General features: G+C 37.4%; 1 protein-coding gene across 2 annotated transcripts; it reads right to left on the bottom strand.

The window, feature by feature from the left end:
- Positions 1-22,527: 22,527 nt before the first annotated feature.
- Positions 22,528-45,720, bottom strand: SLC35B3 (solute carrier family 35 member B3). Of its 2 annotated transcripts, none has more exons than XM_058832613.1 (10): positions 45,504-45,720; positions 42,810-43,088; positions 41,434-41,555; positions 39,422-39,576; positions 37,843-37,950; positions 35,645-35,742; positions 32,846-32,938; positions 32,317-32,428; positions 29,251-29,320; positions 22,528-28,225 (listed from the first exon to the last, which is right to left on the bottom strand). In XM_058832613.1, exons 2-10 carry the CDS (start codon positions 43,008-43,010, stop codon positions 28,075-28,077), a joined length of 1,110 nt encoding a protein of 369 aa, XP_058688596.1. In that variant the 5' UTR covers positions 43,011-43,088; positions 45,504-45,720; the 3' UTR covers positions 22,528-28,074. The 2 variants fall into 2 exon arrangements, with proteins under 2 accessions (XP_058688596.1, XP_058688595.1); XM_058832612.1 differs by lacking the exon at positions 45,504-45,720 and adding an exon at positions 45,378-45,503.
- Between the last annotated feature and the right edge of the window lie 26,369 nt (positions 45,721-72,089).

The following is a 72,089-nucleotide window of genomic DNA, read 5'->3' as shown; positions in this document are numbered from 1 at the left end:
CTAACAAGATGCAGAACTGGGGTGAAGAAGCTACAGACTGAAAACAAAATAAAATAAGGAGAACAGACTTATAGGCTTGTGCTCTTCATGACCATCCAATACCTTGAATCATGTTCAGCTTCAGATTCATCAGGTAGGCTTACAGAAAGGTACTCCCATGTTAATTCTACATAATGGTTTTCTGGGGGCTGGGTTGAGGGAAGAAGAGGAGACTTCATGAACCCTCTGAAGCCATTTTTGGGGACTACATGCTCATGAGGGATTGGGCACTTTGCAGGCTATCTAGAGCCAGCAAACACAAACCACTTTTGCTATACAGAATCCCAGGTCTGGCCAGCCAGCCCACAGCCCACAGGTTCACAGCTCCCCAGCCTGCTGAGCAGGCACCAGGAGATGGAGCAACAGCGTGATGCAGCTACAAGAGCCACACTACATGACACAGTGCCATAGGAAACCAGGCCTTGTCACAGCTGCAGATTGTGAAACTTCTTACTGCTCACATACCTCAGCGGAGTCCTGTAGTCTAGGGTTAAATCCCCATCTCTTTGGGAGGGATTCTGAGTTTATAACATGTAAGAAGGCTAGCAACGAATTTGTCCTAGTCCTTCTCTTTGTAGTGCCAGCCTAGTTTTTGGTGGGAACTATTTCTTAATGGGTATTAATGGACTGTAAGTCCCATTATAGCTATGATTTCATTTGAGGCCAGAAATGCAAGTAAACTAGTGACTACATGATGCAAGTGATATTTTCTGGGTAGTTGAGAAGAGGCCAAATAAATATCCAGATCTTATATAATTTATTTGAACGTTATTCACTGGAAAATATCTTTTGGTGTGCAGTCACTGTATCCTAATCTAGCCTGTTTCTTGTGAAATGCTGTTAAAACAAATGATGTTTCAATCAGGCTCATGTAGGCAAACAGGTGTCAGAACCCAGTGCAGCTATAAACTGTATATAACAGAAAATAAAATCAGCTGTGTGGAGAAAAAAATTAAAAATCTTATTTTAATTGTTTTCTTGTTTGTTTTTTAATTTATTTTTCTTTATCCTGATATCAGATAAAATGAGAACTTGTTTTGTAAAATACAGTAGTACCCTACTGAAGCATATACAAAATTAAGGGAGAACCAGTCTTTCAGTTAGTTCAGTTCTCTTTTCCTTCTAACTCTGGATCTCAGTTTCCAATTTCAAAAAAGCTCATTTTGATCCACAAACCAAATTGAATTTGGGCATTATATCACACTGGACTAAGCCTTTGTGACAAAGAGGTATCAAAGCTCAGTGAAGTGAGAGGTATATTAAAACTGGTATATCCAACATATCCATGTGCATTCCTGAGCTATATGTCTTTATATTTTTATTACTAATACTAATAAAGGCAGGGCACGGGTGCAATAGGCCTTAGTTTCTGTCTTTGGGGACTTTCATCTTTAATATAGTCTCTTAAAAATACATGCATTGCTACATTTTTCATTACCCTTAATTTTTTCATCAATCACGTTAATTTATACAGGGGGCACTTAATAATAGCTAATTAACACTTATGACTTTTTAAATTAAAAGACCTTTGGAGAGATTACTGCTGATTGTGAAAAGGTTTTTGTTCCTCCCATTAAAAAGAGAAAGAAAGAGAGACTGAAGATCTGGCTTGGGCATATGAGGGGAACTTCTCTCTTGCTCAACTGATCATACAACAGATGAAAACAGCAAAAGCCTGTGCAAAGGCAAAACTGCTATTAGCCTACACATCTGAAAGGTGCCTTTATTTTAACTGATTATTATTAAGCAGCATATTCAGAGTGACCTTTAAATAGCTGAAAATTAAATTATAATTTACTGGGGAGATATGTAAACCTATGTAGCTATTATTACAAAAAAACCCTCATGATGTCATGCAATGTCCTGAAAATATATTTTTATTAATATCAAATGAAGAGAGAAAAAGCATTAAATTTTGACAGTGAGAAGGCTCTCATGGATTTAAATAATATTTTTAATAACCCTCCTGTTATTACGGTGAGAAATAGTCCATGTTTAGTTTTTGACTGCAATCATTTTTTGGATATATCAGGGAGCTGTTGGGATTCACACCACTTTCCTTCTCTAGTAATGACAGTATGATTCCTTCCTTTTAATAAACAAATGTGTCCCTCAAAATTGAGCATATATGGTAAACACTTCCAGTGTTCTCTTAATCTTAATGATCTGGCCAGAAAACTTTGTTTTAAAGCATTAGTGAGGAACTTTTTTCTTTTTTGTGGTTGCTATTGTATTACTACAATAACAGTGATATTTTATGATGATGAAGATGATGATGATGATTATATCCCACCAATTTGTGTCTCCATTCCCTGACAGAGCCCTCAGAAATACTCGGTATTTGGAACATCTGTAAGATTCTACCTCAATCCGGTGATGACAGGAGGGAATCCAGTCTAGTAGGACAATATTCCATCCCTGAGGTAACCTCTGACCACCTTGCAATGGGCTCCCTTCAGTTGCCCAGAGGCTGAGGGAAGGCTGTCTAACATGCACAGTGCTTCCTCCTACATTCACCCTTGGTCACAAAGCTTTTACTATTTACAGATGAACGTATCTGGCTGCCAGTAGCAACTACTGTTTTATGAATATCTTCTAGATAAGATGAAATGTGGCTGATGCAGTATAAAAAGACCAACATCATCCCTGTTTGGGAGTTTCACTCATTTTTTTAGGCACAGAGCAAAAAGTGCCACCTTGGTGGTGGCAGCACTGTAGGCCACATCTCACAGTAAGGCCTGTGTTTCACACAATCTGCCTATCGTGCATTTAAATCACGTGGGATGGTTTGCTGCTTCATCTCAGACACAATAAAAATTGAAGCCAACTGAAATGTCCTCAGTTGCTCCTTGTACGGTTTCCCCTCCGGATCCTTCACCATTTTTGTAGCCTTCCTTTGGACCCTGTCTAATTGCTTTATATCTTTCTTATATTGTAGCACCCAGAACTGCCCCCAGCACTGGAGGTGAGGCTGCCCCAGCTCAGAGCAGAGCAGGACAATCCCCTCCCATGCCCAGCTGGCCATGCTGTGCCTGATGTCCCCCAGGACAGGGCTGTCCCTCCTGACTGCCAGGGCACTGCTGGCTCGTGTTCAGCTTGCCATTGACCAGGACCTCCAGGTCCTTTTCCATGGGGCTGCTTTCCAACTTTTCATTCCCCACTCTATCCATATGTTCAGGGCTGCCCCATCCCAGGTGCAGAATCTGTCACCTTCTCTCACTGAATTTCATATAGCTGGAGATTGCCCAGTCCTCTGATTTGTTGAGGGGTCTTAGCAGGACCTCTCTGCCTCCAAGGAAGTTGGTAGCTCCTCCAGTTTAATGTTATCTGCAATCTTAGTTAGTATTTCAAGTCCTGCATCCAAGTTGTTTATAAAGACATTGAAGAGCACAGGATGAGAATGGAGCACTACAGAACCCCACTAGGGACCATGATACACAAGATGAAGTCTCAGCTCTCTCACAGATCCAAACTGGAGAAAGGAGACAGGGGTGCCAGGTCAGAAGACTGCACTCCTGTTCTCCCCTTTCAGTCAAGATTTTCTTCAGTAAAAGATTACTGAGTCACCAAAAAAATCATGGGAAAATTATTCTCAGTTGCCAAGACAGTCTTAGAGCTGGGGCAGCAGGAGTCAGCAGCAGTGTTGTCAGAGGCAACATGTACCAGCCTAGCTGAGCGATGGGACTTGAAGTGTGGCAAGGACATTTGGTGACTTCTCACCCAAGGAAGGATTCCTGTATCAGGAATCAAAGCAATGTAACAGAAGAAACTCCTGCAAGTGGATAGCAAGGCAGTACAGCATGGCTCAGAAATTGCCTAACATCTCGATGAACTGGAGCAGGATTTACATATAAATGATATCAAACAAACATATTCTCCATAATGCTTTGCCAGTAACCACCTCAACATTATTCATTTTGATATTGTTCCACGCTGTGAAAACATGTATGAGCCAGAATAGTTTTACTGTGTTCTACAGGGTAGAAAAGACAATTATAAACAAAACCAAAAAGCAAATAGTCATTACTATATATTTGCAATTTACTTGATAATGGCCCACATAGTTTCAAACAACATCCCTTATGTCAGAATTTCATGCCACAAGTGCCCTCACAGTTTAAAATAGAACTGCTGTGGTATGCTCTGTTGAATCGCCAAATAACTAATTAAATAATAATTAAAAAGGAATTTGAAAAAACTAAACTTCAATTTACAATGATTTGCAATTGAAAACTGAGACTTTTAAACCTCTCAGGCTGTTTAATTCACATTTCCAGAAGGTTCCTGATTTTTTCTCTCCCTACAAACAGCCAAACATTTTTGCATCATTACCAGTAACAGCATCAGTGATTCATACTTACTTTACTCTCTCAGAAAGCCTCAAATGCTCTGCAGATTGAAGTGCATGAGGTTCTAATCCTGAGTATACAACAGGCAGTGGAAACATATGTAAAGATCAGGAAGAGGGACATATGCTTAATCTCTTGATTTTTTGCTGAGAGAAAGGTTATAGCAATTCTTAACACAACTTGAGAAAACAAAAATTCAAGGGAAGATGGATTTCATGGTAATTGATAGTGTGCTCTCAGAGAATGGAATTTTTTGCCTATACTATCTTCATAAATAAAGAGCAAAGACACTTTACCGACTAATTAATTTCTCTACTTATCTGTTCAACAATTTAAAATCATCATCCATTGTTTTTTATGACAGCAATAGACATGGTGAAACCCCTGGTGGATTTCATTAAGTCTTTGGCAAATCTTCCCTTTTTGGGATTAAATCTCTTCTTTGTCTCTTTTTGGGAAGTGGGTGGACATTTAAGGTTTACAGTGGGTAGACAGTTATGCTTCAGGGGCTTAAACTACGTGTATGGCTCAAAATGGAGTTGCTCAGAAGGCTTGGCTGTTTTCCCTGGAGATTTCACATCTGTTTGATCTCTACTGGAAGACTACGCACTGTGAGATCCCCTTAACTGAAGATGTCCCCAGCATTTATATGCTGCTTCTGGGACTTTGTGAACTGCCTTGTCCCCAGGAGGCACTGCTATCATGGCAGTGCATAAATCAGAACTGGAACTTTGATGTAAATGGGGCTGAATCCATTAATTGCTTTAAAAGTCTTTGTGATTTGCATTGTCCCAGAGGACATGCAGTTATAGTGATTCAGAGATCATACCACGCTTTGATGTTGCCAGGGCTGGATTCATTATTGCCTGAAATTGTAAGAACAAAGCTTTACATGGACACTGGAAATTAGCTGGGAGCCAGTGCGAGGATGAGATCCGTGCTATTTCCTTCTGCAGCTTAATGGGCCTTGGAAGATCCCAGCACTTTCTTGGTACAAGGGAGTTTAGTTTCTTTTCTGGATTACTGTCAGCCTGGTTTGTGAAGTGTCATGAAGGATATATTATGAAGGATAACAGCCTGTGCACGAGTCTGCCTTATTGCACGTATGAGGTAGTCTCTCTGAACACCTTTTAGTTTCAAATCACCTTTCAGATCTGTGCTTAGAGTCTCCAAAAGCTGTAAAGATATCTTTGCTCACAGATAGATCCCTGAACTCCAGAGTTCAAGTCCCATTGCTCAGATATTTCACTCAGACTTCAGAGCCCAAAGTTATAGTGTATGTGCAAATTTTAGTTAAGCTCTGTGGACCAGAAAAACAAGTCTATTACTTTCCCAGGATGAAGTTAATTTGTTATACTGGGTAGAAAGCTAACACACATGTAAGAAAGAAATAAGATTAATTTTTGTAGACTGCACAAAAATAATTTTAAAATATACACACAGAATGGAAAAATGAGCAACAAAATAAGAGTAATAAAATCAGTAATAATAATAAAAATAGTAATTAGCAATTCTTTTCAATTTTCCAGACAGGGCAAGGAAGAGTTAAAACAGTTTGTACCAATTATTGACTACAAGATCTGCAAATGATTGCATAAAATTTCCAAAATATGCCTGCAAGCTTCTATTATTGATGTTGTGCCCCAGGACATGCACATATGGATTTAATTGTCTAAAGTGTTTTATTAATTAAATTGCTATGATTTACCTCTCCCATGTTAGCATTTACAGTTTATGAAACAGCTCGTAATTAGGAAATGACTATACTGATGTTGCTTGTTTACTTTGCAAGCAATACATAATAGTGCCACATTCCTCTTTTTAAACCCACCCTCCCAGGCTACCTTTTTTTCTAGCCCGATTAATAGGCAACCGCTGCTGGTGCGTTAAATTGCTTTTTGGATATGTTTAGGGGTGGAGATAACTGCCAGGGCTACTGCTGCTGTTGGAGTGCACAGCAGCATCCTTCTGCCTGGACTGGAAGCTTCACCCAGAGCTCAGTGAAGTCAATGGACCTCTAACATTGGTCTGGTTTGGATCTGTCCCAACAAGCAAAAATTAGTGTTTTTTCCCCCCTAAATACAGTATCATGTTGATTGTGGAACATCCAGAATACTCTAACCAGACACATACTGCTTGATTCTCAGAGACAAGGTTTTGTGTTTTCTTAACGAACTCTCAGAAAGTTTTTCTAAAATACTCATGAATAAATGCCCTGAAGTTGCACAATTGAATTTATCCAAATGAAAGAGAGGTTGTAAGTTTAATGTGGAAGGATATTTGCAAATGAGTAGATCAAAGGTGCATCAAAAGGTTACTTAGCAGATGAAATGGATAATCCATCTCTGTCTGAAAGTTAGTATCATTAAATTTATAATTACATTCTATAGTCTCAAATTTTGCACTTTTTTTTTTGTTTGTTTGGAGAATGCAGACACCATATAAATGACCCATAAGCATATATGGAGGAAGTGAGAGAAGAATGGAGTGTTATTATAGCAGGCAGTTAGACTTGATTATGGTTTGAGTCCCTTCCAAATGAAATTTCTATTCTCTTCTAGTCTAGTCTAGTCTTCTCAAGTCTAGTCTAGTCTAGTCTAGTCTAGTTTAGCTTAGTCTAGTCTATGTGTTAAGACCAGAATGGAAGAGAATTATCTCTTGAGCAAAATTTGCCACAAAATGTCATGTGCTAGCTTATATAAATATTCCTACTCTGTTTCTGTTCTCCTACTCTTCACACTGGGATAAGATCTTATATAGGCATGGCCTCTTGTGCTCCCATAAATTCCAAAATTCTTTTACAATGCCTTTACAATCCTTGTTGATGCCAAACAACTCAGTACTCCGCTCTCACCAGCCTCCCACTGAGTTCAGGGAGAGTAGGGATAGGCACAATGCAATTGATGGCATTAATTCAACTCAAATGTGTGCTGGCTCATTTGTCATGCAAGCTAAAACCCACATGCATCTTTGGGTGAAAGTTGCATTTATAAAAAGATATTTTGCGAAGGAAAGAAGATATGAGGGATGAGAAACAAGACTTGAGCTCTTCATATAAAAACTGGTGCTTTCCTCTGAAAGTGAATTTAACCCTTCATATAAAACAAAATTCTTGCCCGGCTTAAAATTTCATGTTATTAGTCTAGCAGTGCAGTAGGTAACTGAGTAGTGTCACAGCTTGGATTCCCCTGCCAATGTAATGTTTAATAGAGGCCTTTCACCAGACACCAGAGGATAAAGTGATCCTTCAACTAGCTGCTGTCATTGTTCTTAGCAGCCTTGGACTGTTTTAGTGGTTTTGGTAAAACATGAGGTTTTCTTAGAAATTTTTGCTTCCCCCGGTGGCTTATTGAGCCTGTAATGAACTATATTTCAAAGTGGTACATTAATAAAGGAGCTTTTGTGAGAGGTCATTAAATTGGATTTAGTGATACCATTGTCTCGACTTTGATTCTGTTTGAAGAATGAGTGAGGTCATGTTCATCTTCAGTTGGGCTGATAAGTTAGCGTCTTCTACCTTCTTTGCTAGCTCTGTAATAAGAATGGAAATTTTCTATGATCAAGCAATGCAAAAGAAGAGAGTAAAAATCAGATAAAAAGGGAGTTTTCAGGTGGAGCCTTATTTAATGTCTCTCATATAATGTCTCAAAATGTTCATCAAAGTAAGTTTTTCTAAGTCTTATGAAGCCTGCTAGGCAGGCAACATCTTTGAAAACATCATGCTCATTTTAAGTGCAAAAAACCTGAGAATGCTGATCAAAATACCACTGCTCCCTCAGAGGCAAACTCCCACGTGACACAAATATTCCTTATTCTAGACCAAGTTTTTCAAACATTAACAAATTACTCTCATGCTGGTTTACTCTTGTAAGTACACTAGCACTCTTATTGGTACATTCACAGTTCTGGAAATAGTGATTTCATAGGAGTCAAGATAGATCTTCATGCATTAAACCATTGGCAGAAAAATAGAAAGCCTAATCTTTTTCTGCCTTTCCAGAGTTGTAGTGGACTAAGAATATGGACATAGCCTAGACTTACCTATCCTTAGGAAATGTAACATTGATGTATTCTACAGTTGCAGGAGTACCCAAGTCACACTGATTCAAACGTTATCTGTTTGGGCCCCTACTTCTCTTTGATTGATGGAGGGTGACAGGAAAGTGATTTGGGTGAGAAGCCTGATCTCAGTCTAGATTATTGCTGTAGAGCCCAGGAGAACTCTCCTGTGTACTGAGCTGGGTAAAGGCCATGTTCTGTGTCAGCTTCTCACTCCATGTGGAAATCAGCTGTGCACATCTACTTGGTACTTTGGTTTTCCTAAGGAAAACCACGTGAATGAAAGACAAAAAATCCCATCCCATCTCACAGGGGTCCTTACCTGTAGCCACTGCTGCTTCTTGGAGGAATCTCTCTTTTCCCACCCACTGCAAAGAAAGCCTGCAAAGACATACTGGAAAGCTTGGCTTCCTGCTCTTGGAGCAGCAAAGTTTGCTTTCCCCACGGCTGGGAAGCTTTGAGTAGACCGTTCCTAAACCATGTCACAGGCTGTTCTCTTTGTGCATGCTAATGCACAGAGTCACCTCCTTCGCCATCACATACATGCTTCAGGCATCCCACACCTTCACAAGGTGATTTCATTAGGATTCCAATTAAAAGCCTGCGAAGAAATATCTCTGTTGCTCTTTTCCCTGTAAATATTGTAACTTGGGCTTGCTGCTGGAATTTCAAAGCCTGTATCTGTGCAATTAAAGTGCCAATTAACTGCTTTTCAGTTTCATTTTCTCATTCACTTCTGGGTAAACTCCCTTACTATAGCTAATAATAAAAATGAACTAATCAGAAAAAAAATAAGGGAAGAAATGCATGAAATCCTCAAAGATATGATCTAACCTTTATGGGACTCAGAAAACCACTTAGTACCAGCACTTGTTATAATGTTTAGCTCCATGAGGGCAGCAGCGGTATACCTACTACCACAATGTTTTTGCCTCTTTAGAATATTAATTGATTGAATTTAAAATGGCAACATCAGTGTCAGCATGACATCTTGAAATCCCTGCCACGATTTTCAGTGTGTGTATAGAGAATTTCTGGCTGGAGCAGCATGTGGACAGCCTCTGGCTGGTGCAGAGCTCTGCTTGATCTCTGTGCTTGGCTGCTGGAAGCCCTAAAGTGCTTTCCCCTTATGGAACAACTCACCTTTGCTATAATGGACAATGTAGCAATCAACAAGCACTGGATATGGGTAATGCTGCTGTGTACTCGTGCACCCTGTTGAAGTTGTTTGCTTCTCACTTAAGAATGACAGAGGAAAATTAATGTAATATGTTTTAAGAGAAGACTGTTTTTAAAGGAATACAAACATATCTTGCCACCAAAAAATTTTTTTTTTCAACAATAAAATGTCATTCCTAGCTGAGGGCTTGGTACAAAGCCCTGGTACAAAGTTTTGTACTTGGTACAAAGCTTGGTACAAGAGAATGAAGGAGAGTGGTTTCTGCCTACTTCTTTAAACTATGGATAAAGCCCTTCAAGCAAATCTTTTTTTCTCTCATCCACAACTCAGGTAATTGACATGTAGAATCCCTGATCCAAAAAAGTATTTTGTAAATTGAGCTTTGTAAGAAATAAGGAGCAGGAATTTTTCCTATGCCTTGTCACATCTAAAATATACCTGAAGTTGTGAAGTACTGCATATTACTGTGGCCATAAATGTAAAAAGATCTCATCCATTCATAGGCAGGGCTGATGTTCAGGAATGCTCATCTTGCACATAAGGACCAAACTACGTAGCCAGAGCTATGAGATCAGTCCTCTGATGACAACAGTTGTAGCAGTCCTCTGGTGGCATTAGGGCAGGATATGATGGCTGTGGATCCATCCCATGGCTTCTAGTGGCCATGACCTCATTAGTTCATATTGACTATTGTCTCTTTTCTAAACCACAGATAAAGGTTTTCATTTCAGGTGCCCAGAAATGGAAGCTAAACCCTTCTTTTTGAGCCTTCACTTGAAAATTTGGCCTCATATATGCCTGTGCCAAGTAGCTGTGAATAAATGCTACAGTAACAGGAAGATTCCAACACAAGTGGAAGCCACACTTGGCACCCAGGAAAAGAGAAATCAATGTCATTTTCCTCTTCCTTTTTATTTCCTGCAACAAATTCATTGGTCTCAAGTGACATATTTTATGATGGCCTTTTTTTATTAAGCACTAAGCAAAATCTATATTTCTCCAGAGCACTAAGGGGCCACCAGTGTGAATCTGTCATTAACATGCTAAAGAGTTCTGCTCCAAGAATAGTGTGACCTGTTCGTTTGTATGTTAATAGAGCTCGTGTCTAGAAAGATTGGAAGGCAGTCTTCCACCAGGCACAGGCTGCTCCTGAGAACAATGGACAGGGCTTCTGTGAAATAACAACAATAATAATATACTCAGTATCTTTCCCCTTCTATAGCACCTTTCATTCAAACAACTCCAAGCACCCTGAAAATTAATTAGACCTGACAGCAGTTCTGGTCCTTGGCATTCCCAACAATCTGTTGTAGGATCTGAGAGAGTGTAGGTGGAAAAAGAGTGAGATTTTCCCTAAACTCCAGTGGAAGTCAATGAGAGAGCTGTGGATGGAAGCTGTAGTCCCAGTTCATATTTCCCTGAAGTCAGACTATAAGGCAACTTTGTCTATAGAGTGCAAAGAGCACAGGGAGTTTAGAAGATGGAGAAAGGAATTTCTCAGAAATAAAATATCCATATCAGTTATTAATTTTCAGCCTGGGTTCCTGGAATCAGCTTCTGTATAAACACATAAATAAAAGTACCCTGATTTTCAGTGACACTGAGCATACACAGCTAGATCTCAGTTTAAGTCTGGCCATCTCAGTATGAACTTAAACTTCTTGTTGAAAGCAGCTGGGATTCAAACTGGTGACAATTCAGCATCACGGGTAATGGAAACTGGGTGTTTTCTTGATGTACAACTGGTCTGCCTGTTTGTGTTGTGGTAAAGGTGCAACATCTGTGTTAGAATAATAGAACCATCTCAGAGGACCAGGTTATGCTGCAAAGACATTTGGCTGACAAGCAGAACCACTCATGAGAGCTCAAGGCCCTGTGCAGCTTCAGTGGCATCACCTGAGTGGTGCAGGAGTGAAAAAAGTCTGTGGAAGTGCTGGGAACTTTTCCTCATACCAACCCAGGAACCCAAATCCTTCTATAAACACAAATTCATCCCCATTTCATGCAGTTACATCTCTCCTGTAGCTTATCCCTTGTAGGATTTAAATGGATATATAAGTGCACTCCTATCAGCAATATTAAATACTTTTGGAATAAACTCAAAAGATCACTATAGAGAATGGAAAAGGTTATCTGTGCTTCTTACCCCAATTTCTTTGTCACATAGATAGAATTAAGGGGAAGGATCAAATCAATTGCTCTTCCTCACTGGGTCCAGATATAAAAATATGCCTCCTCAGGAAAGCTGTGAAGTGCACATTCCCAGCTCAGCACTTGCTCTAGGCAGTTTTTTGTATCACACAAACAGTGTAAATGGGCTGACTGAAATTTAGTAGGCCAGAGCAGCAAAGTTCAAAATTCACTTTGTCCCCAGACTTGCATGTTTTGTGACTCAAGATATCCATGATTTTCCTTGTCAATCATTCATGGAGACTGATAAACAGAATAAAGTAAGTGCTTCTGTGTAGCAGATAAAATTATATATTTAATCAGAGGGAGATTATGTGTCTCAGCTCTGTACCTGTGCTCATTGGTGCACTTGCTGTTGTGTTGACAGTGGATGCAGAGCAGACCACGAAACCAACAGCACCTTTGCCCTGAAGAGCATTTAATCTGAGAGACAAGGAGAAACAAGTCATACATATAATTACTTTGCCATAGGAATAAGGCAGTTTCGTCTGGCCGATTACAAGGACATGTATTTAAATGAAGAATTTAGGGGAAAAAAGTAATTGCTTTACTGAAATAATGGCAGGTACCTGGGAAGAGATGCATAAAAAAGACTAAAAATTATTCATTAGGCAGGAATCAGAAGAGACCTCAAACACACACTAAGGATTTTCTTGCTGCACTCAGATGAAACCAAAAGTTGGCACTATATAATTACAAGATTTTTTTTTTTTTTCAATTCAGGTAGAAAGTGTCAAAAACGGCTGCATAATCTGCACTTCTGGCTCTCATCCATGAGATGAGGTCTAGCCACATTATGTAGAAATTCTTCCTGTTTTTCTTCAAGGATTTCCTATTTTATGCTAAGGATTAATGTTGTCTGTCACTCAACAGTATATCAAATGACCTAATTTACACAGCAGGGTAAATGTTAGACAATGACCAGAAATACCACTTGATAAAATAACAGTAGAGTCTAATAACAGGGGGTCTTATTGAAAAAAAAAAAAAAAAAAGGAGAAACACTGGGTAATTTTCACATGATTCCTTTTCAGGCTGGAATTAATTGAAGTTTACCTGAATTCAAGGAGGTAAAATCAACCAAATCATACTCTGTCTATGGGAATTGAAATCCATGATGTCTAACAACAGAAGAAAGTTTTGAAAACCCAAGAGATGTGAAAGAAAAAAGAAGCATAATGATTACAAAATAAAGGAAAAAAGAAAAACCAAGCAGAGCCAAGGAGACCCAGAATGACAAAACTGTAAGAGAACACATTTTGAAGAGGGCTTTCTGTAAATGAATTTTTTTGGGTGCATCTTTACTTCCATACATGTTCACATCTTACACAGTTCATTCAAGCTAATTGAACCTAGAACATTTTTAAAGGTTATTTTGCTAATTACTATATTCAGAGCTTCCCATCAGCCATGCAAGGCTCTGCCACTTTAGGCCATTTTCTGTATCTCAGCCTACTGGTAAAACTAGTAATAAAATTTATTTAACTGATGGAGTCATATCAAAACCAGCAATATACTTCTAATTGCAACAATCCAATTTAGAAGTGACAAATCAGCTAAGAAGAACTTAGCATCAGCACATGATAGCATTTATGACCTTCTTCCAAAGGGCAACGACAGAGCATTTTGGTAAAAGAATTAATGTGAGTTAGATTAGGGTTACAAGTTTCTCTGGGAATTACCTGTCAGCTAGAAGTAGAAGAAATGACGTCTATTTTACTAAAGTCCAGAGATGTAAATTTTGTTGCAGGTTGTGTGAAACTGCTTCCCTAGGTATTTTTTAACTTGAGAAACAATATTTTTTTACATTTTTACATTATTTAAAAAGCATACAATTATGTAGCCAGGTTCCCACCTTGTTTAAGAGGGCAAAACCCCTCCAAAAGCTCCTGCATAAGCTCCAGTCTCAAAGGGTGACACAAGAGCACAGTATGTGGGGGTGGAAAAAATAAATGAAACAACAGAGAATGTTTAACATTCAGAATTTGTCCACAGCTGATAATTTATTGGAACTCATCTGTAACAAGGTCTGGCACTGATTTATAAGTTGATTTGAAAAATAAATAAAAGTGATAGAAACCTGCGTTTGGTTTTAATGATAGACTGTTGCAGCATGAAAAGTAAGGATATGAAACATTGCAAGGAAATTAGATATTATGCCCTGAAGACAACTGCAGCTATCAGCCCATTAATTGTTAGATATTTATTATTAAAAATTTCTTTTCATGAGTGACTGCAGAATATTTGCACTCTTAAAGTTGTTGAGTTCTGACATGAACGAAACATATGAAACTCATTTTTTCTTCCCTCTCTGTGTGTCCGTGTGCATGTGTATGTGGAGCTGTGACCCAATCTGTGACCCAATGTGATGAATCTTTCCTGCACAAGCCAAACACACAAGTGCTGCTTCTGAATTGAGACCAAATAGAATAATGAATACTGGGAAGTTTGCTACTGTTCTGAATTTCAATAGCAAGGGGCTTGGCAGTGCCTGGAAAAGAGTCTCTCTGAAAGTAGAGAGGGCCCAACTATGTTTTCAGTGGGATGAACAGCATCTCCCAAAAACTCTGACAATAAGCATGGATGGTGTGTCATCATCTCCTGTGTGTTCCCAGAGCTGAAGCAATCATACACCAAGTGCTGCAGAAAAGGGGGAGACAGGTAATGAGTCAAAACCAGCAGTGTAAATTTAAAAAGTCAAAAAGAAGAGAAGTAGAGTATCTTTTTAAAAAGCCCTCTAAACCCCTTTGCAAACTGAAGCATTATATCATGCCCTAAAAAGACAGAGGAAATCCAATGAAATTAAACTCTGAAACAAACTAAGTTCATGGAAAGGCAAGACTTTCTAACACATCATCATGCTTCTCCAGTGGCACCTTAGAAAACAGCCAGCCCTGATGGGATTGTGGCAAAGCAGTACCTAAGGAAAAGAGCATGCACAGGACTCCACATGTGCCTCCCACGAGGCTCAGAGAGGTGTGTCAGTGCTGATTGCTACACTGACCTGCTGAGTGACTGTGGGTGATGACCTGCCTATAGGAATACAGATATTAACAAGTCCTTTTTTAAAAGCATTTTGAGGACAACTAAGGAAAATGGGAAAGGCATAGGGAGAGAAAAATATAATGTTTTATTATTACGTGTTTGTTGGATTGTGTTAATATCTAGACTCACAAAACATTGCCCAAATACATAAAGTCCCTATTTCAATCTGCCTATGATTTACCTCAGAATTTGCTATGAATTATTAACAACTGCTATAATAATTAAGTATGATAATAATGTGACTATAGAAGCTTAATGGAGGAAGATAGGATTTAAAATCCTTGTTACTTAGACTCTCTGAGCAAACCATGGTGAGCCTGTACAGCGTTTGGATCATAAGGGGCAACTATTGTCTCTGTCACTAGGAAGCAATACATGCCTCCTTGTTCCCCTTTTCCCTTCAAGGTTGTATAAACTGTTTATCTCAATTTCTCCATCCTCGTTTCACTTAGAAAACTCTTTCTAAAGTTTCATGCTCTACACAATGGGACTTCCAAATTCAGGGATGTGTTCAGCTCACAGTAAAAGGTATCTGGTACTTCACCCTTGGGATAAGAACGTTTCTTTCTCCATAATGATATATAACTTACAGTCTACATTACTGTTCTTTCCTTGTTGATATTTATGAGTTGTTTCTAATGAAGATAAAATCAGGGAGGCCAATACTTCTTCTTCAGAACATGGATTTAAAAACAGGAACATTTTATGCAGTGCAAAAAAAGACAGGCAGCTATTAAAGAAGATTCACAGTTATAGGCAAATATATTAATAGTGGGGTTAGCTCTTGAAATGCGAATTTATAACATGCCTTAACCTAATCCCTCATTAAGATAATTTATTCCCACCCTCAAGGTCTCACATCACAGCTAGCACTAGGCAAATAATTAGTAACAAACAATTCATTTGATCAATTTCAACTCCTCTTTTAAAATGAATTGTCAGCCAGTGCAGTACGATTTTCTCAAATATATTTATAATTCAACATTATTTTCCATTTTTTGTGATGTACTTGTAGCCCTGGTGTTTATCCAGGAAGAGCTGGGTGCTTGATGATAGCTAGTCAAGGCATTTTGAATTTTACTTGCTGAACACTCATGCTTTCAAAATTCAAATATTATTTCCCCTAAATAAAGTCGAATACATGAACCTTTTAATCCAAAACTCACAGATGACAATGGGAGTCCTTTGCTCTGTGGTCACATTGCCCAAAAGACTCACAGCTCCCTTTGTAGCAAGGTGAGAGGAAGACCTATTTCTATCCTGCTGCTGAGGGAGCAACCTGGCATAGTGAAGGTTGCAAGCCTATGTGCTAATTAAGGTAGCCTTAGGAAGTTACTGCATCAGAAGCATTTCCTGATGAAACTCCATCAAGTATCCAAACACTTGCTGAAGTACTGACTATGCTTCTTGCTCATCTGCCCTTCTGCCTACTGTGGAGAAACCTGTGGGAGTCTAGTTACTAAATGTGGCATCCAGAGGACTGAAAGGCTGTGAAATGAATTGGGGTCTCTGACACAACCCTATCTGGGCCACCACAACAGCCCTGGAAGGTATTTTCAAACTACATTTTTTCATGTTATATCAGTCAGAATGAGAGCAGTTATCAAGCTAATGAAATTCTCACATCTCTGTCAGCTGATGGGAATAAAGCCAGGCTGTACAGTTTCCTAAAACAGCAGCACAAGGCCACTGACTGTAAGTGCAACCTATAAAACAGAGGAAGAGCAATACAGAGGTTATGGTACAAAGGCACCGGGCTGGGATGCAGCAGATCCACATTAGAGTCACTATCTCTTCTTTTCCTCTGAAATGGGGAGAAATAGATCGTCATTTTTTTCAGGTGTGGCTGTCTGCCTGTTGGTTTGGCTTGCTTCCCATGACAAAGGGGACTTTGCATCACAGGGCTGTTTGCATGGCAGAGCTGGGCATGTGTTAGCCCAACACAAACAAAGCTACATGGATCAAATAATCTCCCTAAGACAAGTACTGGAAATCCAGAAAATTCAATTAAAGTTACACTTATGAAACTATGGAGAACAAAGCAGGGAACATAAATAAAGCCCTCAGTCTCACCTCAGCCTGCATAGACGTGAAGCTGTAACTACTCAGTGACAGACAGGCATTTTGGATATTCAAATTAAGGACTTTTAAAACGATGCTATACGTTTTTCTTCAGTGTTTTATCCTTTGCATGCCTGGATGCAAATGACAGAAAAGGTGTGGGGTCTTTGGGGTAGGAGGGTGGGTAGGTGGGTAAAGTGACAAACTGGGCTGATCTGGGTGGAGGTAGTTATAACCTCCCCACAAAATTTATATTCTGCGCATTTACATTATCAAAATGTGAACTTAAATTTAATTTAGCTCAAGACTCCTTAGGATAAACTATTAAAAACCTGTTACATTAATGCCAATTAAGAAACTCTACTAAGTACTAGCACTCAATATTCTTAATGAAGGCAGCATTAAAAAATAAATCCTGTACACTCACACAGACCTCTACTTAAAAAGAAAAAAAAAAAAATCTAGAGCAAAATCAAAGGAAAACAAGTACACATTTTGACATTTTTCCCCCATTTATGTGCTGTTTTAGAGGATTTTCAGAGTGACAAGATCTTGAAAGGACACATAGAACAAAACCCTAGTATTTCTCCACACTGAGAATACACTCTGAACTTCCTGGGTAAACTGCCTCCCCAGCCTTATTTTGGAGGAATAACAGAAATGTGAAGATCAGACTCCCAGGTGCTGATGCTCCAACTACAATGCTAGTGAAATATAAAGAATATAATTGGAAAGAATAATTTGCGCTGATTCTATTTTGTCCTGTAACACTGGTGAGATACAATGCACCTTTAATAGAAAACCTACATAGAAGATCTAATTCTTTTCTTTCACGTCTCTCCTAGCTACAAAACTGCCCAAGCAAATTATGTTCCACAGTGTAGTGGGAAAGTGCCCATTGTTTCATCCTCTTATTTAAACCTCCTCTATGAACTTGTATCATTACAGCCTTCTCAAGAAAAAGAGACTGAAAGAGACTCCAGGAGCCAAGATGACTGGTGTGGTAGCTCGATTACTGGACAAAGGTCTATTCCAGCACTTAACTAAAAATGTAACATCTTGTCTTAGATCAAACATTACTTCCAGTAAGTCTGAACTGTTCTTCCTTAGCTTTTGTTTTTCCTACCACCAAAATATTCCCAACACTTTCCCTAAGGACGAAATTTGTTCTCAGCCCAAGCCAAATCATATACACGATTACTCCAGTTTGGCTGTTGAGTTTGAAGGAGTTTAAATTTCTGAACAGCCCCAGGGAGGAGCTGGTTGTTCTCATTTTATGGTAATCTGTATGTTTTTGCTTTTCTTCAAGCCTCAATTTTTATTCACAGTTCCTTTTAAAATCCTTAATTGTTGTTCATTATTCTGCAAAACCCCACTAATTTCATGCATATTAAACATAGGAGCTCATACAAGTGTGCTGTCCTCCATTTACAAGCCAAAGTCTCAAATACTTCCTTCTTCACCAGGAAAGAAGCTTTTTTGGCAGGAGAACCAACTCCTCTGTTTCAACAGAGGGTCCCAAAGATATGAGATTCTGTTCTCTTTTGAAATGTAAGTAGAAGTTACAATCTTTCATTGAAATGACAATAGATCTGCTGTCCATGCTGCTCATATGTGTCAACAGGCTTTATGGTACACTGTACAATGCATGCATGCAACAAAATTTGAACAAATTTGCAGTTAAAGTACTTCTTGCAAACTAACAATACAGATTTTCACAGATAGCTGTGGGGAAACAGGGAGCTGTGTCTGATCAGAACTTTATTAATACATTGTTTAAAACATCATATGCAGTAGTGCCAGATACAGACTCCTGAGCAACAAATACAACTAAATCACTTGGTTTGCTTTTGGATACCAGAATTCCAGAGGCAAAGAGATGAAATTAAGTAAGACTCATAAGTGTCAGTTATTTCACTGTCAAAACAAATCCACATTTGACTATACAGTAGTTAAGAGAGTCAGGACGTAGCTCATACTTTAACAGAAATGAAATTACACCTGATGGAAAAATGTGTTGATTTTATTTATCAGTAGGATAACGGGTATTAATTCACACCTAATATTAACTGGTTTAGCAGAGAGGGGAAATGCTCATCCCTACAGCAGTGGGCAACTCACAGGCTACTGGTACTGCTGTTTTCATAGCTGGACATTAATAGACCACAAGCAGTGGGGCTTTGCTGTGATTTTTCACCATTTTTTCTGCTAAAGAGGCTGCTGAGGTTATGAGGTTATGAGGCTACACATGCATTCAAGGAAGTATTGGCTGCATCAACCTGCCAACTCCCAAATTTTCTCCAGCTTTTTGCAAAATGTCACAGGTACATGAAAGCTGCTGCAAGGTATGGGAGAATGTAATCTTATACCATCAGCTATTCCACAGTGACATCCTATGTGCTCAATACATATGAGATAATTTAAGGGTTTTTTTTCCACTGAGAAGTGTGCATACATGGACAGCTCCTACTGTGTGGAATTTTTCTGAGTCTCACATCACAGGAATTTGTGTACACAAATTCTTTGCTGTCTATCATCCATTTAAAGGAGCCTTTACATATTTTTGGGTATCTGGTACCTATTTTTAATAATTGAAGACCTTTGCATAAAGAAATAATCCATGTATCTTTTGCTCAATAGAACAAAATTAACATTCAATAAGGTCATAGTTGTCATGGTGAAAGGAATACAAAATGAGAAAAAAAACTCTTGTGCAGTACAAAATTAGTAACTAGGATGCCAGGTTTTAGAATGTATTCTCCAGTTATGAGAAAATGAAATGGGTAAGGGGAGAAGAGCAAATATGGAGATAAAGCCACAAGCAATCCAGTGCGGGTTGCACCTCTGACTGAAATAAAACAACATTCTTCCAAAGGCTTATGTCCCCATGTAGCTACCTCAGCTCTTTTTCTGTTGGTGCCTTACAACATCAAAAGGCAGAAAAATTAAGTTTTTTGCAAAAAATAACAGAGGTAATGGATGTACTGCCAGGCCTCCCTGCTGTGGCAGTTTGGAAAGGATGATGCACTGTGCACCATCTTATTTGCTGTTGTGACGAATTTTGGACATGTACCATTATTTACTACATGATGCTGAGAAAATAATACAGGTTACCAATTCTCTTGAAGAGAGATTGCAGTAATAGAAATTAACATGGATAAGAAGGGATACAGCTAGTTTTTACTATGAGTCTCAATAAATCAACTAAACAGAGGATAAAAGCCTAATATTGAAAACTACTTATAAATAATCCCCTGCACCATAAAATTCTAATTAGAAAAATAAATTGAAAAGAATCAATTTGAGCACCCTAAACTGTGCAAAACAGAAGTATCTGCATTTTCAAAAAACCCACATTTTAACACTCTGAATCATTATCAGAAAGAGAACAGTTAATCTGATCAAACAACCAGCTCCAGAAGAAGAAGTCTAGCATATTGAATAAATTGCACACTGAATCATATACAGCCCCTTCAGCCACCTGTGTACCTACCAAATATGGTTCAGTCATTTTGAGTTTTGATATTCTCAGTTTTGAAGGACCTGCAGCAAAGATGACTGACAGAAGCCATCCTTTTTCCAACCACAGTGTCTCAGCATACCTACATCAAGCAAGACACAAATTTAAGATTAATCTATCATCACAGTGGATCTCCACAGACAGGAAGAGAAGCTTTGCACAGAGAGAGGAAGTCTGATGCTCTTCTGTGGTGGTTGAATCTGGTAAATTCAGAACAGTAAAGTAATAAAGGCTCAAGAGTATTTAAGATGTCCTGAGCCTTAGTTTGATTACCGAAACCTCCTTTGTATTTGTTGCATCCAATATCATAAAATGTAAAAGTAGGACGGCAAGAATTAATGCTATTGTTCTCCAATACATCTTGATTTTCACTCCTTTCCTTATTTCTTATTTCCTTATTTGCACCACAGTGCAAAGTGCAGAAATATAATCTGGTAAAAGATATCACATTGCACCTTTCTGATACACAGCTACACCTGTTCTCCATACAAATTTAGCGCTCAGTAGGAAGAAAGCTAGCTCTCTTCACTAGTGACATTTTTACTGAGAAGCCAAACTATGCATCATTTGAACACAGCCTGTGCTTCAACTTCTTGGAAAAAAAACCTGAGCTCTTATCTATCCAAGAATAGATTCTATTGAAGCTGTGTTTTGATGCAAAATTTACAAAGTCTAAGATGGTCGATTCGAGCAGCCTTTACGTATGTGCCTGAGGATCCAAAAGCTTCCAGCAATAAGTGGTCTCATACCTGGCAAGCATGCAAGCATGATAGCTTAATCTCAGGCTGCTTTAATCCCAGGAAAGATGAAGTCTGCAAGCCAAACTTGTACAGACGGGCATGAGTAATTAAGGATAAGGAGTCCAGGGAAACCAGGTGAGACTCATAGTCTAAAGGATTAGCTACCTTTAAATCAATTCTTATCTACAAAATTACACAGAAATATTTTTCTTTTACATATTTCCCAACAGCAAGAATGCAGTCTTCGTTTGAAGAGGCTAAACATTCACTCAGTTTTTGTCTATTAGATGCACAGAATAGTGTAAACTAGGTATACAGCACTACCAGCTGTTAGCTTGAACTGATTGTTAAGGGCAACTTTTAGTGTATTTCTCACTAAAAAGATTTTCCAGTACCAATATTTGAATAGTACATAAAATAATCCTAACTTAAGGCTAAATCAACAAAAGATTAAAGGCATGTTAAAGCCTAAAAAGATTAAATTCTGCTCGTTGCTGCCTGCAGCCTATATGAACTCTTCTTTATGCATTAAAGCCTTCCAGGAGCCTCAAATCATCTTTGAGAACACCGAATAGTTTGGTTTGGAAGGGACCTTTAAAGGGACCTGGTCTAACCTTTGCAATGAGCAGGAACACGTGCAATTATATCAGGTGCCTTAGAGTCCCGTCCAACATAACCCTGCATGTTTCCAGGGATGTGGAATCTACTGCATCTCTGGGCAGCTGTTCCACTGGTTTGCCACTCTTGTAAACAGTTAGTCCCTTATAGCCAACCTAAATCTACCCTCTTTTAGTTTGAAACCATTACCCCATCACAACAGCCCCTGATAAAGAGTTAGCCCATGTTTCTTGCAGACCCTGTCATGTAGTGGACTTCTGCACAGATCTGCTCGCATTAATGCTTGCTGCTACAGAACTGCATTTAATGGAGTTTATAATCAGACTCTGAACAAGTGAGAGAGCATCTACCACAGCTGTCCATATTCATGCAAAATGCTGACAAGGAGGTAGCAAGCAGTGTAGCAACACTTCCAGCATATCTGCAGATCAGGTGCTGCACTAGAGCAGCAAACAGCGTTGCAAGATCTAAATGCAGAAAATACAAAGCAATTTTGAACTCCTTCTGTATTGACAGTATCAAGTTCATCTATAGGTGTCTTGCATTTGCTCTGAGTCCCATTCTCTTGTTTTGCACTGAGCAGCTGTTACCGAATGAAGGTGTCTCTCTTCTCACGGGATTGTGGTCAAAGGTACTCCCTATTCAGCCAGAACCACACTATCAGGTGTTTTCAGCATGGCTTTGCCAGCTCCAGCAGTTACTGTAGCCAACTCAGAGATACTCGTTTTAAGCATATTTATTAACAATTTGTAAACAAGAGAGAAAGTGGAAGACAGACCAAGACAGCAAAATTAAAGATCACAGAGTGACTGAGGTTGGAAGGTGCCTTTGGACGTCATATGATCTATCCTCCCCTGCTCAAAGCAAAGTCACCCACAGCCAGCTGCCCAGGACCATATCCAGTTTTTGTATATATCAGTGGTGGAGATTTATCAACTTCTCTGTGCAATCCGTGCCAGTGCTCAATCACCTTGGCAGTAAGAAAGTATTTCCTCCATTCAGAAGGAACCTCCTGTGTTTCACTGTGTGCCCACTGCCTCAGTGCTTCACTGGGCTCACAGAAAAAAGCCTGGCTCCCCCATCTTTGTGCCCTCCCTTTATGGCACAATTGATGGAATTCCCCCCAGCCTTCTCTTCTCCAGGATGAAAAATCCTAGCTCTCTCAGCCTTTTCTCGCAGGAGAGACGGTCGAGTCCTTCATCATCTTCGTGTCATTTTGCTGGACTCTCTCCTCTAGCTCCCATTTCCCTCTTGTGCTGGAGAGCCCAAAACTGGGCACAGCACTACAGGATGAAAATTACAAAGTAAAACTTTACACTTAAAACATAAGTAATAGGAAAAAAAAAAAAAAGAAAAAAAAAAGAAGAGGAAGCAGGAAACTGAGAAATCTAACAAAGAAAACATCGAAATAACCTAGAGAAAAGCAATACATTACTAACACACCTCAAAAAAACAGCACAATAGCACAATCCAGGTGTAGAGAAGTGTTAAGTCAGCATTGTATTCTGACTATTTGTGCATGAATGTTCTTTATTGCAATCGTCTTTCCTTCTCTACAAGCAAAGCGATACAGACCCGACAAGGCATCATGATGCTTGATTCCTCGTGTGATAACAATTCCTCACAGTTTTCCCATGGCAGCAGCTTTTGACTAGTAGCAAGGTGAACAAGTCACCTTAAAGTGAAGGATATTATGCTTTTCCTAAAACTGCTACTGTGTCTGGCTTGCTTCCACAGCAGCGCTCACAGAAAACAGAACAAATCAACAAGAAAATAACATTGCAAAAAAGCTGCAAATAAAATGCAGAAAAGCTATTTTATGGCTGTCTTATTCTCCCTTTAAATTATACTTGTACAAAACAAGGAACAGAAACGACTTAACATCTCTAATGCTGGGGGTAAAAGAAAACTGGGCTTATATTGGTACCATTTCATTTAAAATACAGATGGGCTCTGCTGGACTTGGGGCACAGAATAACTGAGGGTATTAACATCTATTCCTTGCTCATCACAGGCTTACCAAGGCAACTTTGGGCAAGATACCATTTATGCTACATCTCTGAAATGGAGATAGGGCTTTTCTGCCTTATAGGCAAGACTGGAATTAATCTCTATAAACCGTCTGAACAGTCAGGAGTTTTATATTAAATATTAAAATTAATATAAAGGCTTTTAAACAGGTAAAATGTAAAAGAAAACCCCTTCCACTAATAAATTCTGAGCTATTAACCATATATAAAATCCCTCCATAAAGAAGTATTAATCCATTTAATTATTTCCTTAACTTGTGAAGTTTACTTATTATTTCCTGCCCTCCAGAGTATAGATGCAATTTTATACCTCTTTTCAGAACAGTAAACAACTCAAAAAGTTTCCATGATTGAACAAGCTGCAGTCAAACGTGAGAGAGGGGCTTGTTTGTGCCTGGAAGCATGGGAGGCAGAAAGAAAAGAAACAATTAAGACACACCAGGTTAGTGAGGAAGGCACTTATTAAAGAAAAAAAGAGGCCTTTAAATAATTTATTTCCTCTTCCATTCGTTCTCACAGGCAGGAAAGGGAGAAGAGAGATTTTCTTGGAAGATGGAATGAGGTCAAGGAGTTAACTCACATGTGCACTCATCAAGACCTTTCTAAAAATAATAAGTATGAAAGATTTTTTCATGGAGAAAATAGGATTTAAAATAATCATCCAGATGGTTATATACGATATGACAGAAAATCTGGAATGTGACCAACTGCAAAAGTGTGATGTAAGCCCTTAAATGCAGGAATACAAACCTGAAACAATCCACAGTGCATAAACAGAGCATGTTGAAAAAGGAGTTCACATCCAAAAGCAAGACAAGTAGGAATGACATAAAGCCCAAGCTTAGCTTAAAATGTTTGGTAAATTCAAAGCACAGGAGTGGTAAAACAAGATTAAAAAAAAAAACCAAAACAGTTTAATGCAGGATCAGGAAACACTGCAGGTTTGGAGAGCAAGGCACACACAGGTACCTGTGTAATTAGTTCTGATGATACTGATATACTGAAATACAGAAGCAATCCACTGCACATTCAATTACTTCATTACTGAAGTGTGCCAGACAAGTGCAAAAATGTAATATGAAAGCAACTGCAAACACATGCTGATTTAGGAAAACAGAGCTCCCTCAGCTTTCCAAAGGAGGCAGAAGCAGGCATCACAGAGGTAGATTGCTGACATCAAAGATGATCCTGGTCAAACTTAAATTTTACTGAGAATTTCAATGCTGTTATAACTGATTTCTACATCATAGATTATTTTTTTATATATATATATATATAGAAGAAAAAGATGTGTAGCACAAGAATAAGAAGCAACTAATTCACATTATATTTAGACAACAAATTTTCTGGTGAGAGAATTGAATTTTTTTTGTCTATAGCTTCACCATGCCTACTGTAGAAACCCAGGAGACAGTAAGTATAAAATGCAATAGTTAGTATGACCAACCTTCACCTTTGGGAGGGGTTAACCAACATCCCATTATAAGTGCTCTTACACAAAAATTAAATAATTTACAGCCAATTTGTGGACAAGCCCTTATTCATATTTCATAGACAACACAAAACCAACACACATATTACAGTACAGAAGACTCAATCCCAAAATTTTGTAGTAAGAACACCTGCAGCTTTGTAAGGTTTTCTAAACTTGCATGCACTATGAAGCTTATTAAAAAAACCCTGCAACCCCACAAAGAGCAGTTCACTGAAATTAAGGTTTTCTTAATGAAGGCATGAAACTGCACAGACCATGATGTGTGGCAAATTATGAACTACTCTCACTTGTGTGTGCATTTTCTTTAACACACATATTGTTGATTGGCAAGTACTAGACTCACACCTATGAAAATAAAGAGCTGACTCTTAAATCTATGCTATTAACAATAAGCCTACAATATCCATTTGTATATAAAAATAATTTTAAGGTACACCAGTAAAACAAAACATACACTTCTACAGTTAAGAAAATTTTTAAAAAAATAAATCAAAACTTCCCCTAACAATAGCTCATTAACTCAGTCCTGTATACAACAAAGAATAAATTAAAAGGTGAATTATTGTGATTACTATTCTCTCCAAATAGAGAGACAATAGAGACAAAACTGGATTTTATAAACAGTTCTGAAACATACATACTACATTTGAATTCTAGTCAGAAGCTTTGTGAGTTCTCATCTATTTAAATAAAACAGATGCCAAATGAAATATATTTACTATGACTTTCTGCATATATTGTAGTTTTCACATAATTTCTTTTCCTGAAGGTTAATAAAGTTTCTCAACAGGAAGAGTTTACAGATGGCAGAACTAGGACTGTAAAATTATCTAAACCTCGCTGGAAAGACCAACTTAATTTAGTGAAAAGAATGCAAGGGAATGTAAGAGTTGATAAATATTACAGGGAAAGAAGTGTATCAATCCCCTTGACTTGATCAAATGCACTCTTACACCAAATTTGAAATTGGAATGCTTTATCATATTTTACCATAAAACTTTGGCTGCAACATGAAAATGGACAGCCATGGCAGGCCATCTGTCTCTTTCAAGGTGTATCTGTTCATCAAATTCTCATCTCTCTGCCTCATCCAGGACACAACTGATCATGCAGCAGCTGGGAATTTAAAAGCCAAAACTGTCCCATGCAATAAATTCTCCCAACCTGGCAACAGTGGGTTTGTATGTTGAGAGGTTTTGCTGACACCCCAGAGAAGTGTCAGCACTGGGAACAGTGCAGTTATGTCAGCACAGCTCTTCTCTTGTTCATCCCATCATGCTCAGACACTGTTATTCCATGCTCTATTCCATAACACACTTAATATGGCAGACGTGAGATACCAAATTAAAAAGAAAAATTTTTAAGGCACATTTTGTGTCTGTGCTTTGATTACAAGCTCTTTTGAACAGCAATTCTTAAGTGTCTGAAAAACATTGTGTACATCTTGAATATTTTCATCAGCTAGTATTTTTGACAGAAGGCCATCCTGTGAGATACTTAAATTCCTTGTATGTTCTTGCTGACCATATATTTCTATTATCCAATTTATTTTTGTCTAAGTTGAAAGAACACACACCAAGATGCATCTAAGGAACACAACAAAAAAACCATGACCACATAAGCACAATGATTCATAAGGTGATTAGTATTTTTAAAGTGCTGTTGTTAAATATATAAAATGAAAGAGATGGCAAGCGATCCAAAAGCAAGTTGACTATGAAAGAAAGAGATAAATGGACTTAGTCTTCCTAAATTCACAATGAAAAAAACAGACTGGTAGCACATTGTCTCCTCCTGTCACTGAAGAAAGAAAATTGTAATCTGTACCCTAATCCTCTTAGCTTCATCAGAAGACCACACAGACTAACACAATACATATTCCAATCACATTAGCTGATGCTGTTATTATTTACTCCAATACTGAAATTGAAGAATTTTGATTTAATGATAAGAATTTAAGGAGAACTCCCATGTCTCTTTATACCACTATGATAGAGAGGGCCATAGGCTGCTAAAAATTCTGTATTTCACCACAGATTAAGCATATAACAGTTTCTTACACGACTGTTTCAATCTCACCCCATTCAGCCCTAAAAGCCCATTCTCCCCTAGCAAAAACATGAGTGTTGACTGCACAAACTCAGACTCAGTTTTGTTACTTGCAAGCAATACCCAAAAAGAGTAACACTAGGATTTCCATAAAAATTTCAGTTATTACAATAAATATCAAGTTCTGTGATGATCTAAACAATAACTTAAAAAAAACCCAACATTTTTATTTAAAATGTGTAAGAGAGACAACATACCGTATTCTAAATTTTCGACCTTTAAATTCACAATTTGGTCAATCAGTTGGTGATTAATACAGTATCACATTTAAATTACCCCACCTAGACAATTAACACAGAACCATTAATCTCAGATCAGCCAAGTGGCCAATATTATTAAAATGCCCAAACTAGTCTTCTACTGTGTCCCACTTGAGTGCAGCTTCTCAGCAGTTTGCCAGGAGCTGCTGTCCTTCATTGCCGATAAAACCGTCTGACAGTGGCCTACAACACCATTTGTGATGAATTCAAGTGCTCTGAAGAAAGGGCTCACAAAAGTGTGCATTTATAGAAATCTGCAAGCAGACAATATGCCTTCAGCTCCTTTGGTTTCAATAACATTCCCTTTGGAAAGTGAATCAGTTGAAGACTTTTCCAATAAAATAGTAAGTCAAAGCCTAGACAAGGCACGAACCACTGTCTATACAGTTTGTGACAACGTCCTTGATTTTCTTTCTTCCACACTTTTTTTCCAAAGACCAAGCAGTGAAGGCAGTTTGATTTTGTCCATATTCTTACTGTAAACATTAAGAAATATACCAAGGACAACCAGTAAGCCTGACCACACGTACCTAGAGGGGAGGCAGAGGAGAGGAAAAAGGTTACCATTAGCACTTTATCTGTAGCAATTACATACCAATATTTGTGGATTTAACAAACCTTACATTACGAAGAATTGAAGAAAAAACCCCAAAAATCAGTGGGCTCTGAGACAGAATTTCCCCGAATCTTTATTATTATTATCCTTACACCCCTCCTGTCCTGGCTGAAGAGCTTATTAAAATGGATTTATAAGTTAAATAATAACTAAACAGTATCTGTTCTTTCTCACAAGAATAAAATAATCCTGAAGGGTTTTAGTATGTTTTTTCTTCCTATGGTTATGAGAGCTATACTGTCTGTTACTGGTCCAAAATGTTTTCTCACTCAATGCTTCCCAACATAGGCACATTTTTGTTTCAGCTCTCCATTCTTTTAAGCCTCAATATTTTTAGCTGAGGTAAATTCCATTTGGGATTTGCATGCAAGCTTTTTTCTTAAATCAATTTGTATACAGAAATAAAATAGAATTTTATGTTGTTTCAAACCTGAAGCAATTAAAATCAAAGTAGCAACTTAGCTGCATTTTTCAATGTAAGTTCTTCCTTAAAATTTAAAACAAGGGAATAAACCCAAGCTCAAACATTTGGCAATTCAATGTATCAAGAGAACACAGTTATTTAAAAGGGCTAGCTAAGAATTCAAATCTGAGCTTATAAAAGCAGGAACAATACCATAATGGAGAAAATCCCTTCCTTTAGCCAAAATTTCCACTAAGACAAAGTACCCAAATAATTTATTATGTATCACAGGTTTTTCTTAAATTTTCTTTGTTGTCTTCCAGACCTTTAGAAAAATGTATACTCTTTTCTCTAGCATGATTAGCATCAACAAGCCAGTCAATATTTACAGTAGATCACCAACATTTGTAGAAGATATGAAAAGACAAGCACTGAAACCTGAATATGATTAATTAGTGTTGTTATATTTCCATGATGAAGAACATAATTTTTTTTATAAAATACTTTGCAATCCACTAAAAGCTATGAATACTTACTGTAACGTGAATGGCTTTGCAAAGAACAAAAAAGAAAGCACAATGGTCATTGCTTTTCTTCCTGTTGTTACTGCAGAGGAAAACAAGTATTAACCTATTTAAGAATTCAGTTACAACAAAAGAACATAACAAAGTCTTATCAGGTAACCTCATAAAATGTCTCACTAAAATGATGATCACACCCTTGGTGCAAACACAGCTTGCAGATGCACCAGCGCAGAGCAAAACAGCACTGGAAGCATGTGATTTTTGTAAACAACTGTGTCTGTAGTGCCATCTCATCACACTACCTTCAGCAAGGAAATTTCCAGAAAAAGACTTATGATTTAATACCTTCATGCTAATCAATCCACAGTCTCTGAGAGCACCATGCAAGAAACTGATGATATAAACTCATCTGTTAAAGCTTGGATGTAGACCAAAGACCAAAGGTTAACTATCTTACCATTTCCACCTCGTGTTATTATAACTCCATGGTGTTTGGGGTTCTATTTGTGCTCCTTTTGGGCTCTATGAGTGGAATGGGATGATCCTCTCATTCTTCTGAAGTTAATAAAAATTTCCCTAACATTGCAGGGAATTACAGTTTTGTTTAGAAGCCTAAGAGACCAAGGATGTCTGACTTCAATGACTGCATTAGGAAGTTTTCCTCAAAACCACTAAGAGACATTCTTCTGCATGTGATCTGTTCACTAAAAAGAATCAAAGGAGTAAGAAAGTGGAGAACACAATCCTGTTTCCAAAATAGAGACAAACTCTTTGGTTGTTGTGAAATTAACTATAGCTCCAACAATTATTTGAACAATTTCAATGCTCTCTGCAATGAACAAGGATAAAGCATTACTAGGAAATTGTGTACCAGGAAACCTATGTAGTTTATCGCTGAAACAAAATCAATGAATGAATGAAAGTTGTAGAAGATGTTTAAAAACAAAGTAAGAATGCAGCCAGGCACACAAGTTTAGCTATGGAGGCGCTAAGGGCCTGAGGTGGCACTTTCTATTCATCATTCTTTCTATATGATGGCACATCATATTTCAAATATTTCATCATTCTTTCTATATGATGGCACAGGGCTCTCACTTGAGAAAGACCCCAGTACACAGTTTAGTAGGTCTGCACCTGAAGAATATATTTTTTTATTATCAGAAAATATTTTGCTTACCATGAAGTTCCTTTTACTGTAGCATACTGGAAGGTCATGTTTGTGTAACTACATCCAAATTAGTCTTACATTTGTCTTTGCAACACACTGGCAAAAGGAACCAGTGACTACTGATGTATTTTCACGGAGTGTTGGCTAGAAAAACAAGTTCCATTCTTCCCAACTCTACCCCATAAACAAATATTCACTTAAGAGTGTTTTATAGGAGACGAAACAGCCTTCACTACTGCTTCATCTGCCCTAACTTCAACTTTTTAGTAATAATTTTCTTGCTACATTTTGAGAAATTTATGCACATCAAATAAAATGATTTTCTATTTCATGAAAAATTAAAGGAGAATGAAAAAGAAAATTGAGTTTTAATTAGAAAACAGTTTACAGATGAATAATTTAAAAAATGGTTAAATTACTTCAGTTTTTCTAATTACAATTATTTCTGTTCTTTCAAATCAGTTATTAATTAAAATATTTATGTAACCATTTCCTTCTAAATTAAGTGCCTTTTCTTCTTTTTCCCAATTAAGTCTGATAATTTCTCATTCTGCTAATAGAAATACAATTTTCATTAAACTCTTTCACCCCACTCCCCTCAAGAAGGGGGAGGGGGGATGGGGGAGGTAGGAGGGACAGTAATGAATGTGGTGTTCTTCCAAGGCACAATAAACATTTTCATATTGCTACAGGCAAGACAGAAAGGGCTGAAGTGTTAGGATTGTCAAGGTCAGGCATAAGAAAACCTGGGAAAGGTTTACTATTCTAGGGCATTTTTAAACTTTTTATTTTTTAATACAGTGAGACTTTTTTTTTTTAAAAGAGGTATTTTAATGCATGAAACAACCCTCTCCTCTGGGTCAATTTCCAGTCAGGAGAGCTACTGAACTTGGTTAAAAGCAAATACGAAGCTGATATGCTACAGAGGAAATAACTGATAGGAAATCAGAGCATGCAACCCTCAGGTCAGAGAACAACGATGTATCTTCCCCTCCACTACTGTGAATGAAGTAGAGCATCAACTGACAAAAAGCAGGGTGGTCTTTTAGGGGAAGAAGAAAGGAAAGTAGCTACATGACATTTTGCTACACCTCCCTCCCACCAGGCCCTTGTGACTAATGTTTGTTCTTTCATGTGCTTAGAAACAATGTCACTGCCTACTATGGCTTTCCAGAACATCCTTACTTTCCCTTTTACATTTTAAATGATGCACATCTTTTTGTTTCTGTATTTTCCTATGAAGACAGCCTGAGAGACTCAGGATTGTTCATCCTGGAGAAAAGAAGGCTCTGGGGAGACCATATAGCACCTCACAGTACCTAAAGTGGGACTTCATGAGAGCTGGAGAGGAACTCTTTACAAGGGCAGCTAGTGACAGGACAAGGGAGAATGGCTTTAAACTGAAAGAGGGTTGCTTTAGATTAGATACTAGGAAGAAACTCTTTACTATCAGAGTGGTGAGACACAAATTGTCCAGAGAAGCTGTGTCTGCCTTATCCCTGAAAGTGTTCAAAGCCAGGTTGGATGGGGCTTTTGAGCAAACTGTAGAAAATGTCCCTGCACATAGCAGGGGAGTTGGAACTAGATGGTCTTTGAAGTTCATTCCAACACAAGTGATTCTGTGATTCAGTTTCAGCTTCTCCATTTAGAACAGTGTTTGTTTCTGCACTAAAACATAGCACAGACTATATGCAAAAGTTTACTTAACAGGCTCTTCATGGTTTAAACTGTGTCACAAAAAGAATCAGGAAGCTCTCAAACACATTCTATCCATGCTACACAAATCAGTCAGCATAAAGAACAGAAAAAAAGGCAGAGCAAGAACAATTCTCAAAAGCTCTGTCCTAAACAATAGAATAGGATTACTTTGTTTCTTATACAAAGGCAGTAAAAATATAATTTGTTCATACCTGTTACAGCGAGAAGGGCACCAAAGATTTTAATCAAAGCTAGAACAAAGGATATGCCAAAATACCCAGTCAGGGAGAAAAGGAATGCATAACCATAAGTCTGAACTGGATGCTGCAACAATAAAAAAAGCCGGTTAGGAAAATGTAAAACAAACCCTGAGGTATTGCAAAATGACATAAAACTACAGACTTTAATCAACTGCTTGAGCAATAATAAGCTGTTCAACAATGCATTCATGCAAAAATCCTTATTTAATTTTAGTTAAATAATGGAAAAATAATAATGAAATTATAAGCTCATAAGTCTGGTCCTGTGATTTTGTTGCTTTTTAAAACATTACCGTATCTTATACATCAAAGAGTAGAAAAACTTGCTTACTGTATGAATTATACAAGTAATACAAATATTAACCTGTTTACATGATGAAAACAGAACTTTAGAGAGAGAAGTGATGAGATTTTCAAAATAATACAGAGCAAGGTTTTCCAGTGAGGTTCTTCAAAGAAAAAGGGAAATCTTTACACCTACCTTTGAGCAAAATGTTACTGCAGGGCTTAATCCACTAGTGCATGTTAATCCAAATAAAATATACACAAAACCTATTGAATAGGAATACAAAACCTAGAACAGTGTAAGAAAAAATAATTACTAGGTGATACTATTCAAAAGGACAAAATCAAATGCTTTCAGATGCTTGGCCCTATTAATATGCTCAGCTTCTCAGAGGTGAATTTGCAGCATTTGGTGACACCTTTACTAGCATTTGCATAATAGTTGATGTACAGTGAAAAGTCAACAAGAAGTGTTAGACATATTCTTCCTACCTACAACAACATAAAAGAAGTCTGGAAAGCTAGTCAGTTAATAATATCCTGAGGTCAGTGTCAACCACGGTAACTCCTCCAAGTTCAGGATTTCACAGCCTAAATAAAACTTCCCACAACTATGCAATTTAATAGTCTGAAGAACACATTACACATACATCATTTTCTGCTACTTATCCAGCAGAGTGAAGATCTGTATTACATTAAATGTGCAAAGGGTAGCACAAAATCACCATGGACTGCCAGAAGAGTCATGTAAGTTTCATCTGTGTCACTTCAGTTCACATGCATTGCACACATGCATGAGGGTTATGGTATACCAGATTTTCAAACATGACCAGCTCAGTGCTCACAACACTCAGGAAACAGGTAAGCTCTCTATTTTGTCTGCACCCTTGCTCAATTCATAACTGCACTGAGCAACAAAACAACCTTCATCTATCCTTTCCCACGCTGAGTCAACAGAAGTAGAAACTGGAACTGTCTATTGATCCATCCATCCATCCATCCATCCATCCATCCATCCATCCATCCATCCAGAGGGATTCAGCTGTTTGGACAATATTTAGTAGCCTTTTCTTGTGAAAAAGGGAATGAGTTAACAGAACTATTCTACACAATACTGCCTTGGACATCCTGATCTACTGTGCTTTCAAAACTCCATGTCTGGTTATAATATCTCAGTTTTTGGGAAAAGTCTATTAAAAATTGATAGCAATTCCAGGAGACAACAGAACACTTATCACTGCTCTAGAATAAAGAAGGATGAATACACATTTAAAGAGCAGACCTGCTTTCAAACACTTAAAAACCAATGACCTAATCCTCAGAGCTTTTACTTTACACTGTTTATACACACAGAAGTCAGTCCCTAGTTCATCACTTGCCTCTGCATGCAGCTTGTCTCCCTAAGTACCCAAGGACTTCACTTTTCACAACCAGGCATAAGCACCACATTTCTCTTTCCTTGTTAGGCAGTGTAATATATGTCACTTCCACCTTCCAGAACAGTGGTTACTATTTCAGCCACAAGACATCTTTCCCCTTCTCACAATTGCTTCAATTCAGGGCAATTTCCAAATTTGACAGAATAAGAGAGACCCTGTGGATAAGAGGATCCTTTATTTTTCGATTTTCTTTCCAGATCACTGTCCATTAAACATGATCTCCAATTCAGATTCAATTTTTACTCACAGTCTCAAATATATGAAATTATTGCCAAAATTCTGCTTGAACTTCTGCACCAAATTCTCTGAACAAAATCCTGAAGCGTAATGTCTAAACCATAAACAAACAAAACCTTTAAGCTCTAAACCAGTACACTCATCCTCTGCAAGGAGTATACAGTATGAGGACCAACATTTGTCAGACTAATGCAGAATAAAAAGCAAAGTCCTGGAGACAGCAGGAGTTTTGTAGGTAAGGCAGCAACAACTGTCACACACAAAGTGGGCAAGGAAACAGCTACAGATTGAACTTTAGTTTGGATTTTGGAAATGACAGCTACAGAAACCTGCACTAGTTCCTCATTAGCTAAATCTCTGCCCCCAGCAGCAGTCAACAGAAAGTCAACTAAAAAAAAGTACAAGAATAAAAACAAGAATACAGTGACACTTTAAGGTATATAGTCTTCCACTTTCCAGAAACTTGTAGCTCAAACTTCTTGAGCCTTCCTAAATTATTTCTAGCTTTAAACAAAGGTTCCTTCTAATTTTTTCTCTATTTATGAAGCTCTTCTCATGCAAAAGTAGATTTTTCTAGTTAAATGTCAAATACATGCCAAATACAGAAAATAAATTTCAGTAACTTTTTTATCGGTGGCATATTCATATCATGCCTTTTATAGTAAAGAAAATTACTGGTATTTACTCAACTTTAGAGAAAAATACACCAAATTCAAATAAGTTTTGTCTTAAAAGAAAACCAACCTCAGACTATATGGAAAGATAATCCACATTCCAAATAAGTATATTAAAAATACTGAGCAAGACATTTTCAAAATTATGTATTTCACTGAATCAGGAACAAAAATATTCACCCAGAGTTTTATAGATTTCAAAAGATTTTCAAAAAAACTGCCTCCCAAGTGCTACCACACTCTAGAATATAAAGTATAGCATATAAGAAAAGCAACATGTTCCATGTAACACATGCTCAACTATACCAGAAGAACAGTGTGTATTTTTCAGAGATTAAGTGCATGATCATACCAAAAACACTATATTGATCTCAGGCCTGCAGGGTAGACAAAGAAACTGTTGATATAAAAGAGTGCTTCTGTAGCTGCAGTATACATTTGAAGTTGTACACAGACAGCAGCACCCTTGAAAGGTTAAAAAATGAAATAGAAAAATCAGCAGAAGTCCTTAGACAAATAGAAAACCCCAAGAACAGTACACCAAGAGCTTTTCCTTTCATAAGCAGGAGAAAAGTCCCATGCTTTGTCAATGTAGGCCTTGCCTATGATAAAATGTTATTTTAAAATTGCAAATAGGGTATTTACCATTTCTGAATTAGAACCATTGTGCAACTTCATAGCTTTTTCCTGTACATTTCCTATAACTGCATCTGCACAGAGGGCAAGGGATATTAGGACCACACCTATTAAAACAAACAAACAAAAACCCCTTCAGAATATTCAAGAGCAAAATAGTGGCAAACAGTCCAAGGAACATAAAAATAATAACCACACCTCCCCTCTAACATATTCTAACCATCAGCAAAAATATTTCATGACACATTTACAAAGCAGTGCCTACCTCCACTCTCCCTCCACCAATTAACCCCTGAGCACTGTGTGTATCTCTAAGCTTGATGGGAACATCTGGACATTGCTATAAAGAAGACAGCTGTAGTTTTTGTAGGAACAAGAGTGACAGAGTATCAGCTGCAGTTAGTTAATGAAGATAAATAACCAGAGAAAATAATTTCTTTGAGTAGTTAATCCAACATTATTTTTTTCCTGACAAAGGCAAATAAAAATGTTAGATGTAAAGGTACAACAAATGCAAGAGGACTCACAATAGAAATCTTTCATTACTGAAACATTAATTTTTAAAAAAAACTACTGTTCAGGGATGGTTTTAGGTTACCATTTGCTCACAATGAAGTCACTACGCAGTCACTACTGTAATCATCTTCCTGATAACAAAAAACTGATAACTCTAGTCATGTCAGTCACAGTTCATTTCCCAACCTACAAACTTTCATGACTGTTGTATTTAATGATGAACACAGGTTGAAATACCACTTTTCCTAAGTATACAACATTACAAAAGATACTAATCATCAAAATGCAAATCAAAACCTGCTCTAGTTTTGGCTCCTTAAAGGATTGTGTCAGGAAAGAAACTAGAAAACTAGAAACAAGCAGTGTTTTACTTTCTTAATCCTATGTTCCTCCAGTCAGAGGTGGAAGATTTAACATTTTTAAGGCCCATGAAGTTTCGGGTGGTATTTTCTTGGCAAGAACATCTAAACCAGTGTTTTTGTTTGGGAACCATTTCCTTTCCATGGCTAGACTTCCCAGGTCTCTTCATCATTCAAAATTATCAGGCAGTGGAAAAGACATGGTAATATGAATAATATTGGTAATGCTAAAAATATAGATATCTCATCAGCATGGATTCATTCTCTGGTCCAAAGATACAATAACAGCTCCAGCTCAGCAATTTCACTCTGTAAAGTGATGGATGCATGTCTCCATGGGCATTATCCATCATGATTCATGTTCCAGCTATGCTTAATGGCCCAGGCACACCACTGGACAAATGCATGGTTCAGCACTGGATTGAGATGGAAAGGTTACCTGGAATCTGAAGCATCAGTGCACATGGAGAGTGCATGTGGGGACAAGAAAAATGTTATTCTTATGCCCATTACACAGTTTGGAGTGTGAGAATTGTTCCACTCATTGCAGCAGCGCTGAGCAGAAGCAGCAGCAGCAAAGCCATGGATGAGACCAGAAGTGTTGTATTGGATGTAAAGTGTGAGTAAAAACAATTGGAAAAACTGGACCTAAATTAGTTCTGAAAGAAATCTGCATGGAGACAGTTCTACACAAATCATTGGAATGAACTCAGGAATTTAGTTATCCTGTGTCATTTGAGAAAGAAATTCAACTAAGTTTTTAAACCTAAGCAGGTTAAAATTCTTGCTTTGCTTCTGATTTTAGACAGGATTAAAAGGTTAAAATGTAGGAACTCCACCTAAAAACTACAGCAGATCTGACTGAGATCATCAGTTAATATAAAGTAAATGGTTCTGAAATGGAAAAATACTTAAAATTTAACTAGAAAAGACAATCTTTTTAAGTTTTAAAATTAATTTTTGAATATTTATATATTTTATATATTTATAATTTATATAAATATTTATATATTTATAATTTATATAAATATTTATATATTTCTAGTTCTATAATTTTTTGAATTTTTTGAATATTTATTCTAATAGATATGTACTGGGGTAAGTCTTTCTTGTGAATACATGAGACATTTCAACCAAAAGGGCGCAATTACAGTTTGAATAAATGTCTTTTCTGCCACAGACAGAGTTCTGCTAGAGCAAATCTACAATGAAACTTGCATTTTCAGTAGGATACCTGAAGGCACTCCAGCAATAACTCTGAACTTCTATGCAATGTTTATTGTAGGAAAAACCAAGCATTTTCTTAAACTCTAAAATATAATATGTCTTTACCTGTCAAGTTGAAGTTTGGTGCAACTGTGCTGTCAGCTAAAGTAAACCATATTAATCCAAGGCTCATACATAGGGCAGCAGACACGTCTACAATATTATAACGTTTTCCTACAAAATAAAAAATACAAAGCAAGAATGGACTGTTAGCACTATCAGAATTTCATGTTTATCCTGTTTAATAGACTAGAAGACAAAGGAAACATTGCTCCAATATCATTCTTCTACTTAAACAGAAGACTCAATGCTCTGGTCTTTCACAACCGGACATAGTTTCCTCTACAACAGAAATTCCCACCACAGGGGAGGACCCTAATGGGGAATGTCTGATTCTTGTGATCAGCTTTGGTTTGATTCCACAGTTACAGCACTGGCACAAAGCACATCCTCCCTGACAAAGCATTCTCTTAGCAACTTCAGGACAGCTTAGATGTTTCTTAATACTTTTCCCTCATACAAGACATTTTGGCTGCCTTTACTGAACAGAAAGAAGTCATTTCCAAACACTAACAGACAACTTTGATACTCTGAGAGCCCTACATTGTCTTATAGTTTGGGAGAGATGGGTAGTGGAGGCGAATGGAAAAAGGAAGTAAGGGCATTAAAAAGCAGGTGGTAGTAGATCTTGTTCCAAATAACATTCTTTGCTCAGAAGCTGAACTTTGAACATAAGCTTCCAAGGGAACTTTGTTGAATTTTTTTAACAATAATATTAAAAAAAACAGCTTCTGAGACTACAACACTACTACAACACAAAAAAAAAAAATAATTCACAGAGTTATAGGGAAATACCAGTCACTTTGCATTAAAATGATAAAAAATTACTCTTAATAAAAGGTAAATACTGTGTAGGCATGTACATATGTAAAGTTGAAATCCAAAAATTCAGCTGTTTTTCAACTGGAAGGCCAGAATTACCTCCAGAAACAGAAATACAGCATTCTAGATTTTGTTCCATAATACTTGTCCATGTGGAGTTTTACTGACTAAATTTTTGTGTATTGAACACAAACTTTTATAACATACTTAAGTCTCCCAAATCCAGAGACACTGATGTATATTTATTCACATAACTATAACCTTTATCTGTTTTTCTCCGTATTCCATTTTCTTTTCTTGGAATATACACTATGACTTCAGGACTAGCCAAAGACATGAAAAATCAGGTGTATTTCTGATTAAACATTCAATTCAAAATTTAGGAATTATTCTTTTCAAACAAGAGTAGGGATTTTCTTCACAATTCATGGTTGGATTTTTTTGCCCAAGTTTTCCATTTCAATATTGAAATTGTTTAATTTATGAAGTGATTTACTTTAGAAAACAAACTTACACTTCTTAAAATAAAGAAAGCTTGTGTAAAAATGAAGTTTTGCAAGTGACCTGTAGAATGTTTTCCCCCACATTTTCTGTTGATCTAATTATATTTGTACATTTTTTTTCAGAAGATGCTTGAGAATTTCTCATGTTCCCTCCTATAGGAAAAATTCTACCAGCAGAATTAAAAAAAGTACAGGATTCCATCTATGACTGCCTCCCAAAGAAACAATTTTCAAAAAATCAACAAAAAATTAACACTTACCTTGTATAAAAACCCCACCTATCATAACTGGAATCAGCTTACAGCACTTGAAGATGACTTGAGTAGGGTAATTCAGATATCCTAAAGAGGTATTTGACAAACCCATAGTTCCCACTGTCAAAAATGCAATTATCATGTAGGTTTTGCCAGGAATTCTACAAAATATAAACATACAAATCTTGGCATTACAGACTCATCTAGAGGAGATTTAGCTCAGGAAATTCAGGTAGATAAATACTTTTGTAATACAACCTCAACGTCTTTCTCACTGGATTTCACTCAATAGTAATTTAAAAATGCACATAATAAATGTCTGACTTCATATTTCATTTCTTTCAATTACAGCAAATAAAAAGCACAAATACAAGACAATAAAAACTTTATGACTCATGAAGTATTCACGCAGTAATTCTTTAACTGCCTTCTGAGAAGGTATGTTATTTACACAAGAATCAAGACAAAGGTTTCAGGTTATTTATCAAAAGAAAAACACAATATTGGTATACCGAGATAACCTGGATCTTAACTCTGTCACAGGTCACGGTGACAATTTAGCTGGTGGAGTTTTCATGTGAAAGTTGATATTTTCAAAACGAAGAAAGTTGAAAAAAGTACCATTGTTTATGAAACTCAACGAAACTAAGAGAGCAGTGATTCAGGTACCATGAACAGAGGGGTTAGTTGAACATTTTCAGACATTTTGTTCACAATTTGATGAAATTATCACCTCATAACAGATGATCCAACAGTTACTTTTGTGCTCACTTTGTGATTTTTTTACAGTTATTGCTGTGCATATGTTCAGCCATTTTTCATGCATATTCAGAACCACGCCAAGAACATAAGGAGCTGTCTTGCTGCAACCCTGTAACTCATTATGTGATATACATATACTCTGAAGCATGAAAGAAAAATTTAAAATTGAAGAAATATATATTTCTGCATATCTACAAGAAGATGCCTAGGTTATACAAAATAAAATGTAAAATATACTTCAGATCTACATTTCCAACACAATTTAGTTGAAGAGTCATGCTCTGTAAGCATTACCAACTGCTAATAAAACCCCATAAATACTAGTAACCTAAAAGGTAACTGTGTCATATTATCGGATGCATCTCAAAAAAGTCAGATAATTTGAAATATAAGCTGTCAGTGTTTAAAATAAAAGGAATAATGTATCAAAGTTATGTTGTTTGGTTAAAAAATAATTTTGTAATCTAAAACCCGTATATGCAAAGTCATCCAGTGCTGACTGCAGGTAAGGAAAACCAGTTATGTTCAGCTAGAATATAAGGCAACTTTAAAATTCAAGTATGCCATGATAGCCTGTATTCAAATTTCCAGAGTGCCTCAATAAACACTTTGCAGAGGCATGAATAGAATGGCTGCACTGAGTCAGAAAATATCCCATTTCAATGGGATTCAAGACATGAAAAATCTCCTTGGTCAACTGCAGTGAAAACAAAGAACAGTCTTGTGGCAGAGCGTTATGAGTGCTGTCTTAAATGAAAACCACAACACTTTAGCACATCCTTTGAAGTAAACCCACTCAGCCACACAGCAAGCAGAGAGCAGACCTCTGACACTCTCCAAGATGCAGAGCATGTTAGAGGAACCTCTTGGTGAGGAGATGCCAATATTTGAGGAAAACATATTCACTGACAGATGGCTTCAAGTGCTGTGAAGTGCATTGGCTCTATTCTAGATGTGATAATCCCAAGCAACACATCTATGAGTCAGTCTCTATCAGCCACCTGAAGGATACAATATGTTCTGTAAGTGGGACAGTGACAGCAGAGTCAACAAAACTACTTACAGGTCTGAAATCCAAGTGGTTGCTTCTAAAAAATTCTCTAACATTATCCAGCAAATTCACTTTCTTTTATCTACAGAACTGCTAGCAATGCCTCACAGTACTCACATTCAAAAAACATAAGTTAAGTTTACCATAAGTATTGAATACTTTTAATTTCATGGACAGTGGGTAAAATGCTTGGAAAAACACATACCTTCTTCTTTTGTCCTGAATCAACTGCAATTCTATTAGTCCAAAAATGGAATAAAATCCAAATTGCACTAAAGTGAGGTACCAACCAAAAGGTTTAAAACCTTCCACTGAAAATATCAATTCCTATAAAAACAAAAACCCACCAAAGTCATGTACATATTAAATGGACAAAGAAATCAACAGATATTTTTCCTTCATGTACATGCAAGTCTAGCCTTTGCAGATGCTGGTTATTAACTAGATTTATCTGCCATACGTAAATTGCAAAGTATTAAAAAAGAAAAGACAATTTAGGTTCTCCAAAATGAAAGAAGAAAATTTACTGCTGTAAATACACTAAAATTAATGGATCAATTAATTAGGGGAATACATTTGATCCATTAGTAATTATCTCATATTACAGATGGCTTCCTGCCTGCTTTTTTGCTGCTTTTTGGTTCATTTACTTCAGTAGATTATTTTTATTCAGATTTTATAAATATCTCAGGATAAATTTAATACAAATTTTCTCTAACAAACATGCTTACTGACAATTTTCAGCTCTTAGGAATGCACACCTAATATTCTGAGTGCCTACATTAAATAGCACTTGTGAATTCATAAATTTGTATGCTGTAGGAATATTTTAAACCAGAGAAATTTGTTATTGAAAAATACATACACTGCATAAAGACTTATGTATATCTTATGTGTATCAGTTATAAAAACAAAAGGCTACCTAACACTTGCCTTTTTGAGATTCTACTTTTAATTACTGATCATGTTCTCTTTTTTGAAGTAACTTTGTTAACAAACTTCTCAGCTGCTTTTGAAAACTGCATTAGAAACTTGATTTTTAACTATCAAATTTTTTAATCGCTGCTATACTGAGAATACTCAATGAATTTAAAAATAATTTAAAAAAGGGAATAGAAACGTAGCTGCTCAAGATAAGAGAGAAAAGATTAGCAGAATGGTAAATGTTTAACTAAAATGGCATAAACATTATGCTTCTTTTTAACAAACTACCACAGTACATGTTTTAGCTCTGTTCTGATAGCAGAGAGAAAAATAAGATGACTGTAAGTATACAGTACTCATGAAACTTAGGGAGATCTAAAGGTTTCAGCATCAATGAAGACTTTGGTGTATCTTGCAAACAGAAGTAAAAGATTAAATTATGAAAGTCCAAGCAATCTAAACTTTACAGGCACATGAACCATAATGGAAACTTAGATTATATATTACTTGCTTTTCTTGAATACTGAAAGGCTGACTTTGTAATAAATATCTACTTTAAACATCTATACATACTAAAATACACACTATATTATTATGCTATTGAAAAAGAAAAGGGGTAGGAGGAATTGGCCTAAGACACAAGTTCATAATATTTACCTGTAAATATCCATAGATTAGATAAAACATAAAAACTCCAGAAACACAGATGAAGAACTGAGTAGGTTTGCTAAATTTGCTGAGATTCATGCCAAGAACTACTACATCATCTACTGATTTGATATGAGGAGACATAGCTTGAGATTTGGAAGGTACACTGATGGAAATGTATTTTCTTGATGAAGTGAATTTCAGATCCATGGTTCCTGGTTCGCTGCATTCGGGGCTATTGTTGTCTTCTGCCTGCTTTTCTCCTTCTGTGTGTTTTCTGTCTGAAAGCTGAAAGAAATGCTAAATTAGATGGGATATAACATACAGCCTTCCAACAACAACAGTAAATGAATGTGACATTTATAAGGGAAATGTAAAGGTTTCAGAGTTTTGCTGAATTGTTTTTATTCACAAATTTTACTTTTCTGATGTCCAAAGTTAACATCAGTTACCTTTGTTAACACCAAAGCTAACACCAGAGGCCATCAAAGCTTTATGAAAGCAGTTTTGCTTCATTCTTGCACTCAACATAGCAAACAAACCACCCAATCAACCCCAAAACATCAGCAACAGAAAACCAGTTTGAGTTTCTCAACAGCTCTAACTGGTCCTATCATGTACTCACAGAAGTGACTGCTTGGGAGGGAAGTGATCTCCATGACCAGCTGACAGTGAAAGAACTGATATTGAAGCACTGTGGTTCTGCCTCCTTTCCTTCAACTTCTCAGCAAAAGTCCCAGACAAGTCCACAATATGGGAAACCTTGCTAAAAACTACAGATTTGAGCCTATGACTAGCTACAAGCATGGAAGTAGAACAAGTTTACCCCTCATCCTCTATCATTAGTGGCTCAAGAGTCCAAAAACTGGGAATTTTAGTGATTGATGAGAGAGCTTGCACAGCATCAAGGCCTCTTCTCTTTCTTCCTCTGCCCACCCCTGCAGTAAACATCCTGAGGTTTGGACAGCAGGCTGGGAGGGGGCACAACCTGACACATGACCTGAACTAACCAGAGACATTCCATAAAGTGCCATGGACAGCATAGACAAAAAGTGAGAGGAGGGGGTTCAGGGAGGCCAGACAGCTTTTGCTCAGGAACTGGCTGGACATTGATCTACCTGTGGGAGGAGTAATCATCTTTACATCACCGGTTTTGGTTTGCTTCTCTTTTTCCATTTGTTTTTGTCCAGTTCTTAAAAAATATTTATCTCAACCCATATATATATTTTTTTTTACTCTTCCTTTCCTCTCACCCCATCCCTCTGGGGGTAGTGAGGAATGTGAGCAAGTGGCTTTGTAGTGCTGAGCTGCCTACCGGCATTAAATCACACAATTAACATAATCTTCGATTTTCAACTATTCCTATTAAAAATATTTCCTCAGGAACACCATCAGACTTTACAGTCTCTCCACTTAATTCTTTTGCAGATTACCGGGTCTGTCATGAAAGAAGTAAGAAATACTTATCACTCCAGACACACCCACGACCATCCATAAAACTATGATACATGGTAATTTTTTCTCTACATCCTTCAGGAAAATTATGTAACCACTAAAGAAACTGTAAATGTATGTATGTACTTGAAACAGTCTCCAAAAACTAATTTCATTAGAAACAGTGACAGAACTCTTCTGAAATTCACTTTGACTTCTCAAACTGATATTTTTCTAAGTATGAAAACGGTTATTCCTACTCTTCTCATCAAAATCCCTCAAGCAATTAATTCACATCTTGAACAAACATACAGCGAAAATCTGTTTTATGAAGAGTTGAGAGTTGTCCTGATTTGTGTAAAATACCAATTTCCCTCTTTTCTTTCTCCTCCTAATGTGTAAAAGTGTAAACAGATTCCTTAGATCACAGACTTCCTGTTTCTTCCCCTTTAAAAAAGTCCCTTGGAGATCAGTACTTCAGCCTCACACACAAAATAGTGATTATTACACGAAGGAGAAACAAATGAAAAAGTGAGTAGAAATGCAAAATTTCTTTGGCCTTCAAAAAGTTAACGATTCGTTGTAAGCGTGGAAAAAGCATCACGAAGGAGCTCGAGCCTTGGTTGGCCAAGTTTTTTTAAGACTGAAGAACATCTGTTAAAACCATAATTTTGGCAGAAACCAAAAAGCGTCTTAGTAGGCTCAGAAAAACTGTTCGCCTGAGACACACAAGGCAAAGCCCCACGTTGCCCTTGGCCATGATCCTCCGGAGACTATGCCAGAAATGCCTGGTGGCAGGACAGCAGCTGGCACCACAACCGGGATGTGCCAGGTGACTGGGACGCCAAAGTCCATCTGTGGGAAACCTGAGCAGACACTTTGCTTGACGCTACCTGCGTCCTGCTCCGGAGGCAAAAGAGGCTAGGGGATAGGGTCCAGCGTGATCCCTGAGGCTTCCTGCCTGCCCAGTCCCCTGCGCCGGGAGCGATCCCTTCCCGAGTGCTTGCCAGCTGTCCCGGGCAAAGGGAACGCCTCGCTGCCCACGGGCCCCGCGGGACGCCGCCTCCTCGGGCGGGCCGAAACCCTCCCGACACTCAGTGCCGGCCTCCTCCCGCTCCACATCCTGCCCCCGGCGCCCCTCACCGTCGCGCCATGGCCCCCCGATGCCGGGCGGCGCTTCGCAGGAAGCGACCCCGCCTCCTCCCCTCTCGCCCCCCGTCCCTGAGCGAGGGAGTGAGGGAGGAGGGGGAAGCAGCCCCGCCCCCGTACCTGTCCGGCGGGCGAGGAGGGGCACGGCGGCTCCGGCCGGCCGCCCCCCGCCAGCGCGTCCCGCCCGCCCGCCGGGATGGCTGCCTCCTGCGGGCCCGCGCCGGCGGAAGTGGCGGCCGGGAGGCGCCAGGGGTCGGCGCGAGCAGCGAGCGCATCGACACAGCGCCGCTGGCCCGCTCGCTCGCTCGGCGTTCCGCTACCCCGCCTGAGGCGGGCGGGGACGGCGCCCTCCAGCCCACGCGCACTGTGGGCGGGGCCTCAGGCCAGGGACCGCCCACCGCGCCTGAGGGGCGGGGTCCGACCCCTCGTTCCCGGTTCCCAGCGCCCGCTCCCCGCTCCCGGCTGCCAGTGACGGCTGCCGAGGGCTTCCCCACGTGTCTTTGGGGGACACCGCGGAGATCACAGAATCGTTAGGGTTGGAAGGGACCTCTGGAGATCCAGTCCAACCCCCTTGACAAGTCAGGGTCACCTAGAGCAGGTGACACGGGAACACGTCCAGGAGGGTTTGGAATGCCTCCAAAGAGGGAAACTCCACGACATCCCTGGGCAGCCTGTTCCAGTGCTCTGCCACCCTCAGTGTAAGAAAGTTCTTCCTCGTGCTGAGGTGGAACTTCTGTTTCAGTTTATGGCCATTGCTTCTCCTCTCTCCGAGCACCACTGCAAAGAGTCTGGCACCATCCTCTTGTCATCTGCCTTTGACACATTTACATGCATTGATGAGATCCCCTCTCAGTCCTCTCCAAACTAAACAGGCCCAGCTCCCTCAGTCTCTTTTCAAAAGAAGCTCCAGACCCCAAATCACCTTTGCGTCTCTCCACTGGAACCTCTCCAGGAGTTCCTTGTCTTTCCTGTACTGAGGAGCCCAGAAGTGGACACAGCACTCCGGATGCGGCCTCACCAGGGCCAAGCAGAGGGGGAGAATCACCTCCCTCCACCGGCTGCACACACTCTCCCCGATGCACCGCAGGGTACCTTTGGTCCTGCTGGCAGGGCAGTACCTCCGCTGTGTCCTGCCCCACAGAGAGCAGCCGGGACGTGGGGAAGGAGCCCAGGGTGGCAGGAGCATGGAGATGGGCTCCTGCCTGGGCTCCCTGCAGCTGCCAGGAGTGACAAGGACACCCGTGGGGGTGCCACGTCGCCTCCCAGGTGTGCTTCGGTCAGGGGCTGCGGTGGCTTCCCAGCGACTGGGACTGCCTTAATGCCCTGGAAAAGCCCCCCGGAGCTGGCCATCGTATTTCACACCACGGTGATATCAAGAGTGTTTGGAGTCCTGCAAAAGTTTTTTTTCGAGGTTTTGTTGATGCTGTGCTGTTCTGATGTGAACAATGAATCACCCACACAAAGCTGCTGCTTTCAATAAAAGAAAAAAAAAGAAAAAAAAAAAGAAAAAGAGACAAAAAATGCGTTTAGAGAGACAAAAAAATGTGTTTAGAGAGAGATATTCCACATGAGGTTGAAGGAAGGAAAAAATAAAAGTATTTAATAATGACAAGCAAAAAGGTAAATGAGAGCAATAACAGCAGAATGCATAGAGCATAATGACCAAAGGAATCAGGTAAAGAACTTAGAAGAAAGGTAGCTAAAGGCATTTTGGGCAAAATGTGAAAATTAGATGTAGCTTGAAAATACATAAAATCCATTTATTATTCATATCAGTCTGTAAAATGGCTGTGCTGTGTTTTCTGTAATTATGTGCAGAGGTATTTGACATTATACATAATCACTATAGGACAATAGATATATATTTAAGAAATTCAAGCTTTTATGTTTACAGTGTTTTAAAAGTTTGGTTTTTTTTTTACCTTATCCAATGTTAGTGTAGTAAATCAGTGTGTATTATAGATAGCAGCAACAAATACTCCAGCATTTAACATCATATTTTTTAAGGGTATTAAGTAAGTGACAAACACCAAAAAGAAAATGTGCACTACATGGTCACTTAAAAACAAATAAATAAACGAAAATTTGAACCCCCTAAAACCTTTTAGCAACTAGCTATTTCTGAGAAATGGGATTAGTGATTACTGAGAAAAATACTTGCAACCACCCTGTGAAGTTCCAGTGCTTCTTGGTTTGAGTTTCCTTTACCTGATTGAGGGATTTCACATTTAGCAAAAAACTGTGCTTTTTTTGCAACAGTATGGATGGTGCTTTTCACTGTCTCTGTGAAAGAAGTAACTACTCCAGTAACTCGAGTAAATATATTCAAGCTTGCATGTGATCAGCTGGGATTTTCTAGTTTCCTGTAAATAAATTCTCTAGATATGTCAGCTGTAATAAACTTTACTGTTACAGATGTAGGTGGAATGATTACACAGGAAGTTCCACCTGAACACGAGGAAGAAGTTATTTTCTCTGTGTGTGGCTGAGCTCTGGGACAGATTGAGCAGAGAGGCTGTGGATTCTCCCTCACTGGAGATATTCAGGATTCTCCTTCACTGGTGGTATTCAAAAGCCATCTGGACACAATCCTGAGTAATGTGCTCAAGGGGATCCTGCTTGAATGGCATGATTTGACTAGAAGACCTCCAATGGTCCCTTCTAACCTTATCCATTCTGTGCTTCTCTGAGTGTGCTTTACTGACTCAGTGGAAGCAGGCAGATAGCAGGAAAAATCAAACTGCACCACTAAATTAGACTGACTAAATAACCTGTAACTGGGTGGAAGGAACCTGGGTATGTGAGGCTCTTGATTAGGAAGAGTGTTAAGAAGAAACACACTGGCAGATGTGATCTGATATTCCCTAATATCTGTGACTTGTTGATATCCTATTTTATTCTTTTTTAGATTCAGAAATGTAGAAATTAGGCTGCTTGATTTTGGGAGGTCTCCTGCCTCTTGTTAAGAGTATATATTTTGCTGTTTGCAATATTTTTTTTTTCTGTTATCTGTATTTCATCATTCCAACTGGAAGGTGGCATGTATGCTGGAGAATGTTCTCTTTAAATAAAGCAGAAGAGTAAACGATGAGTAGGATGTTTATTATTGATCTCACAGATGCTTTTGCAGTCTGCAATATGAACACGTATGGATTACTGGTAAAGCTAGAAAGCAAATTACATTTTCTTTTATCGTTTGTAAAAATGAAGTTAGGGCTTATGAAAGGTACTGGATTCAGGCTCTGGGGACATAACTTCTCTGTTTATCTAGGAAATAGATGTTGTACATCACAAGCAGAGGCAGTGGAAGTATTAAAGATCTCAAAGTTCTCACACTCCCTTTCTGTACTTCTCCTTCTTGACCTACTCAAGGTACCAATAGGAAAGTTTAGTCTGTGCACAAACTTAATCCTAATATTTTTATTTTTTTTTCTTCTGGAAGGTACACGATAATGCTGTTGGCTGTAGTTTTATTAACAAGAGCTTTTGTTCACGACAGTCTAATTTAGAAATGTCAGCTCCATAATAGGCTTTGTTGCCTTTGTTGTCTAGCCTGGATTGTTTTCACGCCTGTTCAATATGAGCAATTCTAATTTTTCTGCAGTGAAATTGTACCCCTGTACCCACTTCCCATATACCAGCTAGGGAATTAATCAGAACAAAGGTGTTAGGCACTTCTTATTTGTGAAGGGAACATAAATATGAAATATTAGGTGCACATCTTGCATTTTGTCAGTGGGCTTTGGACCATACTATCTTTGTGGCATAATGTGTGTTGCTATTAAGAATTTTAAGGAGTAAAAAATATTTCCTGTGTGTGGCAAAATTATCAAATACTACAGGTATGTTTCCCCATGAAATGTGCGTATGTATACCAGGAGTGACACAAGTATCCATGAACAATTTCGCTGGGGCTACAAATAAAATGAAGTTAATGAAGCAGAGCAACGTTTCTGTTTTCTATATTTCAGCATGAAAGACAAATTAATACCTCTTTCAAATGCTTGAATCCACCTCTCAGAGATGTGTGTTATTTGGATAAATATTTTTAGACTCTTCTATGTTGACTAAATCAGGGCATAAACCAATGAGGATGCATTTTGTGAGTCTTGATATAGCTAAAGCGGATGTCATGTACTGGTTTATCATCTTTAGCAGAAATGGTGGGGAATTACATGCAGAGTGACCAATTTTTCTGTGAATTTTGTTTTAGGGTTTTCATTTGAGACAAATACTACACAGAAGTATTTTGGTTATATGAAAATGTGTTTTGACTGTTGTAACTGCTCATCTGCTGAGTTAGTGGGAGCTAGGTAAGCCTAGAAGCTTGACTGACAGAAAAAAGAGCAGCTGTTTACCTCTGTAGCATAGGGAAAAAGAGGAAGACAATACTGTTGACAGATATAATGATATTTCTGAAAACTTAATACAGTAAATGTTTTTCTGCCAACTTTGTACAGGTTTTGATTGCTGTTACTCTGAGATGCAGTAGAATGCAAACAAAATAAGACACACACAGAAGAAAGACACAATAGGCTTTTTGCTAAGAATATTTTTAAAATTATAAATAAGTGCCCATCAAAACTGAGGATGGCTAGTTAAGTATCACAATATCAATGCAATTAAAAATCCATATGTTTTAATATATATGTTATTAAAATGTTTATGTCATTTAGAATTCTGTAATAAATGTTTTCTGAATACTTTCCTATAATTTTCTTTGCTCAAATTCCAGCTGCAATGATTTTTCTTAGCCTAATTTTAAAAACCTTTTCTAATGTATTTCTTGTACTAGTGCATTTTACTGCCTCAGAACCTAAACGTGGCTTTAACAGTAACAAAAAGCTCTATGATTATAGAATACGGAGTTTGAAATATGTGATACATCACTTCATATTAAAGGGAAAGCTATTGTATCTAGAATTATAAAGTTAAATTAAGGTTCTGCCTTCTGACATTACAAAGTACTGTAATACTGATTTTTAAATTTTTAAATTGCACTTAAAACATGGAATGTAGGGCCAGACAGATAATCTATCAAGTGTTGATAACAATCTAGGTACAACTTCATTATTTCTATCTCGTCACTGGTGCATATAAATGCTAGTACTTAGAAATGCAAACAGTAACTAATTAGCTCAGAGAGAGTGGATGTCCAGATGACTTTTCTACAACTTATTTGGAATAACAATGTAGTGATTTTTGCAGTCATAACTGGTTGATATCAGAAAAATTGTGGTTAAACCAGGATGCATTCAAAGTTTTATACTTTGTGACTGGAGGTGGTTAAAGTAACATTAACCAGTCAGTTTAGGTCACAAGCAGACTTCTTTGGAATAACTCCTTTTTATTCATACACAGTTGTGAATGGGCTTATGACTTAGTATTGACAGCATTACACTGATGACACTCCAGAGCATGGGAGTAAAAGTGGTCTCACTTGTGCCTGCAGGTCTTGTGTTATGCTGGGGACAATGGCAGAACAAGTACTAGTGAGGCAGGTTGAGGGACAGAATGTTTTCCAAAAAAAATTCTCACCATCCTATTGCATTATTTTTGCAATAATTTAGGGCCTTCTAGACTGTAAATAATAAAGTATGTTATGATTATGCAAAGTTTGAATTCAGGCCCTGCTTCTGAGAAGTGAAGGTGTGATGGATGTATTTTCTTGAAGTATAAGGTTTGGAAGGTTTGCTGAGTAAAGAGAAAGCTGTTTATATGTCCTGGAGATATGTAACGTGTTTTGATGAGTGTTGAGAGATACCTGGGCATGAGAAGTGACCTAAGAACAATTAGGTCAGATCAAAGGTCTGTTTAGTCATTCTCTGTGATGGAGCCTAGAGAGCTGAGGATATGTTAAGTAGTCCCTCTTTCAGCATAGGCCCCTGGCTTGTGCTAGTAACTTGTGTGGAGGTTGTGTGTAGATTGTTGACCTCTAGTAGACATTTCCTCCTACATTTTGTCTATTGCTTTGAAGCCAATTAAATTTTTGGCCTCTGTAATGTTCAGTTAGGGAGCTTTAATGGATTATCTGTCTGGATCAATCTAGAAGTCAGCAGCACTGTGAAGGTCAAGGAATTGATAAGTGAAGTTTACTACAGAATGGTTTGGGTTGGAAAAGACCTTAAAGATCACCTAGTTCCAATCACCTTGCCATGTCAGGAACACCCTTCTACTTGACCAGGGTGTTCAAAGCCCCATCCAGTTTGGCCTTGAATGCTTCCAGGCATAGGGCATCCACAGCTTCTCTGGGAAATATGTTCCAGTGCCTCATCATAAGCACACTAAAGAATTTCTTCCTAATATCTGATGTAAACCTGCCCTCTTTCAGTTTAAAGCCATGTCCCCTTGTCCTGTCCCTACATGTTCTTGCAGAAAGTTCCTCTCCAGCTCTCCTGCAGGCCCCTTTTGGGTACTGGAAGGCTGCCCTAAAGCCTCTCCAGAGATTTCTCTTCTCCAGGCTGAACAAACTCAGTTTTCTCATCCTGTCTTCATAGGAGAGGTACTCCAGCCCCCTGATAATCTTCATGACCCTCCTCTGGACTTGCTCCAACAGATTCATGTCCTGCTTATGATGTGGAGCTCAGAGCCCGGACACAGAACTCCAGGTGAGGTTATACAAGACTGGAGTACAGGGTCAGAATCGCCTCCCTTGACCTGCTGGTCACACTTTTCTCATAGCCCAGGTTATGATTTGCTTTCTGGACAACCTGCTGAGGGTATGCTCAATCCCACTGTCCATATCACTGATGAAAATGTAAAACAGTAACAGGCCCAACACTGACCCTTGAGGAATGCCCTTCGTCACTGGTCCCCACTTGGATGTTGAGGCATTGACTGCAACTGATGCAGTGCAACCATCCCTCCAATTCCTTATCCATTAAGCAGACCACCCATAAAAAATTATCTCTCTCCATTTTAGAGACAATGGCATAGTGTGGGACAACATCAAATGCCTTGCACAAAGGCAGATGGCTTCAACCACTTTTCCCGCATTCACCACCACTGTAACCCCATTATAGAAGGCCACCAGATTTGTCAGGCATGATTTGCCTGTATTGAAGCCATGTTGGCTGTCATGAATCCCCTCCTTATTTTCCACATGGCTTAGCATAGTTTCCAGGAGGATATGCTCTATGATCTTGGGTACAGAGGTGAGACTGACTGGCTTGTATGTTCCCAGATCTTTCCTACCCACCCCCCTCGCCCCATTTTGAAAATGGGGTTTATATTCCTCCTTTTCCAGTAAGTGTGATCATCATCATACTGCTATAACTCCTTAAATATGATTCACAAGGGCTCTTCCATCATTATACATATGCATTATACAGTATTTCCAGGTACATAAACTTGGCAGCTGGTGTTTGGCAAGCAGGGTATGTTCCTGGAAAAGAAAGCAAACAGGTTTTTTGGTGTCACGTGGATACTGGAAAGGAAAGATTGATATTTCTCAGAAGAAGAAAAGGAGAATGTGGGGGTCTATTTTATACTTGTGATTGGTAGCTTTAGGGAGAGAATAAGTTGGACAAGCTTGGCTGGAGAATGACACTTTTAGATAGGCATAAAAATATTTTATATTCAATTGAAATTAATTTGAAACAAAACTCCCGAGTTTCCAAAGTTCATTCTTCATTACATCTTAATTCCTCTTAAAAGAGGATTGAAGTAATTTTTATACTACATTGGTTTCTTCTTCTGAATTAGTTTATAAGTTAATAATTGGTGTCAAAGAAGTCTGTGTACTTTGCTGATGTGCTAGAAAATAAAATCAGCTGGGAATTAGTCACAATTGAAGTTAAAAGCAATATACTGTATTTATTACTAAAGACGTGGTGTAATAAATAATGGATTGTATTCTCAAATTTTCTGAGGGCAAGATTGCGAAAAACCTCTGTAGCATAATGTAATCTGAAGTACCTAACATGTTATGCATGGGAAGGTATTGAAATGAATTTTCACATCACTTGTTTTGTACTCATGGGTGTTTTAATGATATTTTATAGTGTCTTAGTAGTATCTTTCAAAACTAAAGCAGCATTCCTCTGAAGTAGTTTTGTCACTACTTTATTTGCATCAGAACTGGTATGCTACAAGATACGATGATATGCTCACACTTAAATGTGTGTCTAAGGTAAGAAGGGAATGTAAATGTCCCTCTTGTGTTAACTCTTCCTGGTGTTTTACAAGGGTTGGGAACTTGTCTTCCGTGTGCTGAACCATTTTAATGGTAAATTCTGTTAAGGTACCCTAATCTCTACCCTGAAGTTATCTAAGAATGGATCCATATGACACACTACAGCAAAGAATGACTGGTTAAACTGTTTGCAATTGAGTCTATTTCTCCCTGACCCAAATAAGCATAAAATTATATCTTCTGTGTGTGAAAAGACTGCACAGAAATTACCAGAGTAGTCACAGAGCTGACAACAAAGATGTCTTCTTGTCATTGGATATATTCTCTTTTGTACTGGCATGTTCCAGGTAGAGCTTTCTCTGGTCCTTTTGGTAAGAAATGACATTCAATTTCTGCAAAATTCAAGTGATCGAAGTTGTCAAAGCCATAACACTTCTGTAAGTGCCAGCTTCACCCTTTGTCATATTCTTTGCTAAAAAGTTCCATTTTGGGTTGGTTTGTATCATTTAGTGTCATTGGGAATGTTTTCTGTTACATATGTTCTAGAAGACCTCTAAATATTTTCTTTACATCATATTTTACTTTTATAAATAACAATTAAAAAAAAATTACATAATAAGTATCTTGTTTGCCCATTAGTAGTAATGTCTCCTAATTATGCTTGAATCTTTTTTATTACTGTGATAACATCTATATTCTTACAGCAAGATGGAGCTCTAGTTGTGGTCAAATTTGCATAAACTTACAGCAAATAATCCTCTCTAACCAGGGGAGTTTATAATATGGCATAATTTAGGAGAAAGTGGAAATATATAGGAAGTCATATGATGCACATTCCATTTGGTGCAGTGCACCTTCTGCATGGCCACTTTTTATTTGGGCATCTCTTGCTGTGCCTGGAGAAAATGCAAGGATAACTGGGACTCCATTGTCTTGTCAAAGCTTGACATTTGCCTTATTGGTGTTTTGTTGGTTTCTTTTTATTAGGATTAAGTATATTGGTAACTTTTATTTTTGCTTTTTAAAGCATTGGCTTTTCAAAATAGGGTAAGATATGATGTATCCAAAGCCTATCTAAAATGTTTGAACAGAATAATATTTTTTGGCATAATAAATGAGGCTGACAAATATAAGTTGATGTCTAGAAAGTTAAATGCAATGCCCTGAGAGCTGTCCTGTGTCTTATGTGGCTTCATTGCCTTCATAAAAAAATCCACATTGATGCATTCAACATCTAACTAAACATGCCCAAATCTGTGCTCAACTCATTACACAAACATTCAGGAGAACACAGTGTAAGAAGTGTTTTAAGTTCTAGATAATATCAGGGAATTGGAAAAAACCATACTAGAGACCAAAATATTTTTGATATAATTTTAATTAACTTTTGAATTTTATGTAATTTTATTCAGGTTCTGTTTTAAAATTTTATTTGCATATTTTTAATAGAAACTGAGTTAATCCTGTAGGCATTAAGCAATTATAAAGCACTACATTTCTTTGAGTATTTATTGTGTTATCATAGGTACTTAATTTTTCTTTCATTTTTATTAACAATCCATGCACTAAATAAAAGGGAAAAGTCTACTGATTTCACATGAAATTGCTAATTCCACAGTCTGTGAGTAACCATTACACCATGAAGCAAATAATATAATTTTTTTTTTAATCTTCTATGAAAAATGTTACTTTTTTTTCTTGGAAAAGCACCATTATTTTTTCTTCTCTTTTTTTTTCTGTAAATAATAATTGCAATAAAATGGCATATAATCTCCAAATATGCTGAAAGGTCAGACTATTTACTGCCATAGTAGAGATGTAAAAATAAACTAGTTTTGCTTTACTGAGTAAACAACCAAAAATATGTTGATTATGAATATGTAAGTGTCATTTATATGTGGGGTGGCTGACTTTTTCCCATCTGTCAAATCTACACAGATTAAGAGTCTGATGTAAATGTCAATATGAATCCAAGTATGACAGCTCTATTTATTTCTAAATATGATGTACACTGTGGTGCCTGTTTCTATAACCAAGTGTGCCTGAAAATCAAGTGTGTCATAAGCATTCATTTAAAGAAACAGCCTACAGTCTGCTAAAGACATCATATAAAGAAAAATATCCTTTTCAAGAAGGGAATTTGTTACTTGACTATTTTAATGTGAATTGTTTCTTCTTTGCAGCATGTCTACTATGTCTTTGGTAGCCAACCTGATTACCCCATATCATAAAAATTTAGTACCTTTCTACTGCAGTAGTTACTGGGTTATTGTTCATTTTGAAGGTATAATCAAGTCCATAAATTGCTAACTCTGCTGCTGAACTTAGGCCAATAATCTGAAGTCTTTTTTTCCCTATGGTCCATCTTGCAAGTTTTTTCCTTTGCTAAGCAGTTTAAACTGATATTTACAAATAAGTGAAGCGGCATTATAACATGCATATTATTTTCAGTTTAATACAGTTATATTCTTATTGCTTGGATATGTTGAAGGTAGTGTGTTTTTGCATTTTTCCTTTTCCTTTTCCTGAACCTACACAGCATTATTATTTGGGGTTATCTGGCCAATTCAGCCAAAGCCTTCAGCATGTTCTTTATAGACCCAAATCACATTGCAACATGGCTAGGTTGCAGTGTTCTTGGGCTCCATTAATTATATTGTTTAGTGATACCTGGAGCAGTAGCATTATTAATGGTGTGTGAGAAAGATGAAAATTACTTGGGGCACAAAAGCTAGTGGCAGAAAATCCTTCTGGAAGCAAAAATCAGCAGGGTTCACTGTAAAGGAGTAAAGGTAGTGTTAAACAATTTTTGTTTAGGTAGAAACTGGTGGCCTTTAATTCCTGTGTACCCACTGCATTTAATTTTGAAGATTAATCAATTCTTTTAAAGAAAGAGAAAAATAATTTTTTTAGGTTCATTAACATAAAACTCTTCTTTTAATGGTAATGTCTGTGGCAAATACTTTGATTTTTAAAATTGGTTAGAATTATTCTATTTGTTTGTGTGAGCAATAATCTCAATCAGCCATTCCGAAAACATGTTATACTACAGTTTATGTATTAGAGGAGAACCTGGTTGTTAGAAAAATTCATTTCATGGTCCTTTGCTTGTAAGATATTACACTTCAACTATCTTAAAGGCCATTTCTTATGAGAAGTATCTATAACTGTGCTAGTTTGCAACCTGATAGTTTGGAACCTCCCTATTAGGAACCTTTTGATAGTTCACTCACCAGAACAACTTTCCAGGGCTCCCTAACCAGGATCATTTTTTGGCTGTGTTGTCTGGACATCTTTCAGTGACTCATCCAAAATATCTGTCTATAGTTTTTTAAATTGAAGCAAAGTTCCCTTGTGTAATTTTCAGTGGGATTCTTTAGTCTCTTAATGTTCAGTGTTTTACATGCTGGAGTGTCCACGTAGGTATTTAAGTTGCTTGACTACAAAACTAACATCTATTCAGCTCAGTTCAAAGTGAGTGTAGTGGTAGGCATGACCTTAAACATTGAACACTGATGTTTCATGACTCACACCATCCATTTTTAACATTTTCTATTACAGAAGAATGAAAACCATTTTGTTTGCTTGTTTCCTGAAGTGAAAAGTCATCTGCATAGATATGTGGCCTTTTAGTCTAACCCTTTATCTGTAATACTTTAATCTAGTACAGTGTCTGATAATTTCTGATGCTAAAGTCTCACAAGTAGTCTTGCAATACCATGCTGTTTTTATTCCAGCTCCTGTTTGTAGGTGAGAAAACTGAAGGAGTGAGGGAAGCATTTATAACACAGTGGGCAGTAGTACTTGTACTGTTAGAGCTCATTAATTCCTTTCACAGCCCTGTGATCATTGTCCCAGAATGCTCCAGCTTTAAGGACAGTTTGACTTTACTTTGCCATTTAAAATGTAGACTGATTCTTATAATATTACTTTTTTAATCTGTTGTTGAAGACAGGCATATTTGTCTTTGTTCTCAAAATTTTGCTGGCTCAGTGCATTTGTCACTTTTTTTTTTTAAATTTACTCATACATATATGTTTCTGTTCTGTGATTTATTTATTTTTAAGAAATATTTGTGCATGTAGCATAGTTATGGAAAAAGTTTAATTCAACCTGATTTTAGTTGGAGTTAGTCAGGAACAGTAAGGCTTCTCTGATCATAAGTGTGAATAGTACTATTGTATAAGTAAATTTTCTTAATTTGTGCCCATTTCATTACTGGAAAATGAAGCCTGTGGATTAAGTAATGAATTTTAAGGAATTAAAATGCAACTAAACTACTAGAAAAGCTTTTCATGGAGATTTCAACTTCTGTAATGTTTGTTGAGGAGTAAAGTTTCCCACCATTCTGGAAGAGTCTGAAACTATGATCTTACATCTTGCCACATATGTGGCCATGTGCTCCAACACTAATAGGCTCAGCAAATGTTGGTGAGTTTAATATCCTTTGGCAAAACTATTTTTCATTTCAAGCAATTGGGTAATCAGTGTGAGGTTACTAAAAATGATGAGGTGTTTTCACATACTACCGAACTGAAAGTCTAAAAACGCATAGTTTTCCCTGCCGCACACAATACTTGGCAGTCTGTGCCTGGAATTCTACTAGATTTAATTTTGCTGTACTTGAGCCTTGCTTGCTGCTTCCTGCTGCTCTGCAGACCTGGAGAAAGACTTTTTCATTCATCTGTTTTGTTGCAAAAATGTGGGGTTTTTTTTGTTTGTTTTCATTTTTGTTTTTGTTTTTTAAAGTGAAAATGCTTTTTAATCTGCTCAGTGAGGCACAGCTTGATTCCATATTTTCTTGGGTAATGGATTTGGGTGAATTATTTGTTCTTCAGAGCTGGAAGTGACTACCCTAATTTCAGCTATGAATGTATTCTCCAGTATTTTTTTCTCACTTAGTTGCTTTGACTTTTTGAACAGAACAGTTACTTTGGCTGTTTGAACAGAAGGGAAAGGGAGATTATAGAAGTATTTTCCATGCCCTGGAGAGATATGCCTAGAGGCAGCTTTTCTATAGTTTCCTGTGATAAGTGGATATAATAATGACAGACAACAAGGTATTTTGCTGTATGTTTGTCATGAGCATATAAGAGTGTGGACAATCTTGATGGAGCAGAGAAGAGTAACTCAGTGGTTATATTCATAATGTAATCTGTTATATAAGCATGTCCAAAGCTTTCCAAACCCATTCAAGTCCTGCTATTGTTGATCTGCTGAATAGATTTTGAGGAAGATAATGCATTCACAATGAGTGGAAACTATTTTGTTTATTACTCTTATTTTTATATGCCTTTCTAATGGTAATAAATCCTCTGCATAAGTACAAACACACTGTTTCACAAAAGCTTGTCTAAGAAGTGATATTTGCAGAAATGTCAGTTGCAATCTTTGTTTTCTTCATGTCAGTTTGATAAAGGAAAGAATAGCCTGCACTAGTATTTACTCTAGGCCCTCTGAAATAGAAATACAACAGTAGTTCTAAATGAACTATCTTAGTTAAACTAAAACTGTGTTCAGATGCTGAGAGTCAGAAGCCCTAGGGGCTGGAGTGGGGGGATTTGCCAGTGGAGAACAACCACCAGCAGTAACACCCCAGGATGGTGACTGAACATGAGCTATTATGGGAGATGGCTTACACCACAAGTCCTGTGCCTTTACTCTCATGGCGATGGCTCACTAAGAAACATGCTCTTTTTGGCAAATTCTGTTGGTAGCAACACAGAGACTTTGCATTCTTACATTTCTCAACCTGGCTTTGGTTTCTGGATGAACTACAGTATGCAGAATGGATGATAACTAAAATTTCCCCACAAAGTAAGAATTCTTGGAAAACTATAGTACGTTTTAAAATATTTGTTAAACTTGCATATTGATTCTGTAATTCTGCCTGCTTCTAATGGTCAGAATAAAAATTTGGAAGACCTTCCCCAGAAGATGCTTTTCTAGTGCTTGCTTTATCTAGTGATGCTGCAACTAGATGTTCTTAAGTCTCACTGCACAGTTATATATTCTGTTTTGAGGTAATGGTGAACAATCCTTTCATGAGGAAGACAGCCTTAGGAATAGAAAGATACTTTTAAACATGCAAAACATCAGGTGTGAGCCCACTCCTCATGCCCTTTATCTAGAATTTTGGGTCACTATAGGTATGTGTGTCTATCCAAGATTTTTCTTATACTAGACTTCACTGGTGTCACATCCCATTGTGAGTTTTGTATATGCAAGAGGTTTGGGCTGAGTAGACATCATCTACTTCCAGACTCTGTCCATCATTTCCATAATGAGTGGCTGAAGGAAAATTTTTGCCTTGTGTAAGAAAGAGGAAAAAACTTTCTATGCTCCTACAGAGCAGAAGTGTACTTTATGACTTTCACAGCCTCTTGCTTCAATAACATGTTTCTAAAGATATTTAGGTCAAAGCAACCTTGTTAAACTTGGTATGGATTATTTCCTTCTTGGTGGAGTCCTCTCATACGGTTGTCTCAATTCCAACAGTGCAAATTTCTGTTGCTTGTTATTTACTGGAAATGCCAGCATTGCTTCATAGGGAATTGACACCAAAGAAACCAGATTAAACTGTATGGTGTGATATAAACATATGTATAAATGTAACATGGTATATAAGTCTTTCATGCCTTTTTGAGTATTAATTGCCCCAGAAGACTGTTCCTGTTCTATCACAAGGGTAAAAACAGAAAACATTTTAGAAATTAATGCTTGTGGTTAGCCAGCACCAGGACCCTAAGAACTTTGAAAGTATGAATAAATGTATTCCAATTACTGACTAATGCAGGTAATGGGTTTATGGTACTTAGAGGGCTGGATCTGTTCCCTGACAGCCTGCAGACATTAGGGGCCCCTCATGACCAGCCTGCAATGTAGGCATTATGGAGTGATTTTTACTTTACTGCCTTTTCCATCAGATCATCCCCTTTCTTTCACACACAAGGTTAATTCACTTCTTGATCACATTATTTCCTCACTGCTCTTTGACAATATAAAAATTCTGAGTGGACAGCTCAATCCCTCTTCCATCTCAGATTTGATTGTTATGGTATTGCCTGGCGTCCCTCAGAGGCCTCCAGCAGCCTTTGCTGCACTTTATGACACTTAAATGGCTGGGCTACAATTTCTCCATCTATTCACGAAATGCTGTTAATAACTCATTTTCAAAGAGGCCCTTCTTTATGTCTTGGCATTAAAGGATTTTTTATTAGGTGCCAGGATAGGTGACACACAGCCCCAGTAACCAAAGAGTTAATTAATCTGTTGAAATTTATTGCCTTTTATACTGCACTCAGTGTGACAGTCCCTAAGAGAAACAGATACTATATTTACAACCGAGCTGAAATATTCAGTAATATAGTCTGCATACCGACCCACTCCATCAGTGTATGCCTTTTGCTGGAGTACCCATTAATCAGCTAAGATGGATTTGTGTAATCTGTCTTCTTTCTTATTCTGAGATTCCAATAAATATTGAAATAATAATTTATTGATTACTCTGCAATACAAATGTGTAGTAAAGCCACCCAAGATATTTGCATACTAATGCGTTTCAAAGCTCTTGGCATTCTGTAGGTACGAGGAAGAAAGAGATTCTAACAGGGGTTAGGATGGAATTCCTCTGGAATGTAGAACACTGAATTCTGTGTTAGCAGGATGTGGTGGTCCTCTAAGGTCATTTTTGAGATTTTATGTTGAGGGAAAAACCTAACTTGTATTACTGGCCTTTCATTTGTGTGACAATAAACACAGGCATGTTTGTTTTGTTTTGCAAACAAAACTTTTTCAATTCCTTTCAAGTGGGGTGTTTATCAGAAGATTCTGGCTTTGTTCTCTCTAAAAATAAAAGTCTGGGCTGCCCACTATATTGAAGTCCTGCTGTAAAGGATGTGTGTGCCTGTAATATGCATGACTCAGTGTGGCAGATTATTTGATGCAGCTCTCCTGAGAGCTGAAATAAAGAAGGTTCTGTCAAGGGAGGGATTATGACAGCTTCTGGCATAAATTAGAGAATTTATGTGGAGTGCTGTAATTCATTGCAGCCTTTCTTCAGCAGTGGGATGCAATATACTCTGTATCTGCCGTAGCACTGAGGTCCAAGGTTTTCACACACCTAATCCTGCTCTGTACTAGGGCCTGGCATGGACTATAAGGCAGTATTGTTTACTCTGTGCTGCCTTCCTGTGGTAATTTTTCCCTACCTCCTTCTGAATTACTCATTTTTCTTGTTTATCACATTAGTAGTGGTTAATCCAAGCAGTTCTGCTTAACTTCTGAAATGTTATGTCCAAGTAGAACAGTTTGCATTAATTTGCAGAGCAAATCTCTTTGTTTATGACCTTGTATGGTACATAGCATTAAACAGGATTCAAACTATTATAAATTTTAATTCTGTTTTCAAAAAAACCTCTTGCATAAAAAAGGTAAGGCTGGACAATCTACTTGGAATATCACCCGAGGAATATTGAAAGATGCTTTTGAGGTAGTAACAACGTCCCTCTTTATACTTTGTCTTGTCTTCCTAATTTCTTTAGGACTATGACAGCTAGAAGCCACCTTGCAGTAGGCAGTGAGACTCTGGTATTTTTGCCAGAGAATGCTGCAAGAGAAAGGCTGAGCAAGGTTTTTTGATCTCTTGGAGATGTACTCTTTTATCAGCTTCAATTAGAATGTTTGCCTTTACTTCTCCCGTTGCCAACAATGGAGAAATGATTAGGTAGAAGTGATTTTCCTCTCTACCATTTAGAAAAAGCAGATCATTGTGCTTTTTTTAAGAATGATTCTAAGTATCTTTTTCCTTAAGGAGAACCAGTGAGTATACCTGATGACTTGCACTTTATTTTCTAGCACAGACTTAAACTTGTTCTAAGGTTTTGGTGGCCTGTTTTAGGAGACTCTACTGTCTCAAACAATGAGAAAGATCAATTTTCAAAAATGAACAGAAATGCATCCCTCTAGAAAGAAGCTTTCTTATTAAGAGATTGCTCACAATTATCAGCATGACTGTTGTGGTATATGAGATATTTAGTTCTGCTTAACTCTTATGCTATTAATTCAAGAGTTTTCCCTCTCATGTGTATATGGATAATCACTGTGTGAGACTTTCAATGTAACTGTTGATCTGTAGAGTAAATATGTCCATTTTGCCCTGAAGGATCAAATGTAAAATTTAATTGCTGCTTATCTTTTCTGAATTCTATATAAGTGACTAAGACAGGAATGTTTGTGGGTTTTTGCATATGAAGGACTTTAATCTGCTTCTGGGTGCTCTGCTTTTCTACTTTGGTACTGACTGGTATTATCTATTTGTCTAGTATTGAACACAGCATATTCTCACTCATGAAAACCATGATCATGAGTGGAGTTTTGGGGGATAATATTTTTCCTTGAATAGTTCAGGAGCCCTTAGTTCAATTCAATCACAAGTGGTTTATGCAGCACATTTCAAGTCTCCATAACAATTTTTCATAGTTTTGGGTAACTGCTTCTGATCACAATAACTGAAGTATAGAAAAATTGTAGTGCACAGGATTTGTTTTCTAGTGTCTTGCTGATAAGGTTAACCAGATGGTGAAGTATAATCATCTAAGCAGTACCATAGATCATCACACACACACAAAAAAATATACAAAGAGGATGATAAATTTTCTGTTAGTTTTATTTGTACATGAATCAAAAAAGACTCAAAACTTACAGAAACCAACCTTTTGAAACTAAAGAAAGCCAATGCCATTAATTTCTGTACTTCTCTCTGTAATACAACATTCTAAGGTTGTCTAAACCTCTTGGTTGCCCTTTTTTTCTTCAGTGAAATTTCATTTATTGTGAATTTTATATCAGTTTTCAGGAATGTGTATTCTCTTTGTAAATTCTTGACATTAAGTATCTTAATAGCAAAAACAAAGGGTTAAAAATAAACAACTTAGTATGGGATTTTTTTATGCCATGTTGCTTTAAGTTATCTGAAGTCAGCTATGTAGGAAGGTCACAGGATTAAGCTACTTTTCACCATGATTTGGCTGTTAACTCAAAATTGGGTTAACAATAATTGCTATTTTTTTAAAAAAGGTTTAAAAAAGGTTTTTTGAGGTTTTTTCCCCTATTTGATCCCTATTCTCAGGAACAGCAACTTCTAGTGATATCAAACATACTAGCAATGGTTTTAGGGTATCTGGTGAGATTTTGCCTTTTGAGTATCAAATTATCAGTTGTTTCTTTAGTCAATAGCATTCCCCAGGGTGGTCTGGTGATTACACAGGCTTGATATAAAAATGATTGCAGCACATAGCATTGCAAGATGCACACCACTCAGTAACTGTGCTTCTTCAGCCACAAATTAAGTTGTATTGAGATTGACTGTACTGATTGGATATGAAAGGCTTCAGGTGTCATGAGATATGTTGCTGCTTCTGCTCAGTGTAGTGGGAATTTTGGTTCATTGAAACCCTTTTTGAAATGCAAGATCAGGTCTGGTATCACATACATTTAATTATGTTAAATATTGTGGGAGTGGGCCTTGCAAGCTTTTCAGGGGTGTACAAATTTGGGTTTTGTGGTGAGTTTGCACGTGAATTATAACACAGTGACTGCTGTTTCAGTGAAAACAATGAACACAATGAATGAAAACAAACTATAGCAAAGTACTGCTTGTGGGAGAAGTTATCTGAACTGCCTGTTAGGAATGTGCTAGGATTTGACTGGAAGAGAGGAGTTGGAAAGACGACTGCTGTAGGGGTAGATATGAAAATCATGTGGCAATTTATTGTCTTCCATTGAAAGTATTGATTGATACACTACCGTGTCATGATAGTTTGTCATGTAGGAGGAGACCCATTATTTCAATTTCATGTCTGCTTGTATTTCTGGAAATACTTCTCTAGTTTTATGCAGAACTTTTGTCATTGTTGTTTGTAATCAGATTAAAAATATTACCCTTTTTAAATTCAGAAGTTTATACATCCTCCATTGCTTTCAGCTGTTACTGTGTATTATTCAACTCGGGTGTGAAGAACTATTTTCTAACCTACTATTTTTGCAGAAAATTTATTATTTCTATTTCCAGATTTGTCCCTATATGGGACATTTTTATTTTTATTTACTTTTAGTGAAATTACAGTGTAGTAAGAATTGTTGTGGGTGAGTGAACCCATCATTTAGGAACTGAAACAGCATATATGTTTTAAAGTGAGAATACTCAGGAAAAAGCTGTTCAATGGCTTAAAGGTGATTTCTGTTTCATTCTGTCTCTAATGATTTCATAAAAAATCTGAAAGAAATAAAGTTCATATATATGTCTGTCTTTACTGTTATGCCTGTTATGATGTGTTTAACACAGATTGTGATATTTCTTTCATTGAGAATGGTATTTCTTTAAATTGAAAGTCACTGGGACCATGTACATCTGTGGTGTAAGGAAAGTCAATGGCAGTTGTGCCCTTATATGCCAGGCCTGCCTATGGCCTCTGTCTCCTTAGCCATACTGTATTAATATCATTTGGATATTCCCAGAGGTTATTTTCTCTTAAAAACTACATATTATGGTTGGCGACTTGTGACAGGTGAGTTCTGGTTCCCATATGTCATATGCAAGACTGCAGGAAAACATATCCATGTTCTCCACATCAAACTGCCAAAATGTCAACAGTCACCTCTCAGTGCAAAGACCCTCAGAAATACAAAACAAAAGTGGTTGGCATCATCCCTTGTAAATGCAGGCCTGTCTGAGAAGCTGTCTGTAGAGATAGACCTGTCAGTCACTGTGGAGTCTCGTGTGAGGGAACACGACACAATGCTGTGCAGCTTGAGCACTGCACTTTCCTCCCGTGGAGTGATGCATCTGACAGCAAGGCTGGCTGACCAAAAAACTGAATTACACTCAAGGTGCCTCTGTCATTGGCTGCTGGCTTTTACTAAGCCACCTTCTAAAGGAGTAAAATTAAAACTGGGCAATGAATCCCAGAAGCATTGAAAACTCTGATTTGGAAGGGACCCACAAGGATTGCTGAATCCAACTCTTAAATTTCTCCACAGATTAGGTTCGCCTCTTTAAAATTTTTTAAAGCTTTGATGCATGCATCTGAGCTGTTTTTTTCTGGGCTTTATTCAAGACAAAAACCTTGTAAGTTTGTGTTAAGTAGAGTTATATTAGATGTCTTTTGAAAAAAACCCTTAATCTGTGTGGTAGTTGATCTCTTTATCTTACCTGACTCTGAGCTTCTTTTTTTTGTTAAATTTCTCCATGGTTGCTACTAATTATGAGTGCTTTATATAACATTACATTTAGAAAGCCAAACTGAAAGGCAATAGGATAATATGTGTAATATTTAATTTAAATCTGTTTTGAAAGAAATTAAAATAATAGAATCAAGTTACAGTCTATATTCATACCATCAAGAATTAAAAATTAAATTATACCAAACTCTACCATCCATAAACTTTACAGAAGGAACAACTGTCATTTACAAGTCAGAGCAAAAACTAATAGTATTATCTGGAGGTCTGATTTTTAGGAGTTCTGGTTTTGGAGTTTTTTGTTTGTTTGATTGTTTTTCTTTTTTAATATATAATTTAATTTTTTCCTAAAAATTATAAGAAACTGCCATATGTAACATACATTCTGAGCCTTCTGCTATAGAGATCTGCTTCAAACAACTCCAAAATTGTCACATACTGAAAACTGGCAGTTACTTTGTTGAAAAACAAATAAAATAATTGAAATACCGCTTGAGGGTGGCATGTGAAAATTTCAGATTGCACACATATGAACTTTTATCTTTTGGATTTGTTCTTATTTTAATTATATTTATAAAATTCCATGTTTATTTTGGCAAATGACAATATCACATTTAATACATTCAGGTTGACTATTTTTCCTCCACCAAGAAAATCTTAGAAACAAGGTACAGAAGGCTATAAAACACCTGATACTTTATATAATGTTCTTATAGATTTGGAGATTTAGAATTTAGGATTTAGTTTTGACCATACTTAGTCTTGCTATTTATTACTTTCTTGAATTTATATTTTTTGTTAAATAAATGCTTTATTTAATGCTTGTTATCACTGAAGCTGGAAAAAGTTTTCTTAAATTCCTCTTTGTTCAGATGGGCTTCGTGTGTGGGGGAAGATTCTATGTCATCTACTAATGTTAGCATTGCTAATGTGAGTGTTGGGGGATTTAAGATTCAGTAAGCAAATCATCTGAGACAAAAGAAATTTACAAAAGCTTGTTTTAATATTCAAAACATTCTGTTTGTCTGTGCTCTATAAAAATGTTCTCTGTCATTCTCTTATACAACAATAGCAAGCGAGGAAGTCAAGCCTGCAGAAAAAGTAAACTAGCATTTTATTTATGGAGCTTTTTTATAAAGTTGTATTTTGAAGAGCTTGCCATTATACAAATATTTTGGTGCTGTATCAAAGCATATGTTGAAGGAAAACCTTTTAATATCAGGTCATTCTACCATTAAAGTTCATTGTAATTCAGTGCAAAAAACCCATAAAAGTAAGGATCATTTAAGCCCCATTTTGGCCCATAACATAAATTTCACCAGCAAAATATTTTTTCTTTCTAATGTTTCTGAATATTTTACAACTTTTTGTATGAAAATTAATTTTATTTTTATAAAATTAGTGATTGACTTGAACTTCCAGGACAATATCTTTAGAGGAAGCCAAGTCATTTTTATTTTTTCCTCCTGACTTTATTTTCCTCCAAGGGAAAGAAATAGTAATGCTATTGTTCATATGGAGGCACACATACGGAGAACTTTAATAATCCATAACCAGTTCTAACTAAACTAACTTTTATATAATTTGCTGATATAAAACTGTTTTCATTTGCCAATAAATTGGAAGAAATCTCTTTCTCTTGACTTTGAATGTGTGACCATCCTCTTAGGCATCAACTTTCTCCAGAGTTCAACATGGATAAGGCAGTGTAACAACTTAGACTCCAGAGAAAATCTGAGTTGTAAGAAAGTACCTAAACTAGGACTGCACCAGACAGGGAAGGTAAAATGGCAGATGGTGGTGAGATAGATGAACTGGGTTTATATAAAAGTTGTCAGGGATTCATGATGAAAACTGATAACATGCAAAAATAGAAAAAAAATGTACTTGGCAGATGGGAGATCAACAACACCAAAGAGTAACAGAGTAACCAACCTTTCTCCACCAAGCTGATGCCTGCCTAGCTGGAAAATACTAATTTTTACTGCGTGAATGGTGACAATATTAATGCTTAGTGTAGTAACTCATTTGTCCTTGCTGCCTTTTTGGTGTGTGTTAGCCAATAAATGTAATTTACACTCCTGAGTTGCAAGTAAAATATGCCTGAGCAAAGTGATGCAGAGAAGAGAGAAACAAAAAGGCAAATTAGTAGTTTCTGTCCTTAAAGCTAAACTCATTCTTACCCCTTCTTTGCCTGCCTTCTCCCAGAAAGAAGCCCTGCCCTTATCCACGTTGTGCATTGAGAACAAGCCTTGTGCTGCGTTGCACCACAGCTGAAGTCTGGGAATGGTCTTAGAGATTGTTTTTTGGCATGGCATGAAGTCATAGTGGACAACACACAGCAGCCACCTATTAATAGGTGGTTAGAGCTTGGTATTCAATCCTATGCCTTGGCTGTGCTCTGTTTGCTGCTCTAGATGCAGCTCTTCACTCTAAATGAGGCTTGGGTTGGGTTTTTTAATCACAGGTTTTTATGGAACTCTTTCAGTGATGACTTAATTTTTCATGTTATGTGCACACAAGACTGCACCTTGTTCAAAATCTTCCTTTTCTCTATCCATGTCCTTTCTTTCTGGTTCTCTGTGCGATGCGGCAGAACCAGAATTGTGTGTTTTGTTTGCTTTTACCTGTGTTGGTTTTGTTGCTGTTTTAATACTAAGATATGATTATCTTGCTATGATTTTCCCTGAACAAAAAAAGGTGGGATACAAACCAGAGGTAATTGTCTCAGTGCCTGAATAATAAAAGAAGCAAGGCAAGTTAAGGGAAAATGAGAGTTATTAAAAGGAATCAGAATTATGTGGCCACATCAGCTTGGTGGAGGGAAAAAGGATCTTTTTATGAAGAAATTTATAAATTTGAGTTCCTACTAAAATCTAGCAGAGCAGAAGTCTTAAAGTACAAGAAGAGAGAACAAATAATTTTTCATGTTCTCCCCTGTTAACCCTGTTAACCAGGTAACTCCTTTGGCTTCAGTGACATGTGCTGCACAGTGAAACTTCTCTGTTGTTTATTTTTTAGCAGATAGGGCTGATATGATTTTCAGTGAATGAGAAGCTGAAAGTCTCCTAGAAGAGGCAATATAATGTCCCACAAAAGCATCAGTTTGGAAAGCACATTGTTTCATCTCCAAAACTTAGTGTTGGCTTTTGTCAGGAATGTATTGCAGTAATTGGGACTATGAAAAAAAAAATGATTTCATGGAATTTCTCCAGGGTGCAATTAAAAAAAAGAGGAATGAACATGGGAGAAATGGTGCCTAGAAACAAGTGGATGGTCATCGAAGTAGGCAAATAGGTGAACTTCATCTGCTTTTAACAAACTAACATGGAGCAGCAAATATACTGTTCTATGCCAATCCTTATCTCCCTGTGCATTTCAGCAGAAGAATCACCCCCAAGTTCTGCATTATATGTTAAACCTTTAGAATCAAAATAAAACTTTGAGCCTATGGAAGCAGTGTCCTTCCCATTTTCCCTTCTTTTCACAGGAGTTAACTAGGAAGCTTTTGTTGCTGCTTTTCAGTAATTTCTTTTTTGTTTCTTTGTCTACTCTTTAGCTGGATTTTTGCAAATGTACTTTTGCCTCATGGATGAGGTAAAAAATAGTTTCTGAACATATGAGACTGGACATTTATGCATTAAACTCTGAAATTATATTATCAATGACAATAATTTTTACTGATTGCCCAAGGACTTGCTCTTTCAGTTCAGTGTGGTATTGCCTGATTTCTTGGTACAAATTTTTATTTTTTTCTTATTTACCTTGTTTAAAAAAACATAATATATTCTCTTGAATTACCACTGGCACTGTTAGGGATGTACTTTGGTTTTTGGGTGTAATATATAGAAAGGAGATATTCTGATTTGGGGCCTTTCTTTAAAAAAATATCCCTTTTAAGTTTAATTGCCATAAATACCAACAGGTATTTGGATTGCAGCATTGTTGGAAATTAAAATGTTAGCCAGGGCCAAGTGAGGAATGATTTTTTTCCTTTTTTTTTTTTTAATATACTATTAAATTAACTTTCAATTTAGCTTTAACTGTTTTGTTTGGTTTTTTTTTTTTTTACAGTTTCATTGTTTTCAAGAATGCATATTTGTTATGTGATTAATGAGTTGGATGCATGATTCTGAGATCTGTGCTAATACTGAGTTATTCAAAACTAGGTATTATTAAGATAATCTGGACATGAAGTTCCAGATGGCAGGTATAATATAATCTTTACTAAAGCTTTTTGTGAGAATTTGTCTTATCTCAGGACTAATTTTTGAAAATATATGATAAAAATATTTAGATGAATTTGTTTTAAACTAAAATTAGACTGATATTTAAATTTTAAATTCTACAAATTATGTGATTTCAATTAAAAAACTAAAATCAGAGTTTCTTTTCGTCCAGCTTTGGCCAGAAGAGGGAACCATCTCACTGCATCAGCCACTTCTGTAATGGCACTTAAAAACTTTTCTTGCTTTTGTTTTTATTCCTGCATTGCAACTAAATGCAAATCTAAGACTGCTGAACCATCTCAGGACTCATTCAGAATCATAATGATATTTCTTTACCTTAGGATTTATTAACACTTTAAAATCACAGTGAGCATATTGTGTTCTGCATTTACAACCTGGGGGGGAAAAGAGGAAAGAAGTTGCTTAATGCAGACTTGCTAGTTTGATTGCTTTGCCTGTTAAGAGCATACATCTACATTGTTTATGCATCATTAAAATAATATCATTTTAAATAGTAATGTCTTTGAGAAGTACAGAAAATTGAAAAGAAAAACAAAGGTTATTATGAGAATTTGAGTAATCCAGGGGGTGTATTAGTGAAAGTTTTTTTACACAACTATTGCACACATCCAGAGGATTTCTAGATTGCAGAGAATGTAAAGTACTCAGGATTGACTGATACATTTAGGGGTTTTAAGCCTGGAATGTTGCTGCCAGAAACAAGTAATTCCTCCTCACTGCATAGAAACCTCCCAGTAGATAATTGCAGACACTAGGTTTCATTGATTGGAAGGGGCAAGAATTGTGTTTTTCCTCAGCACACAAACATTATTTGAAAAATATATTGTAATCTCATTTACTTTGCTTGGATTTTGGCACTGGGGACCTCTGTCCAGTTTCTGCAATTGTTATGAGACTGGCAGGCAGAAAAACACCAGGTATAATTCTCAGGCATCCTTCAGCTGCCTGACACTGTTATAACTCCTTTTCTGCAAGTAGATGAGAGGAGGGAAAATAAATTCACAGGTCTGATTTCCTCAGTTGGGAAAGGATGTAACTTTCAGGTAAGCAGAGGGATAAAATATTGTTTCCTTACTCTTTTTCCCAACAGCCCCAGAACTGTGCAAAGTAGTTTTGGCATCTGGGAAGTGAAACATACCATGGTGGAGTATTTTGCAAGCTTTCTATCCTTAATCTGCAACATAAGTAATGCTAGTGCCTAAATACCAAGGTAACGCTGTTAAAAAAATTATCAGTCAGCTTTGAACTGGTCTTTACTTGTTGAGTTTCATTGTGTTGCTGAGATTACTCACTTGTCAGGATGCCACTTTGGTCTGAGATGAGTTGCAGAAGCCCTTGTACATTGTGCCCTCAGGACAGCAAGGCTTTGCATATTGGATGACACTGGAATGCATTAGTGTGTTATGTCAAGGTATTTTTTGCTTTTAGTTTTGTTTTTGGGCTTCTGTTTACTAGTTTGGCTCAACTAATATAAAATTGCTGGTAATGGTAAGAGGTGATCAACACTCAAATACATAATTTGACTCATATTCTCTTTCTTAGGGTCAATGGCTCTGAACTTAAAACAAATAGAGATTGCTGGCTGATGAAATCTTACCATTGCATTAATTGCATCAGAAGATCTCGTAGTCTGTGAATAAGTATTTTTTTGGACTGAAGTTTTGTCATTCAACTTCAGATATTGTTCATAGTATGCCAAAATTATCAAACTTATTTTTAGAGAAATTTAATTTTCTGTTTGTAGTGACTAGATCTCCCATGTATGTTTGCTGTAGTCAGCTGGAGTTGTAATACCTCGCATTCAGGGGAATAAAACCACTCTGAGGTTTTTAAACATGAGTGTAGAAGTATTGCTTTAAGCACCTAGTCATAAAAACGTAAAACGTACTGATAGACATAACATTAAAATGTGACATAGAAACACTCTTAGGAGCACCATCCACTTTAAAAAAATGGAGTTAAGAAAAGATTATGACCAACTAAAAATGCTGTACTGAGCATAAGTGGGAGAAGATTTAATTGGCCAATATGTACATTTCCTAGGGCACACGATTAATTGTAGTGGAAATGTTCAATTGCTTG

The sequence above is a fragment of the Poecile atricapillus genome, chromosome 2 (assembly GCF_030490865.1).
Source record: "Poecile atricapillus isolate bPoeAtr1 chromosome 2, bPoeAtr1.hap1, whole genome shotgun sequence".
In the NCBI taxonomy this organism is placed as follows: domain Eukaryota; kingdom Metazoa; phylum Chordata; class Aves; order Passeriformes; family Paridae; genus Poecile; species Poecile atricapillus.
The sequence above is the reverse complement of the archived record's forward strand: the minus strand, read 5'-3'. Positions and strand labels throughout refer to the sequence as shown.

Coding starts and splice junctions, on each gene's coding strand:
- SLC35B3 (XM_058832613.1), bottom strand. CDS start 43,010: ATGGATCTGAAATTCACTTCATCAAGAAAATACATTTCCATCAGTGTA. Junction 32,939..35,644: donor ATGGTTCTAATTCAGAAATG/GTAAATACCCTA, acceptor ACACTGTTCTAG/GTTTTGTATTCCTATTCAAT. Junction 28,226..29,250: donor GCAAAGCCATTCACGTTACA/GTAAGTATTCAT, acceptor CCTCCCCTCTAG/GTACGTGTGGTCAGGCTTAC.